The sequence below is a fragment of the Anomaloglossus baeobatrachus genome, chromosome 3 (assembly GCF_048569485.1).
Source record: "Anomaloglossus baeobatrachus isolate aAnoBae1 chromosome 3, aAnoBae1.hap1, whole genome shotgun sequence".
NCBI lineage: Eukaryota > Metazoa > Chordata > Amphibia > Anura > Aromobatidae > Anomaloglossus > Anomaloglossus baeobatrachus.
The window spans coordinates 512,408,207-512,480,295 of record NC_134355.1 but is presented as its reverse complement, the minus strand read 5'-3'; positions in this window follow the sequence as shown (position 1 = coordinate 512,480,295).

The following is a 72,089-nucleotide window of genomic DNA, read 5'->3' as shown; positions in this document are numbered from 1 at the left end:
GTATAAGAGATCTGTCAGATGCAATTAACCATTTGGCTACTTCTGCATGTGATGTATCGAAACATTTTTCCCATATACACAAAGATAAATTGGCAGGATTTAGGTTCATGGGCATAGAGAAGGTTTACAGATTTATACATGGAGGGGACTATAGAGGAATCTAAATGGATATTTATTTACTTTAGAATCATAAATACCACATGGTTTGAATACAAGACAAGCTTTTATCTTGCAATCCTAATACAATATATCTCATATTGCATTTTTATTCTTTTTTTTCCTTAAATTCAGTTGAACTGTTGGTATACCTGTGTCAATTTTTAATCAGTGCATCCGTAGCACACATGGCTTCATGATTGGTCTCCTCTAGTGAAGAACACCCTATGATCACATACAGAAATGAAAATGGAGGTTTCCCAAGTCGGAATCCAAACCATGAGTAAGGGGTCCTGCTCAAATGTATAGGTCTGCTACGTGTATTGCTGTATTATTGTTTTTTCTATCTAAACATTTTAACAGATATAAATAAATGTTATGCTTTTAAGTTTCACTTACCCAGGACTGCATATTCTATACTTGATACTTCATGTTCATTATTCATTGCTGTATACCGGCTGGCATTCATAGGAGCACCACCAGCACTGGAGTTTTCAGCAGACCCATGGCCATCATGGCAACCCTTCAGTGCTGATCAGTGGTTAGAAAACTGCACCTCTAGGCACCACTGTAATGTTGCTGTCACAGATTGACAGCAGCATTTTAGCGCTGGTATCTTACCAGCTATTACCTGTTCCTGAGCACACATCAAAGACAGGGAACTAGCATATGTCTTACCATGCTAGTAAGTGGTTATAACAACCTACCCTATGACCATGTCATTTTAGTGTATTTGAGGGTACAGCTTCCATTTCAGTCCATGTAGATTGCTCACACATTCACAGCCACTAACACACAAAAGTGACTGTGCACATCTCAGGTGCTATAATGTGCTCAACTACATACAAAATAAAATAAGCTCCTATAACTGAAGGGTGAATTCACATGTAGTGTGAAACATCAGTGCTGATTTATGCCTCCACTGTTTCCATTTTGGCCACTGGGCAGTGGCACGCCTTTATTGCTTGTGATGTCCAATTTGTTCCTGGGACTTTTGGTCCTTTTATAAGTGAGTTATGAGGTTAATTTTTGGCATAGGTATTGATCACTCCTTACTGAGAATCCCGGGTGTGGTAGTCAGCTATTTAAACCCTTGATGTTCTGAGGTCCACATCCAGTCAATAGCGTTGCTTTACTGGTATACACTGATGAGCAAAAGGGTAACAATGTTTTGAACTTTTGACTTTTATGCTCCATATCTCACCATCCACTATAGCTTTGAGCATGAGACAACCTTCATTTTACAGACAATCATTTTGGCTATCTTATACATAAATTTGACTTTCAACTATTTAGCAAGTGATTAGTTATGCAGATTTTTGTCATGTCACTGCATTGTTACTGTTTTGCTCCTGGTGTTGGAAAAAAAATTCTTCCTGTATACTGCAAACTGCAGTTTGGTCTCACACTCCCTAATAGCTCAGATAATTATTAGGTAGATTCCCCAGAGTAAGGTCAATGGCTTGTAAAAAGGAGTAGCCAGAAAGATTTCCCAAGAAGAGAGAAACAGTATCATCCAGCTAATTAATAGCGGTCTCTTAGCCAAGAAAATTGCCAAACTGCATCATGTGACTGCCATGACAGTTGGAAGAATATGAAATGAAGTCCATCTATCCGTTCTAAAAACAAGAGGTCGAAATCCAGGCAAAATATCAGAGTCAATAAGTCAGCTCATCACAGGTCTATCAGTTCTGGCATGACAAACACAGCAGTGGAAGCGGCTCATCTGCTGTGTAATACACAGACATCCATGCAAGCACTATGCAACGCATGTTACACAATTCTGGAATGGTGGCCAGAAAAATTTGGATGTACTCTTGACTTCAATACCGTCATAAGAAGCGTCAGCTCAAGTTTTTAAAAAAGTATGAAAAGTGGACAGAAGCGGATTGAAAATGGGTGATTTGGAGTGATGCGATAAAAGTCAATAGACTAGGCTCTGGTGGGTGCAAATAAGACTGGAAGAAACAAGGGATAAAGGGACTAACGGATTGAGAAATTGAGGGAACTGACAATTTCGGTTGAAGAAGCCTGATGATATGGAGTTGTTTCACAGCCAAAAGTGTTGGATACTTGACCAGGATCGATGGTGGTTTCAATGCTGAGTTATATGTGAGTATCGTACAAGATGAGCTACTTTGTACACTCGAGTACTATGGATATGAAAAGGACAACATAGTGTTCCAGCAGGACAACGACCCAAAGCATACATCGAGATTAGTGAAGAAATGGTTTAATGAAGTAGAGGTGCTGGACTGCCCCCTATACTGGGAAGCACTTTAAGAAAAAAATTAAACTACCAATAGCCAGACTCTGCTAAGTCTGGCAAAATATAGAAGTGACCAACAAAACTTAGGCTAAAAATATATACTTTATTAAAAATTTTGCATAAAAACATGTTCAAAATTAGCAAAGGATGGCAAGAATATAAACAGAGAGGCTAATGGGTAAGCACTAAACAAATTATTACTACAGAATATAATACACAATGTTTTTGATATTGCTAACGTTGTAATTTTTATATATACAGTATATATAGTGACTAAGTAATGTCAGTATCATAGCAGCTGTAATGTGCTGGTGAAAGGTTTATTGCACAATAATATAGAATTAAGCCCGCTACACACGCTTCAATATATCTCACAATCCGTCATTGGGGTCAAGTTGTTTTTTGATAGCTTCATACTTCACACTTAATGTCCCAAAAGAGGATTGAAAACTATATCTATTTAAAAGAGAGATTTTCCATATTAAGCACGTATAAACAATAGGGCACATTTCTATCGAATAGGTAGAAGTATAAACTTTGTATCACTAGATCAGTATAGAATATCACTTAAAACATGAATGTCAATAAATGGTCACCTGTTTGTTTAATTGTGCAAAGCACCCAGCATAGAGTGCTTGACACAAACGCGCATTTCGCCTTTGTTTTTCGGGGGGGCAAAGGCAAATTTACAAAAAAATAAAAACTTAAATTTAGATTTTTAGGATCAAAACAGTAACAATGCAGTGATATGACAAAAAAAATCAGCATAACTATATATGCTAACTAGTTGCAAATCAAATTTATGTCTGAGATAGCCAAGATGATTGTCTATACAATGAAGGTATTTTCATGCTAAAAGCTAAAGCGGATGGTGAAATATGGAGCCTGAAACCCAAAGGTTCAATACATTGTTACCCTTTTGCTGGTCAGTGTATATTGCTGTGCTCCTGTTTATTTGTTCTGATTATTACCCTTGTTTGACCTTGGCTTGACTTTTTACTTCTCGATAGATTTACAAGCCAATTGGCTTTGACTCTGCTTGGTGATTCTTCCTGCCTTTGGCTCACAACGCCAGATGCTAGCCCTTCTGTGAAAGCAATCCATAAGACCTTATTGTAAGACCAGATTCCTGTAAAGGGTTTAAAGTGTAAAGGTTGGAGTTCCTCTGCAATCTGTCAGACGGAGTGGGCTGTGCAAAATTTTTCTGAGCTAACCTTTCTGATCTTTTGACAGTCATGCTGTTAGGGCCAGGTGGACGGGCAGACCCAGGAGGTGGATCCACTGGGCCGAACTCCTTGATGATGGTAAGGGATCCGGTAGCTGGAGCACTACTGGTAGCAGGACAGTCCGTGCACAAGAGTAGAATGGTGAAGTCCTGGGACCACGGAGTCACTGATGGTAGTCCGGGTGACGGAGCTCCGGTTCGGAAGCCGAGATGTTGTCAGGCGTAGTCCGGAACCGATGGAGCGAGATGACGGGTCACCGCAGGGATCAGAGATGAAACGGACTGTCAGGATGCAGATAGGCAGCGTTCGGGGCTCGGGATTCGGCAGGACCGGATGACGAGGCAGGATCGGCTCTAGAAGAGAGAGAGGTGAGTATCTCACAGGAACACAAGGAGACCTGACTCCTAGCTTAGGAAACACGAAGAACAGGTCCCGCCCACTTGGACACTTAACCCCTTTATACCCTGTACCTGTGAGACCAATTTCCTGTTAATGGACGCTGGCCCTTTAAGAAAGGGTCAATGACCGCGCGCGCGCCCTAATGCGCATGCGCGAGGCCCGGGTGCCAGAAGCCAGGGCAGGGAGCGGTGAGGAGGAAGCAGCAGAGCCGGGCTGGGGCTGAGAAGCCGACGAGCGCCGGGAGCGGGGACCAGGACGCCTGGGAAGTGGAGGCACAGGAGGCTGGAGACCGGGGAGAGACGCAGGGGAGCCGGGGAGCGTGGCAGGTGAGCCGGGGAGCAGAGGAAGGGACCCGGGGAGCGTGACAGTACCCCCCCCACGCCCCCCACCCCGCAACCGGGACAGGAAGGCACGGATCAAAGGAGTACCCACATTCTCCCGGGGTTCCCAGGACCTATCCTCAGGACCATAGCCTGCCCAGTCCACCAGGAAGAACTGTCGGCCCCGTACAGTTTTCATGGCCACGATATCCCTTACCGCATAGATGTCGTCATCGGCAATAGGAGGAGGAGCCGAACTGGCAGCAGCGGAGAAGGGACCAAGGACAACCGGCTTGAGCAGGGAGACGTGGAAGGAGTTGGGTATCCTCATCGTGGCCGGGAGCTGCAGCTTGTAGGAGACCTCATTGATCTTGCTGAGGACTTTAAACGGCCCGATGTAGCGAGGTCCCAGCTTGTAGGATGGCAGCTTCAATCGGACGTACTTGGAGGCAAGCCATACGAGATCTCCTGGAGAGAAACACGGAGGGTCCAGACGCCTCTTGTCTGCGTGTCTCTTCATCCGCAGGGAAGCACGTCCAAGGGACGCCTTAACAGAGTCCCAAATGGTTGCAAAGTCACGGGCTACAGCATCAGCAGCAGGGACATCCGAGGAGGAGGATACAGGCAATGGGACAGAAGGCTGAAGTCCGTAAACGACATGGAAGGGAGAGCTGGAGGAGGACTCACTGACGTGGTGGTTGTGGGAGAATTCAGCCCAAGGAAGAAGCGTGGACCAGTCGTCATGATGGGCGTTGACGTAGTGACGTAGGAAGGAGGTCAAGATCTGATTGACCCGTTCCACTTGGCCGTTCGACTGAGGATGGTAGGCAGAAGAAAAGTCCAGAGTCACTCCCATGTGTTTGCAGAGAGCCCTCCAGAAGCGGGAGGTGAACTGAGTTCCTCTGTCGGAGACAATGTGTGATGGAAAGCCATGCAAGCGGAAGATGTGTTGTACATAGGCGTCAGCGAGTTCCTGGGCAGAGGGCAGTCCAGCCATAGGGACGAAATGAGCCATTTTAGAGAACCGATCCACCACGACCCATATGACGGTGTGTCCGGAGGACAACGGCAAGTCCGTAATAAAGTCCATCGCAATGTGTTGCCACGGTACTGACGGTATAGGCAGAGGCAGAAGACGGCCATATGGCAGATGTTTGGGCGTCTTATTCCTGGCACAAGAGGAGCAGGCTGAGACAAAAGAAGCGACGTCCGTGCGAAGGGATGGCCACCAGTAATAACGGACAATCGTACTCCATGTCTTCTTCTGACCAGCATGACCGGCTATTTTCGAGGCATGGCCCCAGTGTAACACTTTTTGCCTGTCAGTCTCAGAGACGTAGGTCTTCCCAGGTGGTATTTGGGCCAGAGTGACAGGAGTCACCAGAATGATCTTACTAGGGCAGATGATGGGCTGGGATGTCTCTTCCTCCTGCTCCATGGGCATGAAAGACCTGGACAAGGCATCTGCGCGTACATTCTTGTCCGCGGGTCGGAAATGGAGCTGGAAATCGAATCTGGCAAAGAACAAGGACCACCTGGCTTGCCGTGGGTTCAGTCGCTGAGCAGACCGCAGGTATTCCAGGTTCTTGTGGTCCGTGTAAATAATAACGGGGTACACTGCTCCTTCCAGAAGGTAGCGCCATTCCTCCGGAGCCAGTTTGACTGCCAATAGTTCTCGGTCACCGATGGTGTAGTTGCGTTCAGGCGCTGAGAAGCTCTTGGAGAAGAAACCGCAAGTCACCATCTTCCCGGAGGAGGACTTCTGCATGAGCACTGCTCCGGCTCCCGAGGAGGAGGCATCCACCTCCAAGGTGAACTGTCGGTTTAACTCCGGACGGTGGAGCACAGGGGAGGAGGCAAATGCCCGCTTCAGCGAGCCAAACGCGGCGTCGGCCGCAGGTGACCAGTCCTTTGGATTAGCCCCCTTCTTGGTCAAGGCGGAGAGAGGTGCAGTCAGAGCAGAGAAGTGAGGGATGAACTGGCGGTAATAGTTGGCGAATCCCAGAAAGCGTTGGATTGCCTTCAGTCCAGAAGGAGGAGGCCAGTTGAGGATGGAAGAGACCTTATTCGGATCCATCTGCAGTCCGGTATCGGAGATGACGTAACCCAGGAAGGGGAGAGAAGACTGCTCGAAGACACACTTCTCGTACTTGGCGTACAGACGATTCTCCCTCAGTCGTCGTAGTACCAGCTGTACATTCTCTCTGTGGGTCTGGAGGTCCGGGGAAAAGACCAGGATGTCATCAAGATACACCACCACACAGATGTAAAGAAGGTCCCGGAACACGTCGTTCACCAATTCCTGAAAGACTGCTGGTGCGTTACACAGGCCGAAGGGCATCACACAGTATTCATAGTGCCCATCGCGAGTATTGAACGCGGTCTTCCATTCGTCCCCAGAGCGGATGCGGACCAGGTTGTAGGCACCCCGAAGATCCAGCTTGGTGAACACACGAGCTCCTCTAAGCCGGTCAAACAATTCGGGGATGAGCGGCAGAGGGTACTTGTTTTTCACGGTGATTTGGTTTAAACCCCGGTAGTCTATACATGGGCGTAGGTCTCCTTCTCTCTTCTTAACGAAGAAGAAGCCTGCTCCAGCAGGAGAGGAGGATCTCCGAATGAATCCCCTTGCCAGGCTCTCTGTGATGTAGGTAGAAACGGCCCTGGTTTCGGCAGGAGACAGCGGATATATCCGTCCTCGAGGTGGTGTAGTTCCCGGGAGCAGGTCGATGGCACAATCGCAGGGACGATGTGGCGGAAGTACCTCTGATTCCTTTTTGTCGAAGACATCCGCGAAGGACCAATAGGCCGAGGGCAGTCCTGGTAGAGACTCAGGAACCGGAGGTCGTCGGATGGGTTGTATGGTCTTCAGACAGGTCTCATGGCAAGAAGAGCCCCATCGGGTGATTTCACCAGTACCCCAGCTGACTGATGGTTCGTGTGTCCGTAACCAGGGAAGTCCCAGCAGGATTTGGTGGGACATGTGTGGAAGGACGTAGAGAGCGATGTTCTCGGTGTGCAGGGCACCGATACGCAGTTCAACCGGCCTGGTGATCCAGGAGATGGTGTCAGAGAGGGGTCTCCCATCCACAGAGGCAATCACGAGGGGTTTGTCGAGTGGAGTAACAGGCACCTGGTACTTGTCCACCGTGGCCTGCTGGATGAAATTGCCTGCTGCCCCAGAATCGAGGTACGCCTCAGCCGTGAACCGCGTCTCTCCCATTGTCACTTGCACAGTCCATGTAACCGGGTCTGAGAGAGTCCCAGCACCTAGGGTGGCCTCTCCTACCAACCCTAGGCTTTGGAGTTTCCCGGCCTTTCTGGACAGGAGCGTAGCAGGTGTGTGCCCTCTCCGCAGTAGAAGCAGAGGCCCTTGGCGAGCCGCTCTGCTCGGCGTTGTTCAGACTGCCGCACACGGTCGATCTGCATGGGCTCGTGGACGGATACACCAGATGCCGTTGACTGAAGTACGGCGGGCTTCTGCGGAGGAGAGGAATGCCGTACCGGACGTCTCTCACGGGACACCTCTTTGGATCGCTCCTGAAAGCGAATGTCCACTCGAGTCGCTAGGGTAATCAGGGCATCCAGGGTGGACGGTACGTCACGACCAGCCAGCTCATCTTTAATTCGACCCGAGAGTCCTTCCCAGAAGGCGGCGGTTAGAGCCTCGTTGTTCCACCCGAGTTCCGAAGCCAAGGTGCGAAAACGGATGGCGTATTGACCCACCGTCAGAGTCCCCTGACGTAACCGGAGAAGAGATGAGGCAGACGCGGAGGCGCGTCCGGGCTCGTCAAAGGTGCCACGAAATGCCTGCAGGAAGTCCTGGATGTTCTTGGTCACAGGGTCCTCCTTTTCCCACAAGGGGTTCATCCACGCCAGTGGCTCACCCTCTAGATGGGACATGATGAAGGCAACCTTGGCTTGGTCGGAGGCAAACAAATGCGGCAGCTGCGTGAAATGGAGGGAGCATTGGTTTATGAATCCCCTGCAGGTCTTGGGATCTCCGGCGTACCGGGGTGGTGAGGCCAAACGAAGTCTGGAAGCATCCGAAGAGGTTGCCACGGGAGCTGGAGCCATGGCTTGTCTAGTGGAAGCCCGGGATGCTGAAGATGTGACTGAGGCTTGTAGCGTATTCAGGCGGGCGTCCACAGAAGACATGAATTGGAGCATGCGGGTCTGAGTCTCACGCTGGCGTGTGAGTTCCTCCTGCATGGCTGCTAGTGCTTCAGCGGGATTCATGGCCTGTTCTTACTGTTAGGGCCAGGTGGACGGGCAGACCCAGGAGGTGGATCCACTGGGCCGAACTCCTTGATGATGGTAAGGGGTCCGGTAGCTGGAGCACTACTGGTAGCAGGACAGTCCGTGCACAAGAGTAGAATGGTGAAGTCCCTGGGACCACGGAGTCACTGATGGTAGTCCGGGTGACGGAGCTCCGGTTCGGAAGCCGAGATGTTGTCAGGCGTAGCCCGGAACCGATGGAGCGAGATGACGGGTCACCGCAGGGATCAGAGATGAAACGGACTGTCAGGATGGCAGATAGGCAGCGTTCGGGGCTCGGGATTCGGCAGGACCGGATGACGAGGCAGGATCGGCTCTAGAAGAGAGAGAGGTGAGTATCTCACAGGAACACAAGGAGACCTGACTCCTAGCTTAGGAAACACGAAGAACAGGCCCCGCCCACTTGGACACTTAACCCCTTTATACCCTGTACCTGTGAGACCAATTTCCTGTTAATGGACGCTGGCCCTTTAAGAAAGGGTCAATGACCGCGCGCGCGCCCTAATGCGCATGCGCGAGGCCCGGGTGCCAGAAGCCAGGGCAGGGAGCGGTGAGGAGGAAGCAGCAGAGCCGGGCTGGGGCTGAGAAGCCGACGAGCGCCGGGAGCGGGGACCAGGACGCCTGGGAAGCGGAGGCACAGGAGGCTGGAGACCAGGGAGAGACGCAGGGCAGCCGGGGAGCGTGGCAGGTGAGCCGGGGAGCAGAGGAAGGGACCCGGGGAGCGTGACACATGCAAGGGTGGCTACGGTTTTCCTAAAAGCAACATTAATATGCTGTTTAATACAAATTTGTGTCATTTTCAAACTAATTCTTATTTTTTGCATTTCTTTGTGAGTAAAGGGTCATGATGGTGTGGTATTTATCCATAACTACATAAACTCACTATAATGAGCACCATAATATTGCTGCAAAATGATTAGAAACATTTTTTATTGTCTTTTTTTTCAGATTTAGTATAAGAGACTTTCAATTTTTACAAACAATGATATTTGCAATTGAAGAAATTAACAGAAATGACAAATTCCTCCCTAACCTGACCTTGGGTTACAGAATTTATGATGCATGTTACACACACTTCCAGGCAACTCGGACAGCCGTGTCTCTGATTACTGGTGCCGATGATGAGCAATATACATGTGCTAGGTTTCCATCTGTGTCAGCGATAATTGGAGGGAGTTGGTCTACCCACTCAATTGCTGTATCAAGACTAGTGGCACTTTATAACATTCCAATGGTATGTATCCATTTTACTAGTTGATATTGGCCATCTTGCTTTTGTGTATCAGCATGGTAAATTTGAAAGGGTTTAAAAACTATAGAATATCAAGATAATATCACTTTAATTTAAAACATAAAAGTGATGTGTGTCGCCCTGGGCAAGCCAGGGGACACAGATAACAACACACACGCACCCCACATTCCCTGCAGGTACACCAGCTAACCCACAAATCCTTGTTGCCTTCCTCCAGAGGTTGATGATGCACACCAGGGGGTGGGCCAGGCGGTTGGCTCCGCCCACCGAGGAGCTCACAACTCTGGAGGCGGGAAGAAACCAGGCAGTCGAGCCCAGGCAGGGCAAGAGTGAAGGAGAGTCTAGTCTGGGAGGAGGAAGTGGAAGGAGCGAAGGAGTAGTCTAGACAGGGTTAGAGTAAACAGCTAAGTGAAAGTGAAGGAAGAAAGCAGTAAAGGAGGAAAGCAAGTGAAGTGGCAGTAAAGAAAGGAAGCCTGAAGTTAGTCTGTGGCTGTGTGCCCAGACGGAGTCAGCAAGGTCAGCAGACAGTGGTGAAGATCTGCAGTGGGACTGTCTGGAGGTTGCTGGAAGGGCCACGGAGGCTGTGTGTATCCGGGGGTCTGGAGCAGTATACAAAGGGCAGTCAGCACCAGAGCAGGGGCTTTCGGATCCCAGCAAGGCTTGGAGTCGCTGTAAATTGCTAAATCCGTTAGTGAAGGGGACGCAGATCTCCCAACAAGCAAGTCCTGATTGACGGCAAAGGTCCAACCACAACGGGGAAACGCCGCCACCGCCAAGGCACCAGTTTCCCAGGGCCGGCGCCTGCGGGCAAAGTGTGGAGCTCCTCCGGCACAGATTGCAGTCGGGGAGCGGGTAACCGGTGGGAATCCACCGCTACCAAACAGACATTTCAAAGGTGCAGGGAAGAGACCGTCACCGCTAACTGCAGGGAACCGCAGCACCGTGAACCGTCCGAGGGACCCGTCCAACCAGCCGTTTGTTTACCGAGAACTGTGTCGTGTTTACTGGCCGAGTGAGTACCTCAGTGCCGCAAGGCACAGCGCTGCCCCTGCGCCCCTGCACCCGACTGGGCCCCGGGATCACCAACCCCTACCCACGGAGGGGCAACACAACAACTGGCTGCTCCACATCACCATCCCCGGGATCCCCATATTGAGCAGCGGTGGTGAAATCACCACAACCGTGGGTGGCGTCACGAACAATAACAATCCCTACACCCAACTACCCCCTTTCACTCACGGGCGAGGAGTGTCGCTCGAGAAACCCCGGGATCCGGCCCACCGCTCGAGCCACCACTGAGCAGCTGCCGGACCCGAGCAGAAGGGGTGAGCGCGGTGTGCTGACACCCTCCTCCCCGCCCGCGACAGATGGGCGGACCCGGACTGTAAAAGTCCAGATCCGTGCGGGTTCAAAAGTGCCCGTGTACCGACTGAAGACCCGGAGTTCTCAGAGAACTCCGGATAACTATCCAGATCAGGCAACTAGGGGAATTAAAAAGAAAAAAAATAAAGGAAAAAAAGGGAAAAGCAGGCGCATTATACTTACCAATCTCTCATGCGGCTGTAACACTACGACCATGACCACTCATTATCCTTCATACATATGCACTGCTTTCCCCGCCCCCCCCAGCAGTCTCAGTGTCCCTGATTGGTTGCAGTCAGACAGTGCCCCCACCCTGTGTGACAGCGTACCTGACTGTTTACAATCACGTATGCTGTCTGTGTATGTATATTGGTGTAAAAATAAATAAAAAAAATGGCATAGGGTCCCCATATTATAATTCTCATCACAGATAAAGCATACAGCTACAGGCTTCAGCCCACAGACGTGTGCTTATCTTGGCTGCGTATCAAAATAAGAGGATGTTATGTGATGCTTAATCAAATGCCTTACTGAAGTCAAGGCATACTATATCCTTGACTTTCCTCTGGTCCAACTATTCAGTGACTTTGTTATATCAGGAAATCAAGTTGGTCTGACAAGATTTATATGTCATAAAGCCGTGCTGGCTTTAGTTAATTAATGCCTTTACATCCCGGTACCTAAGTAAATGTTTTTTGAGAATTTGCTAGAAGATTTTTCCTGCTATGCAGGTCAGGCTTACTGGCCTGTAATACCCTAGCTCCTTCTTTTTCCACTTTTTGTAGATAAGAACCACATTTGCCCTTTTCCAATCTAGAGGAATCTCTTCTGTTTCCTATGACTTATTAAAGATTATAGCAAGTGGTACTATTGTTTCCTCAGCTATCTCTTTCAGAATTCTAGGGCATAAATCATCTGGTCCAGGGGACTTGGTTTCTTCTAACTTGGCTAAGTGTTCTCCTATCAGTCCTTTGCTTATTGTCAACCCGGACTCCTCCTGACCGTCATTTCTATCATGATTATTGTTGATGTGTGCATTAGTTTTCTGGGAGAAGACCGATACGAAATAAGAATTTAGTAGTTCCACCTGCTATTCCTCTCTTTTACTATTTCACTTTTTTCATTCTGCAGGACCCCAATGGTCTCCTTCACTTTTATTTTGCTTTTAACATACCCCAAAATTCTTTTACCTTACTCCTGGCCTCTTTTGCAATTCATATTCGGCCTTGGGTCCTTTGACGATTGTCTTGTAGAGTCTGCAAACTGTCATGTATTTTGCTTTATGTATAATTCACATCTTCCACTTGTATGTTTCTTTTTTCTTAGCAGGTGATGTAATTTTTTTGTCATCCATCCTGTCTTTAGGTCTTCCCATTTTTCTTCCTTTTAGGTATTTAGTTTTTGTTTATTAAAGATTTCCCTACGGAAGATTTCCCACTCTTCGAGTTCAGATTTGTGCTTAAGAATTCTAAGAATCCTTGCCTTTAGGCTCTTGAAGTCTGCTCTGGTAAAGTCGAGCCTTGAAGTCTGTGTCTTCCACCTCTTGCAACCCCAAATTGAAGGATCGCATGATCGCTGAGTCCTTTAACCATATCCTTCTGGTTGATTAAGACTAGATCCAAGATGGATATTCCCCTCGTATTTTCTTCTACCAGCGGGGAGATCAAGTTGTCTGCAAGGGAGAATAAAAATTGGATGCAGCCTTTTTTCTGACATGTGGGGGTTTCCCAATGAATATCTGCGTAGTTGAAATCTCCGATGATCAATATTTCATTTTTTTTTTGAGAACATGGCCATGTGGTATAAAAAAACTCATCCATATCCTCTGTTTGACCCGTGGCCTATAATAAATGCCTATTATGATGACCTTCCCTGGTTTTCTCCATGAATTCTTACCCAAATATCTTCTAATAGATTCGTATTCTCTGAAACTTTATTTTCTGTGAAGATGTATTTTTTAACATGCAATGCAACTCCTCCTCTTTTCTTAATTCTATTCTTTTTTAATAAGTTGTATCCTTACATCTACATTTTCCAATCGTGCGTGTCACTCCACCAGGTTTCTGTGATGCTGATGATGTCATCATTTTCCTACTTTATTACTAGCTTTAGCTCTCCTTGTTTGTTTCCCATGCTTTGCATGTTTGTGTAAAAACATTTTAGCTTGTGCTCTGTTGCTCCCCTTTTCCTGCCTTTCTTCTGAGTATCTTGTCTTGGGTTCCCTTTACCTCATCTAGTATTTTCTTTAGTATGTCCCTCATCTGCATCTTCTTGTCTGGTGTAGAAAAAAATAGAAGAGGGTGAAGAACATATAGATTGAAAATTGCTTGATGAGGATGTGTAGAGATGTATGAAAAAATGGTCTTGTCTTGCTGAAATTAGGGAAGAATTTGCATTGGTGTTGGCCCAGATAAGGATCGTTGTTAAGTTTCCACAAATCACATCATATTGGTGACATAAAACTGGTAAATAGGTAGTAGTGCATGTGCCAGAACTGAAGGATATTACAAGCACTAGCTAGGTGAAAATATGGCACATCACGAGTGATTAGAAAGCATATAGCTCAATTTTGTGGTTCCGACCGAATGTGACTAAACGGTTCAGGGTACAAATCCATCTTGATTCAATTCTTAACATCTGCTTGAGGAAATCCCTGCCTCTCCAATTTCTTTGGTCTGTTTGAATATTGAAGAAGCTGGTGCATATACATGCAGAATCGTGAATTTCACTGTAGTGCCTTGATAAAGGATGTCCCTTAAAACCCTTTTTAATATCATTAAAATGTTCTTTTAGGCATATACATAGTGGACATTTATTGCTTCCCACATAAAGTTTGTTGCAAGGGCATTGGATCGTGTAAAACATGCTTGTTGTGGAGTATGTCATTGTCTCTTGAATAGTGCATGTTTTGGTGCCTTCGGAAGAAGTGAAGTATTTTTGGATGATCCTATGACAGGAAGAGTCTTTGCAGCAACAACTACCACAGGGTGTAAAACCTTCTATCACGACAAGTATCTCTTACTGTTGAGAGATTTGTGACGGTTCTGTTATCCAAGCTTCACATTTAGTTTATTAAATGAATTTGCTTTCTGTTGGCTCAGCAAAGGTTAATGTTGTTTTTCCTTGAGTGGTGGTGAAGCGGGGTCACAGGAGGCAGAGGTTGTGCTGGCAGCCGCGGCGGGTCCGTGGTGGCAGTGGCGGCAGCCGCAGCGGGTCAGTGGCGTCAGCTGCGGCAGGTCCGTGGAGGCAGCGGCAGTCAGTAGCAGCAGCGGGTGAGTGGTGGAGCAGGCCGATGCAGTGAGTCTCCTAGTCTGTCCGCGGTCCCGGTTCAAATGATGGCACCTGGAGCAATGCATGCGCAGATGGAGCCCTCATCCAAGGGCTCCATCTGCACACGCGCTGACTCCCGGAGCAGCGCGTGCGCAGACGGAGCTCTCATCCAAGAACTTCATCTGCACACACGCTGACTCCCGGCGCCATCATTTGAAACTGGAACCGCGGACACACTGGGACACGTGCCGCATAGCCGCCCGCCCGCACACACAAAGTGGCAGCCAGCAGGCCGCCCGCACGCACAGAGAGGCAGCCGGCCTCCAGGACAGAGAGGCAGCCGGCACAGACAGGCACCCGGCTGCCCGCACGTAGCCACAGGCACCCGGCTGCCCGTACGCAGCCACAGACACCCGGCTGCCCGCATGCAGCCACAAGCACCAGGCTGCCGGCACGCAGCCAAAGGCAACCGGCTGCCGGCACGCAGCCACAGACACCCGGCTGCCCTCACGCAGCCACAAGCACCAGGCTGCCGGCACGCAGCCAAAGGCACCAGGGACGCCAGGACTCTGCCATCCATCCGGTTCCTGGAAGCACACGCGCAAGATGTCCGTCCCGTCTGGCAACCCTGAGATCCCGGAGCCCGCGCCAGGAACAGCGGCATGGGTAGAGGCCCGGACAGCGCAGATGTGCTGCCGTCTGCAGGCCCAAGTCCGGTTCCTGATGGAGCAATGGGCGGCCGAAATGGAGGAGGTGGGGGCGGCCGTGCGGAAACGGGTGGCGGAGGCAGTGCTGGAGGAGCGGGTAAGCGAACCACGCCCGTGTCCCGGAGGGACCGGATGCTGCGGCTGAGGTGCCCGGTCTGTGCCCGGTCTGTGTCCGTTCACCCTGCTGCCTCCCCAGCCACCCGTATCGGTTGTCGCTGCCCCGTCAATTGGTCCGCTGCCCCCAACACAGGCAGCGGAGTCTAACTAACCAGCCACCGAGGACAAGCCTGTAGGCGCTGCCCGCGGACGATCATATGAACAACCCGCACCGATCCCGTTACCGTGGAAGGTTCCTCGGGAGGTGTCCGTCCGTGAGGTGAAGCCGCCGGTCCCGGAAGTGACCGCGCCCAAGAGAGTCCCGGCCCTGGCAGTCCGCCCGGCCACAGAAGTAGTGGAGGCCGCCAGCAGGAGGGCCCAGCCGTTGAGGCCTGTCATCCCTGAACCCCACGCCTCGGCTGAGGCAGCGCCGGGTTGCCGCTGTAAGGCAGCATCCCAGGCCGTGTCACCGCAGGACTTCCCAGCGAGGGTATCGGTCGTAGCCAGTACGGGGGAGATCCGGCGGGGCCCGACCTGCGTGCAGCAGGGGTACGCTGGTGCCCCCTTTTGGGATCGGCAGCTGAGCCAGCTTGGCCGCGAGATTGCCGTCAGGCAGCAGCAGAGAGCTGAAGTGCTGGCCCGTACAATCTGGGAAAAAGACAACCTCCGGAATGCCACCTACCGGGTGCGGGGCCCAATCAACGAGTGCCAGGTCAGGCGGTTCGATCCCCAGCAAGGATATGGGTAAATTTACGAGCCGGGCCTAGAGGCCGAAATATTTGTGGTCCGCAGAAAACTCCTATCTCCCAACTGTCCACCCTGGCCGTGACCTGCAACCGGGTGACCTGGTGACATACACCCGACACTGCGGGGAGAGGGGCTGGTTCACCCTTGATGTGAAGGGGAGATAAAGCCGCAGTGTCCCTAGGTGGCCCCAGTCCCCTCCCCCACTGTACCGTCTGGATGTGGAGCTGGAGGAGTATGAGGAAGGTGACCTCAAGTAAAGGCAGCGGACCCCCGTTGCAGAACTGTTGTCCCCCGTTGGGACCCTAAGTTATGTTTTCTTTAAGCAGCGCTGAGCTGTGAAGCGCCCGTTGTCCCCTTTTTGTCACCTTAACCCCTAAAAGCCCCATCCCACATGAGAAATCATGAACATGGCCGAGAACTCGCAGGCCACCCACAAACTGGTGGGCTTGTAAATAATTCCGGGCTGGAGTTCCATTAACCACCTCCAGAGAGGCAGGTTGAAGGAAGGACCCACAGCAGAACAGGCTGGGGTCCGGTCACCACCAGGACCAGTGACCATCCTCTGGGGTCAGGGGTCCCCCTGGACGTGGGGCCCCCTGAAAGACAACGGGGTGCGAGACACCGTACCCGTTCCCGTTTGGGTTCCTGTTTCTGGACTGGGGAAAAAGGGTGCTGCCCGCTTCTTAGGGGCAGCATCAAGGTTTAGGTTGTTTGGGTGGGAAAGCGGAAGAACTGGGACCTGTCCGTTGTTATTAAAAATGTTTTATTACCATTTGCAACGTTTGAAGTAACATGCTTCCCGTAAGGGAAGATCTAAAAAAAATATGCATACCATTTGTTTGTTTCCCTGTTATTTATATTTTTCAGAAAATAAAAACGGTGATGGACGGGCATCTCGCGGACGGTCTGCATTTAACCAAGGGGGAGTATGATGCCCTGGACCCCCAGGGGTCACAGTACACTAATAACACACACACACACCCTCCCCTGGTTAGGTGACACCAGTCAATCAAATCCTTGTTGCTACCCTCCAGGCTTGATGTCCACACCAGGTGGGGCGGAGCCAGGCGGTTGACCCCATCCACCGAGGAGTTTACAGGCCTGGAGGCGGGAAAAGACAGTAGTTGGTGGTAGACAGTGGAAATAAGAAGAGTGAACACTGTTGGTGTCTGGGTTGGAGCCCATGCATGTTCAGCAAGGTTGGCAGACGGTGGTGGCCGTCTGCAGGAGTTGGTGTAGGTCAGCGGAACTGTAGGACCGGGGTTGGGCGGTGGCCCGCCGGTACCGAACCAGGGAGCAGATTGAAGCCAAGCACCAAGGCAGGGTACTCAGACCTCGACCAGGCTAGGAGCCGCCGTAAAGGTCAAATTATCTGATTGCGGTCTGGACCTCAGGGGTTCATTCCCACCTAAGTCCCGTCAGAAGGCAACAGCCCAACCCGTCCGGATAAGTGCCACTGCCAAGGGCCAGAGATCCAAGGGCCAGCACCTGCGGGCAAACGGGCTCTCCCGACACGTACACGCCGGGGAGCGGACTACCCGTGGGAAGCCATAGGAGTCAAATACACTTACACAGGTGCAGGAAAACGACAGCCACCATCAACCCGTCCGGGGAGAGTGAGAACACCGCAGCCAGCTGTGGGCCCCGTCCATCCAGCCGTTTGGTTTACCAGAGACTCTGTCCTTCTGTGTCTGAGTGAATACAACAGTGCCATCCGCCACCGCACCGCGCTGCACCGCAACGTTGCACCCGCGCCCACGCTGCCTCCCCGCCTCGGCACCTGCACCTATACCTCCTCCCTACTCCCCCAACCAGGGCCCCGGACCAACAGCCCTTACCCACGGAGGGGTCAACACCTCAACTGCTCTCCGCCATCGCTCCCGGGATCCCCCGTCACCAGCAGCGGTGGTGCCCACCATCACCACAACCTGTGGGTGGCATCACGACCGACATCACAAATACCCACCAAAAACCTCCCCTTTTCACTCGTGGGCAAGGAGGCGCTGCTCGAGCCCCGGGTCCGGCCCCATGCTCGAGCCACCGAGGAGCAGAAGCACCGGACCCGAGCACCAGTGATTCCCAGACGAGCGGTGTTCCCACCCCTCCGCCAGCAACACTAACACCTAACCACTTCTTAGCTTGCAGTGTTTTCTTCATTTACATGTATGGTCATTTGGATGCCCGTTAGTTCACCTCATTACATTTCTGTATTAAAACATCAGTGTACGATCCATATGCTGTCCGTATTTACCATTATAAAGGATAGGAGATGCTTTGTAAATTATTTATCCTTATGTGAAGAACACTAATGACGAACTGATCCAAACACTGGTGAAACTGGTCCCATTTTTTCACGTACATGTTGAAACACAGACGTATGAATGAGGTTTAAGTATGTTTCTATTTATACACCACAAATCAGTTTAGATTATGTTTTTTTACAGATAAGTTACTTTTCTACATGTGCTTGTCTGAGCAACAAATATGAACACCCTACATTTTTTCGTGCCATACCTAGTGATTTATTCCAATCCCGAGCCTTGGCACAATTGGTAAGCTATTTCAACTGGACATGGATAGGCCTTATTCTTGAAGATAATGATTATGGACTAAATGCCGGCAGTATATTTAAAGATGAAGCAATAAAACTGGGCAGCTGTATTGCATTCACTGGGATTATTTCAGCCATGTCCCCATATAGGAGGATCCTCCAGAGCTTGACAAGTATAGTGACATATAATGTCAAAGTTGTAATAACCATTGCAACAGAACTGATTGTAGGAATGATATTCCAAGAAGCAGTTCGTCAAAACCTGTCAGGAATTCAGTGGATTGCTAGCGAGGCTTGGTCTACATCAACTGTTCTCTATAATGACCAAACCCATCCAAATTTTCATGGAACACTTGGATTTGCCATACGAAGAGGAGACATTAATGGTCTAAGAGACTTTTTAACTAATACTCATGTGTCTCAGAATGAAAGTAACTCATTTATTACAGATTTTTGGGAAGAGACATTTAACTGCTTTCTTAACCGTTCATTCCACATGGATAAAATCTCATGCACAGGTGGAGAAGATTTAAACACAACTAACAGCCCATATTTAGATGTGAAGAACCTGCGCATATCATACAATGTGTATAAAGCAGTTTATGCAGTGGCTCATGCATTGCAGAAAATGTTACCTCCATTAAGAGATACATATACTCTTACAGAAGGAACTTTAAAAAATATACTAAATCCATGGATGGTAAGTGATCACGTGTAAACAGGTCGTTATTTCTCTGAACAGATTTAAAACCTTTGTTGTCTACATTCTGCCCTTCTATAAAATCAAGTTACTCATTATGGGGGTTTTAAATAGTTATAGAAGTAGAATGATTTGCCTACAAGCATTGGTGGGCTGGGCCTGGGGGCAGAAGGCCATATGCCCCCTGAGCCGGTCACCAAGCACTGTTGTATATGTCCAGGCCAGCCACATTCCAGTGATGTGGACATGCCCACACTGCCCACTGTGCGCAGCCTCTACTGAAGTAGAGGGAGTGGCCTGGCTGCATCTTCTTCCTGCAGGAAAAGAGCAGATGGGCGGCACAGATGGAAGCACCAGCAGTCTTGGACTTCCCTAGCATGGAATCTATGGCCCTGCCTCCAACCTGTATAGGAACTGCGCACATGAGTCTTAGCAGTGATGTGGTAGAGGACATTCCCCAATCACTGCATCTTGCTTGGTTACCAGGGGGCTGGGAGTCCTAGCAATAGCCAGTAGCTGTGAGTGAGGTGAACTGAGGAGAACAGGCAATCAGGAGAGGGGGTGGAGCCTGTTCAGCATAGCAGTGGGAGAAAGAAACAGAAGCAAAAGGAAAACAGTGCCGAAAGCAGGTAAAGTAGGAGCAGAGCAAACAGGAAGAAGCATAGCAGAAGGAACAGAGAGCAGAGCGAGCAGAAAGAAGAAGCAGAGAGAAGAGAGGGAACAGAGAGCAGAGCAAACAGAGGAATCAGAGAGCAGAGCGAACAGAAAGAAGCGAGAAAGGAGCAGAGCAGTGTAAAAAGGAAGTATAAAGAAAGGAAAAGAGAGCAGGAAGAAAAGCAGAGAGGGAAAGAGCAGAGAGAGGAATCAGAGAGCAGAGCAAACAGAAAGAAGCAGAGAGCAGAGCGGGCAGGAAGAAGAAGCAGAGAGAAGAGAGGAATTGAAGAGCAATGCAAACTGAGTAATCAGAGAGCAAAGCAAATGGGAAGAAGAGAAGAAGGAGCAGGGAGCAGAAAAACAGAGCAGTGCATAAAGGAACAGAGAGCAGAGCAAGAAGGGGGAAGAAGCAGAGAGGAAAGAGCAGGGCAAAGAGGGAATAAGAGAGGAGAGCAAACAGAAAGCACAGAGAAAGGAGCAGAGATGAAAGAACAGAGGAATCAGAGAGCAGAGCTAACAGAAAGAAGCAAGGAGCAGAGTGAACAGAGGAATCAGAGAGCAGAGCAAACAAGAAGAGAGGAAGGAGCAGAGATCAGAAAAATAGAGCAACACAAAAAGGAACAGAAAGCAGAACGAGCTGGAAGAAGAAGCAGCAGAGAGAAAATAAAGCAAAGAGGGAATCAGAAAGAAGCAGAGAGGAAGGAGCACAGCTTAGAGTGAACAGAGGAATAAGCAGAGCAAACAAGAAGAAGTAGAGAGGAAGGAACAGAGAGCAGAGAGAGTGGGAAGAAAAAACAAAGGGAAAAGAGCAGAGAGCAGAGCAAAGAAGGGGATCAGAGACCAGAACTAACAGAGAAAGCAAAAAAAAGCAGTGTGTGCACAGGGCCTTACACTGGGAAATCAGCTACCACTCCACATAGTAGACACTGTGATTCAGCAAACTTGGGACCGAAACAGTGCTGGATACCAGAGAACACAACAATTGGTAAGTATATTACAGCTACCCACTATTACATAAATAGTTAAATATGCAGAATAGAAATTTTGATGAAACTTTGTTAAATTAAATAATAATAATAATAATAAATAAATAATAATAATAATTAAAAAAAAAATAATAATTAAAATACAGCAACTAAACCCTACAGGGCGGATTGTTAATTCAGGGGTATTCTCCTCTCCAAAACGCTATCCCACTATGTAGTAGTTGTAATAATAATAATAATAATAGCATAAGCAAATACTTCCAATTAGAAATATAGTCTAGTTCTCCTGATTAGCTATGTCACTTACTTCATGTGCAGGGCATTCTAAAATACAACATGGACTCCTTTAGATAAAATCATGAAAGTTAAATATAATGCATGCTAATGTTTTGTATCCTTTTGATATACAGTGGAACCTTGGTGTTCTGCCCATTCAGGCATAAGACAGTTGTCAAAGTTGTTAAGTGCTAATAAAGTTATTGTTACCTTACATCAATGTTAAATGATGTTAAGCCACTAGATGGTGCTCTAGTTCTATAGTGTTCAGTGTTTTCCATTGTGGGAGTGTCTTGCTGCTGGGGATTTCCTGGGTATTCTGAAAGCAGTCTCCATTTTGTAAGGAAGATACATCTGAAGGAAGACGTATGCCTTCGCTCTCTTGCACCTCTCTTGTTAAAACCCACTATCCGTACAAAAGTATACCTGGTATGTACTACGTGTAAAAACAATATGTTGAAATCTGTTATTGCATTGCATAGGTTAATGATGTAGGTAATTGTATATGTCGCCATTTTGTGGAACTTTTCCCATATACAGTGTAATGTAATATCCGGATGCGTAGTGTGCTCCATACTTATTATTGTTCCCTGTATTCTTACAGTTTTACCACATACTAAACACGTTCAACTCTGTTAACCAATAAACAAGTGTACACTGCAAAGAAACGGTCTACTTACTTGGAACAGAGAAGAGGTTTAGGCTGTATGTTGGATTGCAAACCGTGCAAACATGCATGAAGACAGAACAGTAAAACAGATGTTATTCACAAGAAGATAGTGGATTAGACTATACGGAGCCGTTATCCCCACACATTGCAACGTACAAGTACATCAGCAGCCGCCTTAGGGCGGCTTTGCACGTTGCGACATTGCAAGCCGATGCTGCGATGTCGCACGCGATAGTCCCTGCCCCCGTCGCAGGTACAATATCGTGCGATAGCTGGCGTAGCGAACATTATCGCTACGCCAGCTTCACATGCACTCACCTGGCCTGCGACCGTCGCTCTGGCCGGCGACCCGCCTCCTTCCTAAGGGGGTGGGTCGTGCGACGTCATAGCGACGTCACACGGCAGGCGGCCAATAGCGGCGGAGGGGCGGAGATGAGCAGGATGTAAACATCCCGCCCACCTCCTTCCTTCCGCATATCCTACGGAAGCCGCGGTGACGCCGGTAGGAGATGTTCAACGCTCCTGCGGCTTCACACACAGCGATGTGTGCTGCTGCAGGAGCGAGGAACAACATCGGACCGTCACGTCAGCGTAATTATGGATTACGCCGACGCTGCACTGATGATACGATTACGATGATTTTGCGCTCGTTAATCGTATCATCTAGGCTTTACACTACGATGTCGCATGCGATGCCGGATGTGCGTCACTTTCAATTTGACCCCACCGACATCGCACCTGCGATATCGTAGTGTGCAAAGCCCGCCTTACAGTCACAAGTAAATCTTGCAGCCCCCCGCAAGTGCAGCACAGATCCACCCGCGCTGAAGTCCCTTCCTGTAAACAGGCGCCCAATCTGCGTCTGCGACACGGGCATCATCAGTCAGGATGAGGTCTTGAGCAAGCTGCTCCAACAAGTCTTCAGTAAAAGAGTTTGCTGCTCTCGCTCGTGCAGAAGCAGATGCTGCAAAAGTAAAATCCTTCTTCGCAGCACAAGAGATGCAGCTAAAGCTAATACAAGCAGATCGAGAAGCAGACAGTGCACACCTCTAAGCAGAAAGAACACGCTTGCTAGCAGGACAAGCAGCTGAGAAAGCACATCTGTAGGCCTCTCTGGACAAACTTATTGCAGAAAAGGAGGCAGCAGTGGCAATAGCAAAGCAGAGTTCCTGGAGACCGTGGAGTATCCTGAATCTGAGGAACGCAGCAATGTACTTGGACCAGACCTAGATCAACAGGATCTAACTCAGCGCGTCTCAGAGTATGTCCGCCAGCATCCCAAAATAGATGACAACCCTGATCCACGAGACCGACCAGCCTATGCCAACTACCCGAGATCCCATCCTGATCTGCAGTACTGCAAGGAAGAAAGTATGCAACAAATCGACATCGACCACAACTACAGTTCTACAGAACAAAAGGTTCCACCTCCATTCCGACTTAGAGGAACACCCTTTGCTTCAGAACGGTATTATACAGACTACCCTGAGACTGAAGCTCCTAACAGGTATGATTTTGCGGCACACATTCAGCACAACAACGCACCAGCTCATTATGGTGCTAGCCAAGCCACCATGGACTTTGCAAAGTTCTTTGCTCGGCGAGAGTTTGTCACCAAAGGACTTGTAAAGTTCACCAATTGTGCTGAGAACTACAGCTCATGGCGAGCCTCCTTCCGGAACGTCATCAAAGACTTGGGTCTTTCTCCTAGTGAGGAGTTAGATCTTCTTGTAAAGTGGCTCGGAATTGAATCTGTTGAACATGCCAAAAGAATCAGAGACATTAACATAAGGTATTCAGACACTGGTCTTTGTATGGTATGGAAAAGACTCGATGAACTTTATGGTTCAGTAGAAGCTATAGAAAATGCTTTGAATAAGAGAATTGATGCCTTTCCCAAAATAGTGAGTAAAGGTTACCAAAAACTCAGGGAAATAAGCGACTTGTTAGCGGACATACAGGTTGCACAGGCAGAAGGAGATCTGCCAGGATTGGCATTACTGGACACTGCCAGGGGTGTCAATCCAATTGTTCAATAACTTCCTTATAACCTTCAAGAAAAGTGGATCATGCATGGTTCCCGATATAAACAGACTCATAATGTACCATTTTCTCCTTTCACTGTGTTTGTAGATTTTGTCACTCAACAGGCTAGAATTAGAAATTTTCCACTGCCCTGGTGTCAAGCCTTCTAAAATACCAGTGGTAGTCCATAAAACTAATGTTACCTCCACAGCTTTTCCTCACAGGGCAAGCTAGTCCTCTCAAAAAGAGATCAAATCTATGGACTTCAACAAGCAGTGTCCCCTACACTGGAAACCACATCCTCTTCTGAAATGCAGAGCCTTCAGGGATAAGTCTCTAGAAGACCGTAAAGGTTTCCTCAAGGAAAATAACATCTGTTTCAAATGCTGTGCTACAACATCACACTTCGCCAGGAACTGTGAAGCCAATGTTAAATGCGCAGAATGTGGTACTGGAGATAACAATACAACCTTACACCCTAGTCCAACCTCACCAGTGCCATCGCCAACAGTGGAGCATAGTGAAAAGCACATGGACACTGGCATCGACACCCCAGTAGTCACCTCTCAGTGTACATAGATCTGTAAAGGACTTCAAGGAGGAAAGTCTTGCTCAAAAATCTGCCTTGTCAGAGTGGATCCAGCAGGCCATCGGAATGAGGCGATCAATATCTATGTAATTTTAGATGATCAAAGCAACAGGTCCCCAGCTAAATCCATCTTCTTCGACACCTTTAAGATTGTAGGCCCCAGTTCTCCCTGCTCCCTGCTCCTTGAGGACGTGTGCAGGTACTGTCGAGACGGCGGGGAGGAAAGCAACCGGTTACAAAGTGGAGTCTATGGATGGTCAGACTTGTTTACCGCTGCCAACGATACTGGAGTGCAACTTGATTCCTGACAACAGGTCCGAGATACCTACACTGGACGTAGCGGCGCATCATTCCCATTTGAAGAGTATAGCTCACCAGATACCAGAACTGGTCTCAGAAGCTCCGATAGTCTTACTCCTCGGAAGAGACATACTACATGTTCATAAGGCTAGAAGACAGATTAGCGGCCACCAAACTCTCCCTATGCACAGAAACTTGACCTAGGATGGGTCATTATTGGAGATGTATGCCTAGGAGGGGTACACAAGTCGACCTAAGTCAACAGTATGCTCACCAGTACACTTGAAAATGGACGTCCATCTCTCTTCCAGCCATGCCAGAGCAGTTTCCTGGTAAAAGAATTACCACGCAGTACCCTCCTGCCTTGTCCTTTTGCAGACCCTTCCTGTGAAGACCACGCTTGTGACAGTGAGCAAGAGCACATAGGATGTACAGTTTTCCACAGGAGAAGAGAAGACAACAAGACAGCAATGTCCATAGAAGACATACTGTTCTTGGATATCATGGAGCAAGAAATAGTAAAAGACGTGTCAAGAAGTTGGGTCGCACCTCTACCATCCATACCCCAGAGACAACGCTTACCCAACAACAGAGAACCTGTCTACGGTCAATTTCTCTCCCTGAGACACAAATTTCAAAGGTCACCAGATACGAGAGAACATTTCTTTGTCTTCATGGAGAAGATATTCAAGAGCAGCCATGCAGAAATTGCACCCCCACTCCAAGACTCTGAGGAGTGCTGGTACTTACCCATTTTTGGTGTGTATCATCCTAAGAAACCAGGTCAGATAAGAGTAGTATTTGACTCAAGCGCCAGATGTGAAGGTGTCTCAATAAATGATGTCCTACTGTTCGGCCCAGACCTCAATAAGAGACTTCTGGACGTTCTTCTCTGCTTCCGCAGAGATAAGGTGGCATTTATGGCAGACATACAACAGATGTTTCACTGCTTTTTTGTCAAAAAGGAACACAGAAACTACATGCGGTTCTTCTGGTACCGCGACAACGACCCCGATAAAGACATCGCAGAGTAGAGGATGAGAGTGCACATCTTTGGGAATAGTCCTTCTCCTGCCGGTGCCATCTATGGTCTCAGACATTCAGCTAAAGAAGGTGAAGCAAGGTACGGGTCAGATAATAGATCCTTTGTGGAAAAAGATTTCTACGTGGATGACTACCTAAAATCCATACCCACCAGTGAAGCTGCAATCAGTCTCCTTAGAAGAGCTCAAGAAATGCTCGCTCTGTCTAATTTGAGGTTGCACAAGATTGCTTCCAACAGCAAAGAATTAATGGAAGCTTTTCCCTCTTAAGACTGCTCAAGTGATTTGAAGGACTTGGACCTAAGCACTGACTCCCTACCCATGCAGCAGAGTCTTGGTTTGCTCTGGGCTTTGAAGGTGGATGCATTCACTTTCCAAATTAGCAGAGAAGAGAAACCTTTCACACGCAGATGTGTTCTGTCCTTTGTAAACAGCTTGTATGATCCTCTGAGATTTGTAGCTCCTGTGACCATCCAAGGTAAAATGATGTTAAGAGACTTCACCCAAGATACATCTGATTGGGATGACCTGCTTCCAATGGAGAAAAGAGACCTATGGGCAGACTGGAAGAATTCTCTTGAAGCCTTGACCAGCCTTCAGGTGAGACGACCATATGCTCCTGTGCCATCAACAGAAGTCAAATTGCAAAGACTTTGTATCTTCTGTGACGCCTCAGTCAAAGCGATTGCAGCAGAAGCATATCTAAAAACTGTAATGTCAAGGAACAATGCCACATAGGGTTTGTCACGAGTCACAGAAAATTGGCGCCTATCCGTGAACACACGATACCCAGACTGGAACTCTGTGCCGCTGTGCTTGCATTTGAGTTGGCCGAACCTATCTCGACAGGAATAAGCCTAGAGATCAAGAGTGCTGAATTCTACACTGACAGCAAGGTATTACTAGGGTACATTTGCAATGAAATTCGACATTTCTATGTCTATGTGAGCAATTGGGTGCTAAGGATAAGGAGACCCACCTGCCCTAAACAGTGGCACTATATGTCTACACAACATAGTCCTGCAGACCATGCGACCAGATCCGTCCGTTACAGCGAGCCCCCTAAAGGGCACAACATGGTTCTCAGGTCCTGCATTCCTACACCATTCAACATCCTGCACTACCGGATCCAACACATTTGAGCTGATAGATCCAGAGGCTGATGAAGAAATCCGCCCGCAGGTATCCGTTCTACGGAGGTCGCTTATTCATGCCATTGCCTCTTTAATTCACACAGCCCAATCTTCCAAGTCAGCATCACCTGCAAGTTAAAAACCTTGCAAAGGTTGGCATCACTGCAAACATGCATTTACCATTCCTAACTTAGAAAGATCCAGGAATGTGATAATTCACACCATTCAGTATGAGAGAAATACTAAAGAAATAGACAACAAACCAAACATCAAACCTGGTGACGTTTTACTCATGAAAGACAGCCAGTCACACCGAAATGAGTGGCCACTTGGCCTAGTCACCAGGACGTTCCCGAGGAAAGATGGGAACATTTGCAAAGTCGAAGTCAAGGTGTGTAAATTCAAGGAGAATAAATTATTCATCAGGCCAGTTGCAGAACTCGCCCTGTTGCTTTCGCCAAAAGAGCCTGTAAGTGGCATTAGCTGACGCCAGGCGGGGAGTGTTCTGCCCATTCAGGCATAAGACAGTTGTCCAAGTTGTTAAGTGCTAATAAAGTTATTGTTACCTTACATCAATATTAAATGATGTTAAACCACTAGATGGTGCTCTAGTTCTATAGTGTTTAGTGTTTTCCATTGTGGGAGTGTCTTGCTGCTGGAGATTTCCTGGGCATTATGAGAGGAGTCTCCATTTTGTAAGGAAGATACATCTGAAGGAAGACGTATGCCTGTGCTTGCCTCTTGCACCTCTCTTGTTAAAACCCACTATCCACACGAAAGTATATCTGGTATGTACTACGTGTAAAAACATTATGTTGAAACCTGTTATTGCATTGCATAAGTTAATGATGTAAACTGGATAGAAATCCACATGTATATGTCGCCATTTTGTGGTGCTTTTCCCATATACAGTGTAATGTAATATCTGGATGCGTAGTGTGCTCCACACTTATTATTGTTTTCTGTATTCTTACAGTTTTACCACATACTCAGAGACATTCAACTCTGTTAACCAATAAACAAGTTTAAACTTCAAAGAAACTGTCTGCTTACTTGGAACAGAGAACAGGTTTAGGCCAAATGTTGGATTGCACACCGTGCAAACGTGCATGAAGACAGAACCTTGGATTACGAGCATAATTGGTTCTGGGAGTTTGCTCTTAAACCAAGTTACTGTTGTATCAAAGCAAATTTTCCCATAGGAAATAATTGAAACTCAGACAATTCGTTCCAGAACCCAAAAATATTTACTGTATTTATACAAACTTATTACACTAATATAAAATAATGTACTGTATTCATATAAAATTCTTACAGTACACAAATATAAAACACTGTCTAGTAAAAATACATAGAAAACAAATTAAACTGCACCTTCGCTTACAATAGAATTGTTGGTGTGCGGGAGGTACACCAAAGAGAGAAAAAATGATGTATAAATATGACAACCTTTCTTCTAGGACAATACACACCAAAAAACACACCCCAATTCTATTCTCCCCCAAAAAAGGGCAGAACTGTAATTACAGTACAACTAATGTGCTGTACTAGTTAGCAGAAAGAAAGTACAATACTATATCCACAAATGCAAATTGATAGTCATGCTATATAGTATATATACAGCACATATGTACAGAAAGTTACCTCCAGAGCGGGTCAGAGTGCGGTGAAAGGATGGAACCGGAAGTGTGTACGGTGGGTATTTACTTTTATTGCAAATCATTGCTCTTAAACCAAGTTACAAATTTTTAAAAAGCTTTGCTTGTCTTGCAAAACGCTCTCAAATCAAGTTACTCTTAATCCAAGGTTCCACTGTACTATTTTTACATGTTGCAAATATCACATTTTTTTATGTTTTTGATATTTTGTATATGCTCATTTGTTTGCGTTTTTTTACTTATGAGAACTGTATTAATTAATTTGACCTTTGTGTGAAAAACGTTTTGTTTTTCCATATTTCAAGGGAACCTGTTCGCGATTCATGTTACCCGTAAAACAGACAGCATGAATCAGAACCCTGCTGCATTTTTTCAGCTTTGGACATAGTGATAGGGAATTTAGAATGTGAGCCCCCAAAGGGGATAGCCATGCTGAAGTCTGTAAAGCACTATGGAATAATGGCACTAGAAAAATAATTTAAAATAAGTAAAAAATAACTTTAAATCCTGGCAATGGACTATGTGTCTCGATTGACAAGTCTGAGTAAGGTCTCCGGTGGCTTCTCCCTACCCTGTTTCTGTGAACTGACAGGTCTCGCCTTCTCCCCGACACCAGTTAGTCTAGTGAAGTTTGAATGAGAGATGATGCAATTTACCAACCTCCTGGATTAGTCACTCGAGACACATGCTCATATGTTTTCTTTTTAATGTATGTTTTCTCTAAAATGCCTACATGGCAGCACTACCATAATCAATGTCTGCCCCATACTATATGTACAAGTGCATCTCAATAAATTAGAATAACATCAAAAAGTTATTTCAGTAATTCAATACAAAAAAGTGAAATGCATATATTATATAGAGTCATTACACACAGAGGGTTCTATTTCAAGTGTTTATTTCTGTTAATGTTGATGATTATGACTTATAGCCAATGAAAACCCAAAAGTCATTATCTCAGAAAATTAGAATATTATATAAGACCAACAAAAAAAAATATTTTAAACTCAGAAATGTTGAACTACTGAAAATTATGTACAGTAAATGCACTTAATACTTCGTTGGGGCTCCTTTTGCATGAATTACTGCATCAATGCAGTGTAGCATGGAGGCGATCAGCCTGTGGCACTGCTGAGGTGTTATGGAAGCCCAGAGTAGTTTGATAGCCAGGGAAGGAGTCTTTCGAGGATAATTTGCATATTCCCAGTGCCTTCTGGGATAAGTGAAGAGTCACCGCGAGCTCAAGGAGAACCGGGTTTTGTCCGTTACAGTCGGAAGGAAGACTTCTGAAAGCCAGGGAAGGAGTCTTGCGAGGATAATTTGCATATTCCCAGTGCCTTCTGGGATAAGTGAAGAGTCACCGCGAGCTCAAGGAGAACCGGGTTTTGTCCGTTACAGTCGGAAGGAAGACTTCTGAAAGCCAGGGAAGGAGTCTTGCGAGGATAATTTGCATATTCCCAGTGCCTTCTGGGATAAGTGAAGAGTCACCGCGAGCTCAAGGAGAACCGGGTTTTGGCCGTTACAGTCGGAAGGAAGACTTCTGAAAGCCAGGGAAGGAGTCTTGCGAGGACAATTTGCATATTCCCAGTGCCTTCTGGGATAAGTGAAGAGTCACCGCGAGCTCAAGGAGAACCGGGTTTTGGCCGTTACAGTCGGAAGGAAGACTTCTGAAAGCCAGGGAAGGAGTCTTGCGAGGATAATTTGCATATTCCCAGTGCCTTCTGGGATAAGTGAAGAGTCACCGCGAGCTCAAGGAGAACCGGGTTTTGGCCGTTACAGCCGGAAGGAAGACTTCTGAAAGCCAGGGAAGGAGTCTTGCGAGGATAATTTGCATATTCCCAGTGCCTTCTGGGATAAGTGAAGAGTCACCGCGAGCTCAAGGAGAACCAGGTTTTGGCCGTTACAGCCGGAAGGAAGACTTCTGAAAGCCAGGGAAGGAGTCTTCCGAGGATAATTTGCATATTCCCAGTGCCTTCTGGGATAAGTGAAGAGTCACCGCGAGCTAAAGGAGAACCGGGTTTTGGCCGTTACAGTCGGAAGGAAGACTTCTGAAAGCCAGGGAAGGAGTCTTGCGAGGATAATTTGCATATTCCCAGTGCCTTCTGGGATAAGTGAAGAGTCACCGCGAGCTCAAGGAGAACCGGGTTTTGGCCGTTACAGCCGGAAGGAAGACTTCTGAAAGCCAGGGAAGGAGTCTTGCGAGGATAATTTGCATATTCCCAGTGCCTTCTGGGATAAGTGAAGAGTCACCGCGAGCTCAAGGAGAACCGGGTTTTGGCCGTTACAGCCGGAAGGAAGACTTCTGAAAGCCAGGGAAGGAGTCTTCCGAGGATAATTTGCATATTCCCAGTGCCTTCTGGGATAAGTGAAGAGTCACCGCGAGCTCAAGGAGAACCGGGTTTTGGCCGTTACAGTCGGAAGGAAGACTTCTGAAAGCCAGGGAAGGAGTCTTGCGAGGATAATTTGCATATTCCCAGTGCCTTCTGGGATAAGTGAAGAGTCACCGCGAGCTCAAGGAGAACCGGGTTTTGGCCGTTACAGCCGGAAGGAAGACTTCTGAAAGCCAGGGAAGGAGTCTTGCGAGGATAATTTGCATATTCCCAGTGCCTTCTGGGATAAGTGAAGAGTCACCGCGAGCTCAAGGAGAACCAGGTTTTGGCCGTTACAGCCGGAAGGAAGACTTCTGAAAGCCAGGGAAGGAGTCTTCCGAGGATAATTTGCATATTCCCAGTGCCTTCTGGGATAAGTGAAGAGTCACCGCGAGCTAAAGGAGAACCGGGTTTTGGCCGTTACAGTCGGAAGGAAGACTTCTGAAAGCCAGGGAAGGAGTCTTGCGAGGATAATTTGCATATTCCCAGTGCCTTCTGGGATAAGTGAAGAGTCACCGCGAGCTCAAGGAGAACCGGGTTTTGGCCGTTACAGCCGGAAGGAAGACTTCTGAAAGCCAGGGAAGGAGTCTTGCGAGGATAATTTGCATATTCCCAGTGCCTTCTGGGATAAGTGAAGAGTCACCGCGAGCTCAAGGAGAACCGGGTTTTGGCCGTTACAGCCGGAAGGAAGACTTCTGAAAGCCAGGGAAGGAGTCTTCCGAGGATAATTTGCATATTCCCAGTGCCTTCTGGGATAAGTGAAGAGTCACCGCGAGCTCAAGGAGAACCGGGTTTTGGCCGTTACAGTCGGAAGGAAGACTTCTGAAAGCCAGGGAAGGAGTCTTGCGAGGATAATTTGCATATTCCCAGTGCCTTCTGGGATAAGTGAAGAGTCACCGCGAGCTCAAGGAGAACCGGGTTTTGGCCGTTACAGCCGGAAGGAAGACTTCTGAAAGCCAGGGAAGGAGTCTTGCGAGGATAATTTGCATATTCCCAGTGCCTTCTGGGATAAGTGAAGAGTCACCGCGAGCTCAAGGAGAACCAGGTTTTGGCCGTTACAGCCGGAAGGAAGAATTCTGAAAACCGCGCGCCGCCAGGCTAGCCTGTCTTCTTCATTGTGAGTGAGCAAAGTGTGAGCAAAAGTAAGTGTGAGTAGAATTGTTTGTATTTACCGTATTTTTCGCTTTATAAGACGCACTTTTCCTCCCCAAATTTTGGGAGGAAAATGGGGGGTGCGTCTTATAAAGCGGTAGCGGGGGGGGGGGGGTCCTGTCTGAAGCGATCGGGCGGGTGCCTGTGGCTGCATGCAAGCGGCCGGGTACCTGTACTTGCATGCAGCGGCAGCCGGGTACCCGTGGCTGTGTGCGGGCGGCAGCGGGTGCTGTGTGGGGTCGGCAGCCAGGTACCTGTGCTTGCATGCGGTGGCAGACGGGTACCCATGGCTGTGTGCGGGCGGCAGCCGGGTGCTGTGTGCGAGCGGCAGTCGGGTGACCGTGCAGGTACCCGGCTGCCGCCCTCACACAGTCACCCATCTGCCGCCCGCACACAGCCATGGGTACCCGGCTGCCACCGCACGCAAGCACAGGTACCCGGCGGCTTGTACGCAGAGTGGGCGGGCAGCCTGCTGGCTGCCACTCTGTGCATGCGGGGCGGGCGGCTGTGCAGCTTACCAGTTGTCCGCGGTCCCACTTTCAAATGATGGCGCCGGTGGAGCTCTTGGATGAGAGCTCCATCTGCGCACGCGCTGCTCCGGGAGTCAGCGCGTGCGCAGATGGAGCCCTTGGATGAGAGCTCCATCTGCGCATGCGTCGCTCCGGGCGCCATTACTTGAATCGGGACCGCGGACACACTCCACCACTGAGCCGCCGCCGCCGCTCCCACCACTGAGCCGCCGCCGCCGCCGCTGCCACCACTGAACCGGGACCGCGGACACACGCCACCACTGAGCAGTCCCTGCCGCTGCCACCACTGAGCAGTTGCCGCCGCTCCCACCACTGAGCCGCCGCCGCCGCCGCTGCCACCACTGAACCGGGACCGCGGACACTCACTGCACCGGCCTGCTGCACGGCTCTCATGCCACGGCTGCTGCCGCCACCACGGACCCCACGGATCCTGCCACCGCGGACACCACCGCGCCTGCAACCACGGACGCCACGGCACCTGCAACCACGGACCCCGCTGCCACTGACCTGCCGCGCCTGCCAGCACAACCTGTGCCTCCTGTGACCCCGCTTCACCACCACTGCTGCCCCCCTCCGGTAAGAGAACATCGGAGTATAAGACGGACCCCATTTTTCTTTTTTTTACCTTTTTTTATGTCTAAGTTTGGGGTGCGTCTTATATTCCGGTGCGTCTTATAAAGCGAAAAATACGGTAGTTGTTTAATTACTTAACATTTGTTTAGTGCTATCCCCATTAGAAAATGTGCTCCACTATTGCTAATGCGATCCAGTGTACATCTTGTCTCATGTATGCAGTCCTTGAAAAGCCGTTCGAGGGGGCATACTGTTGTTCAAGATGTGCGCAAGTTGCACATTTGGAAGCCCAGATACTGGATCTAAATGAGCAGCTGGCAACTCTGAGATGCATTAGCAATATGGAAAGGAGTGTGCTGCTCACTGAGCAGCAGCTTGCTGGGTCAGATGTGGGGGAGGATCGTAGTAGGGAGCGGCAGGACGGTGAGGTAGGTAGCTGGGTGACAGTTAGAAAGGGGGGTAAAGGGAAAAGTGCTAGGAAGGCTAGTCCTGAACTGACACACCCCAATAGGTTTGCAAACTTGGCAGATGAGGGGGATGTCATTACAGGGGTAGCATTGCTGCAGCAAGGCATGACCTCTAAATGCCAGAGGAGTGTCTGCTCCAGTAAGGGGGGGAAAAGGAGTGCAGGGCAGGCAAAACAGGTACTGGTAGTGGGGGACTCAATTATTAGGGGGATAGATTGTCTTCCTGGCGCTCGAGTTCGGCACATCGCTGATCGGGTTGACAGATTACTGGGAGGGGCTGGGGAGGACCCAGCGGTCATTGTACACATTGGCACAAATGACAAAGTTAGAGGTAGGTGGAAGGTCCTTAAAGATGATTTCAGGGAATTAGGTTGTAAGCTTAAAGCATGGACCTCAAAGGTGGTATTTTCGGAAATACTACCTGTGCCACGAGCCACACCAGAGAGGCAAAGAGAGATCAGGGAGGTTAACAGGTGGCTCAGGAATTGGTGTAGGAAAGAGGGTTTTGGGTTCCTGGAGAATTGGGCCGACTTTTCAGTTGGCTACAGATTCTATGCTAGGGATGAGCTGCATCTTAATGGGGAAGGTGCAGCTCTGCTGGGGCAGAAAATGGCTAGAAGGTTGGAGGAGTGTTTAAACTAGGAATGGGGGGCGAGGGTATTCACTTTATAAAAGGGGAATGTAGTGCAGATAGTGACCAGGGCACAAGTAATGAAATTGGGGGTGGTACGGGGGGAAGGGTTAGAACAGTTAATACAGTAAGCAGGAATACAGGTACAGAATCATATGTAGCGTGCATGTACACTAATGCCCGAAGCCTCACAAATAAGGTGGAGGAATTAGAATTAATATTTTTGGAAGAAAATTATGATATAGTGGGGATATCAGAGACATGGCTGGATGAGAGCTATGACTGGGCTGTTAATTTACAGGGTTATAGCCTATTCAGGAATGACCGTACAAATAAGCGAGGGGGAGGTGTGTGTCTATATGTAAAATCATCCTTAAAACCCATCCTGCGTGACAACATATGTGAGGGTACTGAGAATGTAGAGTCCCTATGGGTGGAGATAAGGGGGGGGAGAATGAATAATAAAATACTGATAGGGGTGTGTTATAAGACGCCGAATATTATGGAAGAGGTAGAGAATCTCCTCATAAAGCAAATTGATAAAGCAGCGAGTCTCGGAGAGGTAATTATTATGGGGGACTTTAACTATCCTGATATAAATTGGGGAACAGAAACTTGCAGTTCTAGCAAAGGAAATAGATTTTTGATAACAATGAAAGATAATTACCTGTCACAAATGGTACAGGACCCCACAAGAGGGGGAGCACTACTAGACCTTGTACTAACCAATAGGCCAGACCGCATATCAAATATACAAGTTGGGGGTTACTTGGGGAATAGTGATCACAAAATAATAAGTTTTCATGTATTCTTTAGTAAGATGTCTAGTAGAGGGGCTACAAGGACACTAAACTTCAGGAAAGCAAATTTTAAACGGTTGAGAGATGATCTTAGTGCAATAAACTGGGATGATGTACTAAGTAATAAAAGTACACAAAGCAAATGGGAGACTTTTATGAGCATCCTGAATAGGGCTTGTGCAGAAAATATACCCTATGGGAACAAACATGCTAGAAATAGGAGGAAACCCCTATGGCTAAATAGAGCTGTAAGGGAAGCAATAAAAGATAAACAGAAAGCCTTAAAAGAATTAAAGAGGGTAGGTAGTGATGAGGCATTATATAATTATAGAAAATTAAATAAAATATGTAAAAAGCAAATTAAGTTAGCTAAGTTTGAGACAGAGAGACTCATTGCGAGAGAAAGTAAAAATAATCCTAAAATATTCTTTAACTACATAAACAGTAAAAAACTGAAAAGCGATAGTGTTGGCCCCCTTAAAAAAAGTCTTGGTGAAATGGTGGAAGGGGATGAGGGTAAAGCCAACCTGCTGAATGACTTTTTTTCTACGGTTTTTATACAAGAAAATGCCATGGCAGATGACATGACCAGTGATACCATAAATTCACCCTTGTATATTACCTGCTTAACCCAGCAGGAAGTACGCCGCCGCCTCGAAATCACTAAGGTTGACAAATCTCCGGGCCCGGATGGCATACACCCCAGAGTACTACAGGAATTGAGTTCTGTGATAGATAGACCATTATTTTTAATCTTCTCAGATTCCTTAATAACAGGGTCGGTACCGCAGGACTGGCGCATAGCAAATGTGGTGCCAATATTCAAAAAGGGGACAAAAACTGAGCCGGGAAATTATAGGCCGGTAAGTTTAACCTCTACAGTTGGTAAAATCCTTGAGGGTTTCTTGAGAGATGCTATACTGGAGTATCTCAAGAAAAATAACTTTATGACAGAGTATCAACATGGGTTTATGAGGGATCGATCCTGTCAAACTAATTTGATCAGCTTCTATGAAGAGGTAAGTTCAAGCCTGGACCAGGGAAATGCAGTGGATGTTGTGTATATGGACTTTTCAAAAGCTTTTGATACGGTGCCACACAAAAGGTTGGTACATAAAATGAGAATAATGGGGATAGGGGAAAATATGTGTAACTGGGTTAAAAACTGGCTCAGTGATAGGAAACAAAGGGTGGTTATTAATGGTACGTACTCGGACTGGGTCTCAGTTCATAGTGGGGTACCACAGGGGTCAGTATTGGGCCCGCTTCTTTTCAACATATTTATAAATGACCTTGTTGGGGGCATGCGGAGTAGAATTTCAATATTTGCAGATGATACTAAACTCTGCAGGGTAATCAATACAGAGGAAGATAATTTTATATTACAGGGAGATTTATGTAAATTGGAGGATTGGGCTGAGAAGTGGCAATTGAAGTTTAATGTAGATAAATGTAAGGTCATGCACTTGGGTAGAGGAAATAACATTTATGATTATGTACTTAATTGTAGAACACTGGGTAAAACAGACACAGAAAAAGACTTGGGTGTATGGGTGGATGGTAAACTTCACTTTAGTGGACAGTGTCAGGCAGCTGCTGCCAGGGCTAATAAAATAATGGGATGTATTAAAAGAGGTATAAGTGTTCATGAAAAAAATATACTTCTACCTCTGTACAAGTCACTAGTGCGACCGCACTTAGAATACTGTGTACAATTCTGGTCACCGATATATAAGAAGGACATAGCTGAACTGGAGAGGGTGCAGAGAAGAGCCACCAAGATTATTAGAGGAATGGGTGGGCTGCAATACCAAGACACGTTATTAAACTTGGGGTTATTTAGTTTGGAAAAACAAAGGCTTAGGGGGATCTAATCACAATGTATAAATATATGAGGGGACAGTACAGAGACCTTTCCAAAGATCTTTTTACACCTAGGCCTGCGACTGGAACACGGGGGCATCCGCTACGTCTTGAGGAAAGAAGGTTTAATCATAATCACAGACGAGGATTCTTTACTGTACGAGCAGTGAGACTATGGAACTCTCTGCCGCATGATGTTGTAATGAGTGATTCACTACTAACATTTAAGAAGAGCCTGGATGCCTTTCTTGAAAAATTTAATATTACCAGTTATGTATATTAGATTTTATGACAGGGTATTGATCCAGGGAACTAGTCTGATTGCCGGATGTGGAGTGAGGAAGGAAATTTTTTCCCCATTGGAACTTGTTTGCCACATTGGGTTTTTTTTTGCCTTCCTCTGGATCAACATGTTAGGCTACGGGTTGAACTAGATGGACTTAGAGTCTCCCTTCAACCTTAAAAACTATGATACTATGATACTATGATAGCCGTTTTGAGCTTGTCTGCATTGATGGGTCTGATGTGTCTCATCTTCCTCTTGACAATACACCCAAAGATTCTCAATGGGGTTTAGGTCAGGCAAGTCTACTGACTAATCAAGCTCAGTGATACTTTGGTTATTAAACCAGGTATTGGTACTTTTGGCAGTGTGGACAGGTGCCAAGTCCTGCTGAAAAATGAAATCTCCATCTCCAAAAAGCTTGTCGGCAGAGGGAAGCATGAAGTGCTCTAAAATTTCCTGGCAGACTGCTGCACTGACTTTGGTCTTGATAAAACACAATGGACCTACACCAGCAGATGACATGGCTCCCCAAACCATCACTGATTGTGGAAACTTCACACTAGACCACAAGCAGCTTGGATTGTGGCCTCCCCACTCTTCAAGACTCTGGGACCTTGATTTCCAAATGAAATGCAAAATTAACTTTCATCTGAAAAAAACACCTTGGACCACTGAGCAACAGTCCAGTTCTTTTTCTCCTTGGCCCAGGCAAGACGCTTCTGGCGTTGTCTATTGGTCATGAGTGGCTTGACACAAGGAATGCGACAGTTGTAGCCCAGGTTCTGGATTCATCTGGGTGTGATGGCTCTTGAAGCACTGACTCCAGCAGCAGTCCACTCCTTGTGAATCTCCCACAAATTTTTGAATGTCCTTTTCTTAACAATCCTTTCAAGGCTGAGGTCATCCTGGTTGCTTGTGCACCTTTTTCTACCACACGTTTTCCTTCTACTCAACCTTCAATTAATATACTTGGATACAACACTCACAACAGCCAGCTTCTTTAGCAATGACATTTTGTGGCTTACCCTCCTTTTGGAGTGTGTCAATGACTGCCTTCTGGACATCTGTCAAGTCAGAAGTCTTTCCCATGATTGTGTTGCCTACTGAACCAGAATAAGGGACCATTTTAAACGCTTAGGAAGTCTTTGCAGGTGTTTTGTGGTAATTATTCTAATTTTCTGAGATAATGACTTTTTGGTTTTCATTGGCTGTAAGCGATAATCATCAACATTAACAAAACTAAACACTTGAAATAGATCACTCTGTGTGTAATGACTTCATAATATGTGTTTCTCTTTTTGTAATTGAATTACTGAAATATATTAACTTTTTGATGATATTCTGATTTATTGAGATGCACTTGTATATATTTTTTAGTCTCAAAGATGTTATGTCAGTCACAGTGGGGTGACTGTAGCATTGTCAGGAACTTCTCAGATAATAGAAAACCCTGACTGTAAGGATACGTTGACACAAAAATACTTTTGATCCATGTGTTGTCTTGTGTTGAAAAAAGACAGCACAAATACCCAATGTTAGCCTGTGTTCTTGTTCACATGGGCTGTTTTTCATAGACCTCATATTTAGAGACCAGACTAGAGTAAGTACTGTAACAAGCAGGTGCTCCTGCACCCGTCAGCTACACAGACAGGTACACGGAGCCATTCAAGTCCACAGTTTGCAGACATAACGGGTCCAGTAAATTTGACAGGCCATGTGAATGTAGCCATAGAGAGAATCATTTTGATAGATATGAAGGTGATCCTTACATATCTCAATCTCAGTTCTGGGATATTTTTCTTTCAAGAGTTTCACCTCGTGGGGGAAAAATTTCTCATAATAATTAACAAAATTAATAAAAAATAACTTTAATTCTTCATTTAATCCGTAGCTTCTGATTAACCTGAAACATGTTAATTTTACAATTGATGGTGGTGACGAAATAAGCTTTGATCAAAATGGGGATCCATACCCATCATATGATCTAGTAAACTGGCAGAGAAGGGACAATGGATCCAGTGTTTTCACTGATGTAGCAGAATTTATTGGAAATGAAAACTTGAGGCTGAAGGAAAATACCATAGTTTGGCAGGGAGACAGTTTACAGGTAAATGCATGTAAGTGTCTTAAGTGTGTAAGTCTTATTTGATATTTTTTTACTACAGTTACATCCCTTTTTATACATAATTATTTATAATGATTCATATTTCATTTCTCATTGCGCCAATGCATCAGGGCCACTTGTGATGTGGGGCCCCGAGGCTCGGTGTCGGTGCAGCGGTGCATTACCTTCAGGGACTCCACGTGGCTGGATCTTGTTACAGGTAGGAAATCCTCTATTTTGATTGTCGTGACGCCACTCTCAGAATTGCGGTCAGTGGGGACCGCCACTGCAGGTTAGGGGTGCCTGGGGCTGATGGTAGGTGCAGTCAGTTGTAATAGCCTCCTGAGAGTGAGGCATGCCCCAGGGTCCCGTGTAGGTGTGTGGAACTACAAGTCGCAGAATGACTCACACGCACAAGCAGGATGTCTTTCAGGGATTTTACTCACTGATGGTGGCAGGGTGAGTAACCCGGGCGTAGCTGGGATGAACCAGGCTGGAACCAGGTGTCCTTCAGGCTGACTTATGAGGGTGGCTACCAACTCGCCTTCCTTAGCCCGTTGTGTTTTGGGGTAACCCCTGCTTGAAGCCCTGCTGGGGTCGCCCAGGGAAGTTGCTGGTGCCTCTCTCCCCTTCTTTTTGGCCCGTTTGCTTGTAGCCTGGACCAGGTCACTCCGGCTGCTTGCCTCCTGTGAGCTATGGGCCCTAACTTTGGCTACGTGGCTGCGGACTCTGTGGTGTTGTCTTGGGGGTGTAAAGTGCCCCCTCATGCAGGTTTGGCAAAGGAAAGGTGAATCTATCCCTGCACTGGGACCTGCTACCCGTTTGGGCCTGGTTCTCCCTGACAGTCTCCTTACTTTCCACTCCGTTGCTCTCTCTTTAGCTGTGTGTGGATTTCGGGCAGCACTCCCAGGTGACCGTTCTCCCCCGTCGGTAGTCACTGCGCGTACGTTGTCAGAATTGTGTAGAGCTACAGGGTCTGCTTCTGCCCTCCCTGAACTTCACCACTCAACTGTCCTCGGCTCACTCTTCCCTCCTCTCCTGTTCTTGCCTAAGTCACCTAGCAACCAGGCTCTCTACCACACCCCTCGAGTGGAGATGGAGGCTTCGCCCCCTCCTGGGATCCCCAGGGGTCCTCTCAAAGGTAAATGTGTGAGACCTGATCACTATGCGCCTGTGTAGTCACACCTCGGTCAGCCTTCTGGATTACCTGTTTTGTACTGTCCCCAGCATGGGTGCAGTACTCAGTGGTGCCTGACCAGGTCAGGGGCGCCACATTCCCCCTTAGTTATCACCAGCACGTCCTCGGGCTGCAAGACAACATTTTAAAATGCGTAAAACAGTAAAACATGGTAAAACGTTTTAAAGCCATCAGGTACCATACATCACCACCCTCCACCCACAAGTCCGTTAACCCACCCTAAACCCTCTCAGGCGGCAGGTCACCGGTTTCTTTTGGTAACCAGGTCTGGGCCATCAGCTTCCCCAGACCTTTCTTCCCATCTGCCTCTCCCGTTGGCCGCGCCTTCAGCCACTTCTGGCAGGATGTAGAGGCGGCTTTCATGGTCTGGTGGTTTCAGGGTATACCTGGTCTGGTGGAGCCGCGCCTTCAGCCACTTCTGGCAGGATGTAGAGGCGGCCTCCACAGTTGGTGCTGACCAGGTACCCTCTTTGTGGTGGAGAGCCAGGCCCCATAAACAGGCGTGCTCCCTGGTAGTGGTTGTACCTCTGGGGTAACTATAAACACTGCGAGAGTTTGTGGCTATAGCCAGTTCATAGCCTTAAGGTTCATGGGTTAAAGTGCAAAAAGAGGTTTCTCACATTAGTTCATGTGGGCACATTTCTTGAACATGTAAACGTTGCAAAACTTGTCAAAACTTGTAACTTCTGTACTTTACTTTACATGAACTTTGCTCCTTCTTCCTCCTTACCAGGGCTTGGGCCTGTAGGGCTGCGGCACCTGTTGCTTTCTCCATCTCTGTCATCATCTGTAGTGGTCTCATCAATGGGTTCTTTGTCTTTTCTTTCCTCTTCTTCTGTGTCTGTTTCTTTTTCTGTATCTTTATCTTGTAGTGTTGAGGTAGCAGGTTTACTGTAGGGATTTTTGGGGCAGGGTGTGACATCTAGTGCGTACCATCCGCGTTCTCCTTGGTGCTTTGTAAATTCTACTGAGTCTCCTATCTGTAGGTTTCTTCCTGGATGTCCTCTAGGTAAATGCGCTCTCACATCCCTTCTGTTCACAAAGATGCCTTCTTTCATTCCAGGTACAACTATAAAGCCATATCCTGATTTTAAACTAAAGTCTTCCACTACTCCACGACAAAGTGGGCCTCTGACCTGGGATTTAGCTCTCCTTAATGACTGCTTCTCCTCCAAGTCTCTGGCTGTTACTTCGTCTTTTCTATCTGGAGATTGCTGTGCAGGTGGATCCCTTGTCCTGCTGCGGCGCCGTGTCTTGCGGGCTGGGTCCGGCCTGGCTGCTATCTCACCGCTTGCAGGCTCCCAGGTGTGGTATCTGGGCAAATCTTCCTCAGCGGAGGATGTCGGGCCCTCTTCATCCCAGCGGGAGTACGGCAGCATCTCTGGCTCTTGGACTGGTGCTGCATCCACTGCTGATGGCTCTGGGGTCAGCTTCTCAGCTTCCTGGCCTCCCCTCCCCCTTAGTTCTTCTGGGCACTCCTCTTGTGGCAGCGCTAGGGATGGATTTTCATCAGCAGGCCAGGGCGGGGGACTCTTTTGCATGAATGTTGCAGGAGTCTTCCTGCGAGTATGCGGAGGGAGCAGATACCGGTCCACCATCTCCTTTGGGAAGTGGGCCTCTAGATCAGCCTTCAGCTTCCAGTATTCGGGGTCCTCCCCCAGCAGGGACTTCCTAGCAGGGACTTCCTTGGACTGGGGAGCGGTGTCTGCTCTGGCCTTGCAGGCCGGGGTAAATAGTTGTACGGTCTTGTCTTGGCGGGCCGAGCAGGGCATCGCTGCGGTGGCCTGGATTGGCGTCGCAGCTGCAGCCGGTCCTTGGCGGGCCGCACCTGACGTGGCTGCGGCCTGGTTCAGCACCTCACTTGCGGCGCGTACGAGCGTCGCTGCTGCGGTGGGGTCTTGGCGGGCCGGGCCTAGCATGGCGGCGGCCTGGGTCAGCGTCACACCTGCGGCGTGGAGGAGGGTCGAGGTGGCAGCCGGATCTTTGCGGGCCGGGCTGGGCATCGTTGCGGCGGCCTGGGCTCGGCGGGCCGCACCTGGCGTGGCTGCGGCCTGATTCAGCGTTGCAGCGCCGGGCGCCTCTTCAGGGACCGCGGGCATGGCAGCAAGGGTCGGGGCACTCGCGCTGACAGGGGCAACACAGGACTCACCCATCGGTAACATCGTCGGGGCCTGAGTCGTCGCCGCTCGGTCTGGCACTCGTCGTGCGGTTCCCCTCTCATAGGCCTGAACCGCCGCAGCCATCCCCTGCAGCTCCGCACGTCCCTCTCGGATCTGCTGCATGATCCTCGCTTCCAGTCGGTTACTGAACTGGGCAAGCTCCCAGGACCACCAGGCAGCGGAACCCGGCTCTGGGCTCCTATCTTCAGACGCCATCTTCACCACGTCGTCGCCGCTCTGCAGATCTTTTCTCAGCAGCAGACCTCCGACTCTTCCTTGCAGTCTCAGTGCCAGTTCCTTCACTGCCTTGAACTCTTCTCCCAACAGCAGGCTTATCAGTTTCTGCTCTGCCTTTTTCAGCAGCAGGCTTCTGGCTCCCTTTCTTTCCCGACGTCTCTGAACGCCTCCGCTCTCATCACTTGCGAGGACAGGACTCTTCAGGGGATCTCTGGGTAGCCACACCTCTTCGTGGGCGGTAACTTCTCCCAGCGCGGGCTGCTGTTGTTTTTCAGCGCGCTTTTCATGGTGGCAATATGGCGGCGCTTCCAATTTTCCAAGCGGACCGCCCAGGCACATGGTCACCTGTCTGAAGAGGTCTAGTCCTTATCCTGTTCGTGTGGGGCCCCGAGGCTCGGTGTCGGTGCAGCGGTGCATTACCTTCAGGGACTCCACGTGGCTGGATCTTGTTACAGGTAGGAAATCCTCTATTTTGATTGTCGTGACGCCACTCTCAGAATTGCGGTCAGTGGGGACCGCCACTGCAGGTTAGGGGTGCCTGGGGCTGATGGTAGGTGCAGTCAGTTGTAATAGCCTCCTGAGAGTGAGGCATGCCCCAGGGTCCCGTGTAGGTGTGTGGAACTACAAGTCGCAGAATGACTCACACGCACAAGCAGGATGTCTTTCAGGGATTTTACTCACTGATGGTGGCAGGGTGAGTAACCCGGGCGTAGCTGGGATGAACCAGGCTGGAACCAGGTGTCCTTCAGGCTGACTTATGAGGGTGGCTACCAACTCGCCTTCCTTAGCCCGTTGTGTTTTGGGGTAACCCCTGCTTGAAGCCCTGCTGGGGTCGCCCAGGGAAGTTGCTGGTGCCTCTCTCCCCTTCTTTTTGGCCCGTTTGCTTGTAGCCTGGACCAGGTCACTCCGGCTGCTTGCCTCCTGTGAGCTATGGGCCCTAACTTTGGCTACGTGGCTGCGGACTCTGTGGTGTTGTCTTGGGGGTGTAAAGTGCCCCCTCATGCAGGTTTGGCAAAGGAAAGGTGAATCTATCCCTGCACTGGGACCTGCTACCCGTTTGGGCCTGGTTCTCCCTGACAGTCTCCTTACTTTCCACTCCGTTGCTCTCTCTTTAGCTGTGTGTGGATTTCGGGCAGCACTCCCAGGTGACCGTTCTCCCCCGTCGGTAGTCACTGCGCGTACGTTGTCAGAATTGTGTAGAGCTACAGGGTCTGCTTCTGCCCTCCCTGAACTTCACCACTCAACTGTCCTCGGCTCACTCTTCCCTCCTCTCCTGTTCTTGCCTACGTCACCTAGCAACCAGGCTCTCTACCACACCCCTCGAGTGGAGATGGAGGCTTCGCCCCCTCCTGGGATCCCCAGGGGTCCTCTCAAAGGTAAATGTGTGAGACCTGATCACTATGCGCCTGTGTAGTCACACCTCGGTCAGCCTTCTGGATTACCTGTTTTGTACTGTCCCCAGCATGGGTGCAGTACTCAGTGGTGCCTGACCAGGTCAGGGGCGCCACAGTGACATGAGGTGAGATGAGTATGTCACGTCCGTCGGTGGTCTGAGGTGTCATCAGGGGGCGGCACAATCCTCCTGCAGCAGGAGCAGCATGGACTCCCTGAGAGAAACCGCTCAGGTGGTGAAAGTTGGTACTGTACATAGTAATGCTGTTTCTGGCAGCGTCATTGTGTTCTCTGCGGGCAACAGTGGAATCAGACAATGTCCTGTGTAGTTCATAACCATGTGACTCCTACCCAGTCCTCTTCTCAGGTACCTGTAGGTCACGCACAGGCCTATGTGTCTCCATGGCCGCAAACTACATACAAATCATGTGTGTTGTGTGGTCCTCCAGTCCCATTACTTTTGCTAATCTACAGATATTAAGTTAGGAGAAAAGGGCGGCAAAAAGAAATTAAACTCAATTACATTTTTCGCCCTTTTTAAGAATGGGATTAAGTAATTATTTCTAAATAATGATCCTGCTTGGTAACACCTGCACAGTTTACGCCAGGTAGGCACTGCAGTAACTGCTGATTCAGTACAATAATTCTCTGCGAGATGTAAAGATCCAGGAGTAGGTCAATAGTGATTTATTTCTATGCGTTTCAGAGAGAACACATATACAAGGAGGTGTACATAGCTGGATATACATAGGGAGCAGGTATCTCAAAGCACTGCCCCTTCAATTTGGAAAAAAAAGGGTGTACTGTGAGACAAAACAGTATCAGAAAACACAAAACATCCCCATTTTATATATAGATAGATGGTATGATACAAACAATGAATATGTAAAGCACGCAAATGAAAAATTGCATCTGTACAATTTTATTCATATGGAAACTACTAGAAACAAACCACACAAAAAAAAAACTACAAACATTTTCAAAAATGTATGTCTATAGTCTAAAACCCCGCTGTGATATGGAAGGGTTTTTTTATCAGTATATTAGCAAACTGAGCTACTTGGATTAGGGGTGTCCCTGTGAAAAAAAACCAAAGATCTGCAACTTGCAGTGTGGAAGTGAAATTCTAAAAGGTGAAGAACAAGAATGGAGCAAAAAAAAAAAACATTTTTAAAATATACAGTGCAGACCAAACGTTTGGACACACCTCATTCAAAGAGTTTTCTTTATTTTCATGACTCTAAAAATTGTAGATTGACATTGAAGGCATCAAAACTATGAGTTAACACATGTGGAATGAAATACTTAAAAAAGTGTGAAACAACTGAAAATATGTCTTATATTCTAGGTTCTTCAAAGTAGCCACCTTTTGCTTTGATTACTGCTTTGCACACTCTTGGAATTCTCTTGATGAGTTTCAAGAGGTAGCCACCGGAAATGGTTTTCCAACAGTCTTGAAGGAGTTCCCAGAGATGCTTAGCACTTGTTGTCCCTTTTGCCTTTACTCTGCAGCCCAGCTCACTCCAAACCATCTCGATTGGGTTCAGGTCTGGTGACTGTGGAGGCCAGGTCATATGGCGTAGCACCCCATCACTCTCCTTTCTTAGTCAAATAGCCCTTACACAGCCTGGTGGTGTGTTTGGGGTCAATGTCCTATTGAAAGATAAATTATGGTCCAACTAAACGCAAACTGAATGGAATAGCACACCGCTGCAAGATGCTGTGGTAGGCATGCTGGTTCTGTATGCCTTCAATTTTAAATAAATCCCCAACAGTGTCAGCAGAAAAGCATCCTCACAACATCACACCTCCTCCAACATGCTTCACAGTCGGAACCAGGTATGTAGAGTCCATCCGTTCACCTTTTCTACAAAGACACGGTGGTTGGATCCAAAGATCTCAAATTTGGACTCCTCAGACCGAAGCACAGATTTCCACTGGTCTAATGTCCATTCCTTGTGTTCTTTACCCCAAACAAGTCTCTTCTGCTTGTTGCCTGTCCTTAGCAGTGGTTTCCTAGCAACTATTTTACCATGAAGGCCTGCTGCACAAAGTCTCCTCTTAATAGAGATGAGAAGGTATGTCCAAACTTTTTGTCTGCACTGTATGTCTATAGTCTAGAACCCCACTGTGATATGGAAGGGTTTTTTATGTATCAGTATGTTAGCCAACTCAGCTACTTGGGGTTCTAGACCATAGACATACATTTTAGAAAATGTTTGTGGGGGGGGTTCCTATGGTTTTTTTGTAGTTTGTTTGTTTCTAGTGATTTCCATATGAATAAAATTGTACAGATGCAATTTTTCATTTGCGTGCTTTACATATTTATTGTTTGCATCATACCAACTATCCATGTATAGAATGGGGATGTTTTGTGTTTCTGACACTGTTTTGTCTCACAGTACACCCATTTTTCCAAATTGAAGGGGCAGTGCTTTGAGATACCTGCTCCCTATATATACCCAGCTATGTACACCCTATATATACCCAGCTATGTACACCTCCATGAATATGTGATTTTCCTGAGGAAGAAGAGGTTTCTCTGAAAAACATAGAAATAAATCACTATTGACCTACTCCTGAATGTTTCTCTGACTACGGCAGCATAGCAATCATACCTATTCTCCTTCTCCTGGTGTTTGACATGACGAAATCTAAACATTCTGATTGTGTCAGGACAGCTGCACCCAGTAATCTAATTGATACATCATTAGATTCAGGATATCTGCCTACATCATGTTGCTCTCAGATAAAGTAGCAAAAAAACTGCTGACAAATTCCTTTAGTGCACTCATTATTAGGTTCCCATATTTCTTTGACGCTTTCACGTTCAGGTCGGGAGAGCAGTAGCCAGTCTGTGCATTGTGATCCAACATCGGACCGAATTGCACGGAAGTATGAAAGAGTCCCTAGCACTACATCTATCCCGAAGACAAAATATATCTCTGTAAACATTGTATAGTCAGAAATAATGCTTAGAAATCAGATTTTTTCAGAAGAGAGATAAGATTTACAGACTTGGCCACCAGATGAACTCACACGTAGATTTGGCTATTAATTCTGCTGCTGTCTGATGTGGATGGTAAAGCTTAGAAGTCAAATTTTCCAAATGGTCTAATGAATTCATAGTGCAAAACTGCTCTTTAGTCAAAACTAGGTGAAAAAAATGACTTTACACATTTTTATTAGGGTGCATTTAGATGAACGTATTAGTCGACATGTGAACTGACCGCAATGCTCATGTAGCGCCCCTGAAGCCATCAGGGTGCTACAAGATTCTGCATCCCCACCAGGATGCAGGGCCTACCGCCTAGGGCCCTGGAAGACCAGTGGCGGTCACACACAAACACTCCAGGTAATCCCAGTTTTCCCCAACAATCCCCCATACAATGGTAGAGGGCTAGGGTCGGACCAATGGATGGTTGCCTAGAGGTGGAGCCAGTCCAGTCCACTAGTTGACCAGGTGGGAGGGTCAGATTGTGCACAGGAGTCAGTACAGAGTAGAGAGTCGTGGAGTCAAGGTGGACAGAAGGAGATGCACTGACGCAGGGTTAACAGTAACCTGGTACCCAGAAGGGTAGTTCCCGGTGGAGTACTCCTGGAACTACGCACCGACAGGGTACAGGACCCTAGGACAGGTAGAAGCTCCAAACCGGCCTGTTAACACCTGCACAGCGAGGGGACCATCAAGGACCTCGTGACCCTAAGAATCTGAAGACTCAGTAGCAAGGGGAGAACCGGGGACAGGACCAGAGACTCCAACCCCACAGGCTTCATGCTACCGTCAGGCGGACAGAAGTGGACAAACCACCACACAGGGACCCCCCAGTTGCTCTACACCACGGGGACCCATTAACCAGAGACAGGTGCAGGGGAAGAAGGAACCAGATTACTACACTGGCACTAGGATGAAGGGGACCTGGAGGTGAAACCATCTGGCATCCGGTAACCAGTTACCACCCACAAGCAGTGAGTAAAGACCAGTTGCACTAAATTACTGTGTGGACTACCTTCTTCCGACGCCCGTCACATCACCCATCCTCTGGGGCCCGGCCCTCCTTGTGGAGGGCCTACCATCCAAGCTGCAATTAACACCAGCCCCAGTAGGGATATTTTGCAGCGGCGGCTCCATCCATATAGCCGCAACACCGCAAGTGGCGTAACGCATGAACACTAATCTAATCCCCTGTAAATACACCCTTATTACAAAAAGGGCCCAGGACACGGAACCGGGCAACAGCCACCACCGTGACATTCCCAAGATAAACACTGCCCGGGACCGAGTACCCCATATCCCTGGGCGCGACACTCAGACTGGCAGCCGCTCTCCCGACTCGAGCGTGACAGCATCATATATTTCTATGGATCTGTCTTGCTCAGTTTGGGATGCTTTCGGACAATCTGAGCATCGCGGTTGAATCTCGGTCCGATTTATACGGTTGTCTGAAAGCACCCTTATCTTCAATATATCCCATATTTACAAAGAAATAAACAATGGATAACAGTGGCAATTGTCTTTAACAGATACCAATTTCTGTGTGCAGTGCAAGTTGTCCTTTTGGAAGCAGAAAGGCTGCTCAGAATGGAAAAAGTGCTTGTTGCTTTGACTGCATTCCATGTAATCAAGGGGAGATCAGTAATCAATCAAGTGAGTTAAATGACACTTCCACGTGATAGGAGACTGGATGTTCTGCTATTTCTTACATGTTAAGTATTCACAAACACTAATTCTATATTCAGATTTCTTTTTGGGATCGGTTTATAATGGATCCAGTAGAATGTGAAAACAAAAAATGGAAAGGAATGAAAAGGAGTGCAAATAGATACCGGATGCAAACTAAAGTTTTGGTTTATAAGACCAATTGATGGATCCATTTCAAAACAGAAACTTCGGCATCCATTTGCATCCATTTTTAATGAATCTGGTGTTCTGGGCATGAGCTGTGTTTTAAAATTGATCTCTTGAACAAAAAATCTATAGTGATCTATTTTTCTTAAATTTTAATGTGATAAAACATAAGCAACTTTCCTTTCGGTCTGCTCCATTGGGACAGAAAAGAAATGTTGCACGGAACATGGTTTTTATTGTCCGTCCAAAAAAAACAGAATGGAGGCAAACTGAGGACATTTTAGGAGACAAAATGTTCAGTTACAAGAGGCTTTCATTTCTTACACTCTTCAAATGGATCAAAAAACAAAAATAATAAAAATGTAGACATTGCCTCTCTTATTAGATATTAATTGATTAAATATCCCTCAATATACAAGTTACAGCATTCTGACTAATGTAAATTTTCTTCTGAATTACATATTTTTCAATACATTGTAAAACTTTTTACCTACTGTGCTAATATTACTATATTAGGTCATTCTGGGGTAATGACAAAGCTATTGTCATTAGTGAAGCCCACAATGGCACTTCCTTACCTCCTGCTAGCTTAGTGTTATTAGTGTATTTAGATGCATTATCACAAAGAGTTCTGTATCCATGACAGATCTTCTTGATAGATAGAGATGCGACAAATTTTCATAATGGGAATCTGTCAGCAGGTTTTTTCTATGTGATGTAGGGACAAAGACCGTGACTTTGTGGATGTACGGTCATAGCCAACAGTGTTGGCCCCCTTTGAAAATTGTTCCAGAAAATTATTGCAATTACACGTTTTGTTATACACATATTTATTTCCTTTAGGCCTGTTTCACACGTCAGTGAAAAACACAGACATTTTTCACTGACGTGTAAAAAATGCATATGTCCCACCGTGTGCTGCGATATCTTGTGATAGCTGCCGTAGCGAACATTATCGCTACAGCAGCTTCACATGCACTTACCTGCTCTGCGACGTCGCTCTGGCCGGCGACCCGCCTCCTTCCTAAGGGGGCGGGTTGCGCGGCATCACAGCGACGTCACACGGCAGGCGGCCAATAGAAGCGGCGGGGCGGAGATCAGCGGGACGTAAACATCCCGCCCACTTCCGTCCTTCCTCATTGCAGCCGGGACACAGGTAAGGTGATGTTCCTCGCTCCTACGGCTTCACACACAGCGATGTGTGCTGCCGCAGGAACGAGGAACAACATCGTACCATCGCTGCTAAAAAATTATGGAAATGTCGGACCCTACACCGATCATACGATAACGATGCTTTTGCGCTCGTAAATCGTATGTAAAAGGATTCACATACTGCGATGTCGACAGCGACGCCGGATGTGCGTCACTTTCAATTTGACCCCACTGACATCGCACCTGCGATGTCGCAACGTGCAAAGTACCACTAAGAGTGGAAAATATCAAACTTTTAAAAAATATTTTTTATATTTTGCTCAATTCAAAATAAATTATAGTATTTAAACAAAACATTAAAACATTAATACTTTACATTTTTTCAACCCCTTCCCTTTAACACTAGAACTACTGGACTCGTGACACCTATATAGAAATACATGGTGCAAAGTAGTAAAAATGACTACCTCAGTAGTTCTAGTGTTAAAGAACTTCTCTAATAATTACTAGCCTATAGAGATGAGCGAACCGGTCGTGGTTCGGCTCGAGTTCGGTTCGTCGAACGGAGGTCCCGTTCGAGTTTGGTTCGTCGAACGTTCGACGAACCGAACTCGAACTGCATAGGAAACAATGGCAGGCATTCACAAACACATAAAAACACCTAGAAAACACCCTCAAAGGTGTCCAAAAGGTGACAAACAATTCACAACACAACACAAACACATGGGAAAGTGACAAGGACATATACTCATGCGAAAACAAAAGAGCTGGACAAGGAAAAAGAGGAGGAGACACAGATATAGGGATGGCACGCCCTTCTAAAATCATGTAAAACACCGCAAGGTGACTCCAAGCGGAGTCTCCCTTTTTTCCAAAAATTGGGCCACACAGACACTAACCCCTTCAGTGGCAGCACTTGTGCCCTAGTTGTACACTTCACAGCTAGATTTGCATCAAGCACATTCAAAAATACGCCATACTTAACCGTCCCCAGGAGGACACCGGGGTAGGTAGCTAAGTCTTTCCTGATCCCATCTCTGTTCATCTTGGCTCCTTTTAAAAAACACAGCAAGCAAGGGTTACTCCAAGCGGACTCTCCCTTTTTTTAAAAAAATTGGGCCACACAGACACCCCATCAGTGGCAGCACTTGTGCAAGTCGCTCTGCTGCGGCGGTTGAACGGCGGAAGTGAGCAGACAGTTTTCGTGCCCTGGTCAGAAGGCCATCTAGGCCGGGATAGTGTGATAAAAATTGCTGGACAACAAGGTTCAACACGTGAGCCATACAAGGCACGTGTGTCACCTTGCCCAGGCGAAGGGCCGCACCCAGGTTTGCAGCATTGTCGCACACGGCCTTACCAGGCTGCAGGTTGAGTGGAGACAACCATTTGCCAAACTCAGTCTCCAGAGCTGCCCACAACTCAGCCGCTGTGTGACTCTTATTCCCAAGACATGTCAAGCTAAAGACCGCCTGATGCCGTTGTGCTCTGCTGCCAGCATAGTAATGAGGGGAGCGTGATTCCTTCTGCTCAGTGAGAACGCTGGTGGCCTGATCAGGCAGGCTTGGGGCAGAGGTGAAGGACCCAGATGAGGTGGAGGAGGCAGAAGCAGTGGCGGAATTTGGACAGACAGAGGATTTACACACAAGTCGTGGGGACGGCAAGACTTGTGCAGCAGACCCTTCACCATCTATCACCATAGTTACCCAGTGCCCAGTCAGTGACATGTAACGTCCCTGTCCATGCTTACTGGTCCAAGTATTGGTGGTGAAATGCACCCGTTCACACACAGAGTTTCTCAAGGAAGCGGTGATGTTGTGTGCGACATGCTGGTGTAGCGCGGGCACACTTTTCTTAGAGAAGTAGTGGCGACTGGGCATCTGGTACTGGGGCACAGCGACAGACATAAGGTCTCTAAAATCCTGTGTGTCCACCAGGCGGAAAGGCAGCATTTCGGTAGCCAAGAGCTTACAGAGGGATAAAGTCAACCTCTTAGCTTTGTCATGGGTCGCAGGAAATGGCCTTTTATTTGTCCACATCTGAGGGACAGAGATCTGGCTGCTGTGTGTAGACGGTGTTGAGTAGGGTGTCCCTGGAAAAATGCAGCTTTGTGAGGAAAGTGCAGGCGTAGACATGATGTTGCCTTCATCCAACGTTGGTGCTATCGATGTCTGAGAGAGCTGTACACACGCACTTGTTTCCCCTTCCAAACCAACTGACGACCTACCAAGCAAACTGCCTGTTGCGGTTACAGTGGTGGAAGTTGTGCGTGGAAAACCAGGTGTGACAGCTGTCCCCACAGTCCTAGAAGATGAAGAGCACGCGGAAGCACTAGAAGGGGCAGGCGGTGGATGGTTCGCTCCGCTAGGCCGCATTGCTGCACGGTGAGCTTCCCACCGGGACATATGATATTTATTCATGTGACGATTCATGGAAGAAGTTGTCAAACTGCTGAGGTTTTGACCTCTACTAACAGAATCATGACAAATTTTACAGATCACATAATTTGGGCGATCTTTTGCTATGTCAAAAAAGGACCAGGCTAGGCAAGGCTTAGAGGGCATGCGACCTGTTGATCCACCCCGACTAGTGCTCAGAGGCAAAGTGGTGGCTGAGGATGCAGTTGTAGACGTGCTACCAGTACTCCGACTGTCCAGGAAGGCGCAAGGTAACTTCATCATCAGTTGCATCCTCCTCCACCACCTCTGTTGACCTCCTCGAGTGCCTGACTGTGGGTTGACAGTAGGTGGGATCTAGAACTTCCTCATCAATTGTTGTGTTTGCACTCCCCTCACCCTCAGACCGAGCCTCTTCTTGCCCTGACCGAATATTTAAGTTGTCATCCCAATCTGGTATCTGCGTCTCATCGTCATCAGTATGTTCCTCATTGTCTATAACAACAGGTGTTACAGTTGGTGAAAAAGGGTCAACATTATGATCAGAAACATGCTCCTCACGGACTGAATCAGAGTCACAAAGGTTCTGGGCATCACTGCAGACCATTTCCTGGTCTGTACTCACTGTAGCTTGGGAGCAGACCTCTGATTCCCAGGCAATAGTGTGACTGAACAGCTCTGCAGACTCAGCCATCTCAGTTCCACCATACTGTGCAGGGCGGATGGAGACTTCAGAGCTGGGAGAAAGCAAGTTTGATTGGGATGACAACTCAGAGGACTGGTGTTTTTTGGATGCGGTAGTTGAAGTGGCTGAGAGGGCACTTGTTGGACCACTTGAGATCCATTCAAGCATTTTCCTTTTTTGGCGATCATCTACCTTTGTTCCAGTTGTCTGTGTCCGTAAAAAAGGGAGCACATCGGATTGTCCACGGTAAGTAGTAGACATCTTACTTTTGCTGGAAGATGGTCTATCTTCAGCAGATGTTAATGGAGCTTTGCCACCTTCCCCATGGACAAACCCTTTTTTTCCTTTTCCAACACGCCTCTTACCCTTTCCACCAGCATCTGTCATTTTGCCACTCATTTTGATTGCGACAAGATTGTGCACTTAAAATGTGGTAGTAAAAATTGAGAGGTGGTGTAGATTTCAGCGGTGGTCTATCTTTATTAACAGCAGAATAAACAACAATAATTATCACTGACAATGCAACTACGGCCCTTAAACTGGCAGCAGTGTTTGCTAGTATAATGGCTTAGTAACAATGAGTTGGAGTGTGCAATGCAGGCAGAGGTGCTGCAAATATCTTTGCACTTGTGGGACGATACAGAAGTCCAACAGCCACGTTTAGGATGCCACTAAGTTCACTCAGTGTTTGCTAGTATAATGGCTTAGTAACAATGAGTTTGAGTGTTCAATGCAGGCAGACGTGCTGCAAATATCTTTGCACTTGTGGGATGATGCAGAAGTCCAACAGCCACGTTTAGGATGCCACTAAGTTCACTCAGTGTTTGCTATTATAATGGCTTAGTAACAATGAGTTTGAGTGTGCAGTGCAGGCAGAGGTGCTGCAAATATCTTTACACTTGTGGGACGATACAGAAGTCCAACAGCCACTTTTATGATGCCACTAAGTTCACTCAGTGTTTGCTAGTATAATGGCTTAGTAACAATGAGTTTGAGTGTGCAGTGCAGGCAGAGGTGCTGTAAATATCTTTACACTTGTGGGACGATACAGAAGTCCAACAGCCACTTTTATGATGCCACTAAGTTCACTCAGTGTTTGCTAGTATAAAGGCTTAGTAACAATGAGTTTGAGTGTGCAATGCAGGCAGAGGTGCTGCAAATATCTTTGCACTTGTGGGACGATACAGAAGTCCAACAGCCACGTTTAGGATGCCACTAAGTTTCCTCAGTGTTTGCTATTATAATGGCTTAGTAACAATGAGTTTGAGTGTGCAGTGCAGGCAGAGGTGCTGCAAATATCTTTGCACTTGTGGGACGATACAGAAGTCCAACAGCCACGTTTAGGATGCCACTAAGTTCACTCAGTGTTTGCTAGTATAATGGCTTAGTAACAATGAGTTTGAGTGTGCAATGCAGGCAGAGGTGCTGCAAATATCTTTGCACTTGTGGGACGATACAGAAGTCCAACAGCCACTTTTATGATGCCACTAAGTTCACTCAGTGTTTGCTAGTATAATGGCTTAGTAACAATGAGTTTGAGTGTGCAATGCAGGCAGACGTGCTGCAAATATCTTTGCACTAGTGGGACGATACAGAAGTCCAACAGCCACTTTTAGGATGCCACTAAGTTCACTCAGTGTTTGCTAGTATAATGGCTTAGTAACAATGAGTTTGAGTGTGCAGTGCAGGCAGAGGTGCTGCAAATATCTTTGCACTTGTGGGACGATACAGAAGTCCAACAGCCACGTTTAGGATGCCACTAAGTTCACTCAGTGTTTGCTATTATAATGGCTTAGTAACAATGAGTTTGAGTGTGCAATGCAGGCAGAGGTGCTGCAAATATCCTTGCACTTGTGGGACGATACAGAAGTCCAACAGCCACGTTTAGGATGCCACTAAGTTCACTCAGTGTTTGCTATTATAATGGCTTAGCAACAATGAGTTTGAGTGTGCAGTGCAGGCAGAGGTGCTGCAAATATCTTTACACTTGTGGGACGATACAGAAGTCCAACAGCCACGTTTAGGATGCCACTAAGTTCACTCAGTGTTTGCTAGTATAATGGCTTAGTAACAATGAGTTTGAGTGTGCAATGCAGGCAGAGGTGCTGCAAATATCTTTGCACTTGTGGGATGATACAGAAGTCCAACAGCCACTTTTATGATGCCACTAAGTTCACTCAGTGTTTGCTATTATAATGGCTTAGTAACAATGAGTTTGAGTGTGCAGTGCAGGCAGAGGTGCTGCAAATATCTTTGCACTTGTGGGACGATACAGAAGTCCAACAGCCACGTTTAGGATGCCACTAAGTTCACTCAGTGTTTGCTAGTATAATGGCTTAATAACAATGAGTTTGAGTGTGCAATGCAGGCAGAGGTGCTGCAAATATCTTTGCACTTGTGCGACGATACAGAAGTCCAACAGCCACTTTTATGATGCCACTAAGTTCACTCAGTGTTTGCTAGTATAATGTCTTAGTAACAATGAGTTTGAGTGTGCAATGCAGGCAGACGTGCTGCAAATATGTTTGCACTAGTGGGACGATACAGAAGTCCAACAGCCACTTTTATGATGCCACTAAGTTCACTCAGTGTTTGCTAGTATAATGGCTTAGTAACAATGAGTTTGAGTGTGCAATGCAGGCAGACGTGCTGCAAATATCTTTGCACTTGTGGGACGATACAGAAGTCCAACAGCCACGTTTAGGATGCCACTAAGTTCACTCAGTGTTTGCTAGTATAATGGCTTAGTAACAATGAGTTTGAGTGTGCAATGCAGGCAGACGTGCTGCAAATATGTTTGCACTAGTGGGACGATACAGAAGTCCAACAGCCACTTTTATGATGCCACTAAGTTCACTCAGTGTTTGCTAGTATAATGGCTTAGTAACAATGAGTTTGAGTGTGCAATGCAGGCAGAGGTGCTGCAAATATCTTTGCACTTGTGCGACGATACAGAAGTCCAACAGCCACTTTTATGATGCCACTAAGTTCACTCAGTGTTTGCTAGTATAATGTCTTAGTAACAATGAGTTTGAGTGTGCAATGCAGGCAGACGTGCTGCAAATATGTTTGCACTAGTGGGACGATACAGAAGTCCAACAGCCACTTTTATGATGCCACTAAGTTCACTCAGTGTTTGCTAGTATAATGGCTTAGTAACAATGAGTTTGAGTGTGCAATGCAGGCAGACGTGCTGCAAATATCTTTGCACTTGTGGGACGATACAGAAGTCCAACAGCCACGTTTAGGATGCCACTAAGTTCACTCAGTGTTTGCTAGTATAATGGCTTAGTAACAATGAGTTTGAGTGTGCAATGCAGGCAGACGTGCTGCAAATATGTTTGCACTAGTGGGACGATACAGAAGTCCAACAGCCACTTTTATGATGCCACTAAGTTCACTCAGTGTTTGCTAGTATAATGGCTTAGTAACAATGAGTTTGAGTGTGCAATGCAGGCAGACGTGCTGCAAATATCTTTGCACTTGTGGGACGATACAGAAGTCCAACAGCCACGTTTAGGATGCCACTAAGTTCACTCAGTGTTTGCTAGTATAATGGCTTAGTAACAATGAGTTTGAGTGTGCAAAGGGCAGGAGGGTACAGTGGCAGGGTTCTGGGTCTCTGGGTAGAGGAAAGGAAGCCTGCCTTTCTATCCCTCCTAATGGGGAAATGCAGCGAGGAAATCCCTGACCTTAGCTACACAGACGCTGTCATCTTGTGTAGCTGTTAAACTCTGTTTTCACGGACCTGTCACCTATGGCTCTGACCCTGCTGGTATTAGCCCTTAAAAGGACTGATAGAAAGTGCTATCCCTATTCTGTATAGCGCTGTGTATGGAGCGTAAACAGCAGTATCGGCGATAGGAGCTGCGCCAGTGATGACTGACACCAAGGACACAGAAGGCAGATAATGGCGTGCTGGAGGAAAATGTCCGGTTTTATAATGCAGGGACATGTGACAGGACATCCTATCACACATGCCGTTGCTTCTCTGGCTAAAAGTCCACTTAGCTGTGTGTGTGTCTGGGATTGGCTGACATGCTGGCCCGCCCCACTACACGCGCGCGCTTAGGGAAGAAAGACAAGGAAAAAAAGAAAAAAATGGCCATTATCCATACAGCAGTTATCAGAATGTGCTGTTCCCGCACACTATACACTGAAATTTCATAATAGTGTGAGTCACAGAGTGACTTACACTATTACAGCGGAAAGCCAGCTAGGAATTAGCTGGTCTTTTTGCTGCTAGAACCGTTCTCGAACGTATCTAGAACTATCGAGCTTTAGCAAAAAGCTCAAGTTCTAGTTCTATCTAGAACAGCCCCCAAAATCACTCGAGCCGCGAACTGGAGAACCACGAACCACGAACCGCGCTCAACTCTACTAGCCTATCCATATGTGTTAATATGAAACCTAATTGTAGTCACTCATGGTCCGTCACTAATAACCAAAGAAGAAGGAGAGCCACTCTTGCAATCTTGGACCATCTTTTCAACATCAAGATTTTATGTGTGTGCAGTCCAATAGTTTATTTCAGGGCCGTACCATTTGCAGACAGTCCAGGCTTGGAAGAATTTTCTCTTAAAGGGAACCTGTCATCAGGATTTTGTATTCTAAACTAATGGCACATATGAAAAGGGCTTGGAAAGCTCATTAAATCCTTACCTTTCTTTTAGAAATCAGTTTAGCTGTTTTAGAAAAATCCATAGCTGAAATTGTATGTTAAAGCACCACTCCCGTGTTTCTGGGTTTTTTTCACCTCTGGAGTGGCGCTTTAAATCTAAGTCCCCTACCCCCAGTATTATACTCACCCTGTGGTGTTTTCATCTTTTATCAGCACCTCTCCAATCCTGCGCCACCATCTTGTGACCGCAACTTCTGTCTGGCCAAAAGTCCGAAGTTATGTCACAAGCGCTCAATGCAATTCTATGAGAGCTAGAACAAAGCAAGAATGAGGCCCTCATAGAATTGCACTGAAAAGTGACCTCCAGCTCACTCTATGAAACACTACAGCGTTCCGACAGGTCACAAACTGCCTGAGAATGACGACAGCGCTAAAGGTGAGTATAAGACTAGGAGCAGGGTCCTTTGATTAAAAGGTGAAAAATAACCCGTTGGAGTTCTAATTTAATAAATTGTATGTTCAGTAGGGCAGGCACAGCACTAACAGTTTTCCCCGCCTGCTGCCTGCCTACTGTCTCTGATGGACGGACCACTGAAACATCAATGATCTGCCAGTCAGAGACAGGAGGTAGGCAGGAGAAAAAGCAGAGAAGCAGGATAGCTGTAAGTGTAGCGCCCACCAACCTCACTTACAACTCATTAGCATACAATTCCAACTATGGATTTCTCCAAAACAGCGAAACAGATGCTACAAGAAAGGTAAGGATTTACTGAGCATTAAAGCACCTTTACATACGTGCCTTTAATTTGGGGTATAAAATACTGATGTCAGGTACCCTGTAAAGGAAATCTGTCACCCCCTTTGACCGTTTTAAGCTATTACTATGGGCCTACAGGTAATAGGATGTTGAAAGTAGTCTTACCTGTATGACTCATAGTAGATGTTCCACAAATATTACTTTAGATCGCTATATGCAAATTAGCCTACTAGGCTACTGGACGGCTATTTCCCTGTAAGAAATCCCTCCTGTCACCTCCTCTCAGCGTCACTGTGTCACAGTTGGCATATCCCGCGTGTGCGCAGCAGTGTTATTCAGCCTGCATTCATTCACCCCTCATTGAATCTACTGCGCATGCGCTAGTGAATTAGCTCTACTTCTGTTATCGGTGCGTTGTTCTAGGTTGTCCTCCTAACTTCCTGCCTGCGGGCGGGTAGACAGACATACACACACACACTTACCTGGGCGATTTTGCAGGCAGGAAGTCGAGGGGACAACTAAGAACAGTGCACCGATAGCAGAAGTGGAGCTGACTCACTAGCGCATGCGCAGTAGATTAATTGAGGCGTGAATGAACGCAGGCTGAAGAACACTCTACTGCACACACATGGGATTTGCCAGTTGTGACTGTGATGCTGAGAGGAGGTGACAGGAAGGATAATGCAGCACGGAGGCGGTAATTTCTTACAGGGAAGAAACCACCCAGTAGCTGAAGCACAATGCCCAGTAGCCTGGTAGGCTAATTTGCAAATAGCGATCTAAAGTAATATTTGTGGAACAAGGCATATGCTATAAGGCATACAGGTATGAGTACTTTCAACATCTTAATACCTGTATGCCCATAGTAATAGTTTAAAATGGTAAAGGGGGGGGACAGATTCCCTTTAAACACAATTTGTTAAGTGCACTACCCTATGAGACTGCTTCTAACACAAGGTATTGTGGACTAATGTAATTTTGCTTTTTTTAGCTTGTGACAAGCGTATTCCAATATCTAACAGATAAATTATGTTTCATTTTACATGTAAATTATTTTCAGTGTTTATTCTGCACATTCATTCAAACTTGTTTAACTTAATATACAATGGAAAATAGTTTGCCTTCAGATCTATCATGCATCACTGCTTTTAATATTCTGTAGCTTGGAAAGAAATGGCTCTAGAGTAAAAATCCTAATGAGTTTTTAGAAATAAGGAGTTCTAACACAGTAAGAGAGTGCCGTGTATTTAGCTTGCAACGAAAATGTGACAAATTAATATTTTCTTCCTTATCATCCCATTCACAATATCCTGTGTTGCACAGCTTGATTCCAGTATGTCATTGTTAACATGCTCATTTTGATTTTTTTTATTAAACCAAGAAAGCCACAATTGTATCTATTGTGACTATCCGATCTGAACATTTTTCTATGCTTATTTGACTTCTTTTATTACCGCTTCATAAATTAATGATAATTCAGAAATTGCTTAAAGATAAGGCTCAAAATGTAATAAATTAAACATTCATTTTAGACTCAACTGTAAAGCAATAGGAAAAAAAATGAAGAAAAGTTAATAATCACGCTGTTTCCTTCCCTCACAAGTTTATTTGATTAATTACTTGTCGCTTTGATCCTGCCAGTTTATACATCAAAGGCCATTTATGTACATGGAAAATATCATTCAACTGTTCCGAACTACCGTAAAACACATCCATATCTTTATTTCAGCAAATGTGGTGGGGATATGTTCTTGTAGCACTGACAAGCCAGGATTTTACACACTCGTGGGCTTTTTGACAATAGAAATAAGCAGCTTTACTGAATGTAAAAATGGAAGTTATTTACGAATATGAAAAACGATTTCACCCACTCCCCCTATGCATATGCACTTTCAACCGATAGGGCATGTCTTCTCACTGCAGAGAAGGACTAAGCCACTGCCAGACACCTTTGTTGCCAGTTTACCTCCTCCGCACTGTTTTATCTGAACCATCATGAAGACAAATAGTACACATATTACTAATAGTGGCTCGGGTGTGTAAATTTATAAGCAGAACTGCATATGGCCATCTATTAGTGTTATTTAAAGGGCACAATCCCATACACAGCCAAAAGCCAAGAGTGGAAATGTTTCTGGGAGAAAATTGAGACCATTTTAGAATCTCATAAAACTTTAAAGTTTACAAAATTAGAAATGAAGAAAGTCATGCTCATTTTTAAACAAGTGTATTAATACAGAAGAATACTTGTATATATGAATGCAATAATTGAGCTAAATGATTCAACACAAATTGAATTCATGAAGACTTTTAACAATTCATGGAATTTGGCAAATTCCTACAATTTGCTATTTTGCACTTGCCATTTTACACATTGCAAAATATTACATTTTATTAGTACATGTAAATGAATTAAAATAAATTAAAAATAAAGTTCACTCAAATGTATCAGACGTGGGTATTATACAAGTACTCACTTCTTGAGAAAGCTAAAAGGTGAAACGTGCGTCGGACTTCTGTGTTCCTCACTTACGTGTTGTTCTCTTTTCTATGAAATGTCTAGGGTTTTTTTTTATATGCAGTGTATTTGGAGAGCATTTATCATCTGCTTTTCTATTCCTGTGGTATATTTTATTTCTACATATTTTTAATACTTTTGCACTTTTTTCTATAGCTTCCATATATAGACTGTTAGTTTAGAGAATACAATACTACCATTTATAAAATACCCACTTCTGATATATTTGTAGTGATGTTTCTTTTTGTGTATTGCCCCCCCATTTTAATTGTATTTTAATCGATTTTCATGTACTAATCAAACTATACATTTTTATGATATATATATATATATATATATATATATATATATATATAGGCCGCTTTACACGCTACAATTTATCTGACGATATGTCGTCGGGGTCACGGTTTTCGTGACGCACTTCCATCATTGTTAGCAACGTCGTTGCGTGTGACACCTACGTGCGACTCCGAACAATCGCAAATAGGGTGAAAATCTTTGATCGTTGACACGTCGTTCAGTTTCAAAATATTGTTCGTCGTTTGGAACACAGCAGACATGTTGTTAAGTTTGACACCCTGCCAATGACGAACAACATCCACATGACCGCCATGGTCAAACCATATATCGCTTAACGATGTAGCGTCGTTTGTGAGATGTGTACGTGTGACCGCTACAAAACGACCTATGAGCGATCTCGGCAAATCGTAGCGATATTGTTGTGTGTAAAGCAGCCTTAAGTTTCCTTCTGTTATTAAAAAAATTGCTTAAAAGATCTGAGAGTCCTCAGTGGTTGATACCTTTTAATGGCTAACTGAAATGATGGTAATAATAGCAAGCTTTCGAGACTACTCAGGTCTCTTCATCAGGCTCAGCTTCTGTGGTTACTCACTCCTTTCTTTTTTCTGCAGTATACCACGTATGTATTGTGAATATCCACCCACATCAATGACATATTTATTTTGTGGTGTATTTACATTGCAAAATATTGCATCAGCCAGAGAAGGATTATTTGATAATGCGCATGGCTGGATGGATTTCCAAATAATATACTGCAGCTATTATATGATAAAGTATAGCAAAGCCAACAAGTTCAGACTATCATAGCCTGTATAAAAGAAGAAATAGGGAATGCAACAGTTATTTAGTGTTAAATCTAAATAGTGAGAGAACATCACAGTGCATAGCTTAGCAACAGAGATAGAATATTGAAGATTCTGTACTGATAATGTATATAAAGAACTTGCAAGTGCTTCTATACAGAAATAGGAGATCTTAGAGTGTGTTTTCATTGTAATTGAAGGCTTTGCAGGACTTTCAATAAATGGCTAATTGATTCAACACAATTCAATTAAAAAAAATAGTTGACCCCTCATAAGGCATTTTTACTTATTTAGGATCTTATTTGAAGTACAGTATACATTATGTGTGTAATTCAATGTATTACTTTATTTGACAATTGATAGGTTGTTAGTAATGGAGTTGTCCAGGGTTGATTAACCTAAGCTTGGCCAACCGCTTTAACGTGATGTTCTATTGCTTCTTGTGTGTAGATTCACTGGAATGTGTGAGGTGTCCTCTAGAATACTGGTCCAACCTGAAAAGAGATGGCTGCATACTGAAAAGAATGGAGTACATTACTCTTAAAGAAACATTAGGAGCGGTGTTGTTTGGAGGCGCCCTGCTTGGAATATTCCTCACTGTGTGTATCACCATCATTTTCATACATCACAGATATAATCCTATTGTACGAGCAAACAATTCACATCTAAGCTTCTGCACTTTGGCTGCCATTGTGCTCTGCTTTCTGTCTTCTATTGCATATCTGGGACAGCCATCAGCCTTGTCTTGTGTTCTGCGAAATTCTGGTTTTGGCATAACATTTGCATTTTGCATTTCCTGTATTTTGGGTAAAACTATTGTCGTCATTGTTGCATTCAATGTACAACATCCAGGTAGAAAAGAAGCTATTTTATTTACCCCCACCAAACAAAAGCTACTCATATCTTTGTGCTCTGCCTTCCAGATTGTTGTATGCACAGCATGGAATACTCTAGCTCCTCCACAGCCAGTAGAGCGAACCAGCCATGACAGTCCAACAATTACGTTACAGTGTGATTCCGGCTCTATTGTAGCCTTTTCCCTTGTCTTGGGATATATTGGTTTACTAGTGTGTACATCTTTCTCTCTGGCTTTCTGTGTACGGAATCTGCCATATCATTATAATGAAGCTAAATTTATAACATTTAGCATGGTGATCGTCTCAGCTGTATGGATAGCATTTGTTCCAACATATCTGAGTGCTCCAGGGAAGTATTTAGAAGCTGTGGAAATGTTTGCTATATTATTTTCCTGCTACAGTCTTCTGATATGCATATTTGTACCAAAGTGTTACATGATTTTAATTCAACCTGAGAAGAAGATTAAAAGGTTGAGACAAAGAAAAGATTGAGGATTTCTCTGGCTACATCTTCACGGCCATAAGGTATACCTGTGACGGATTAAAGAGAATAACAGCATAAAACGGAGAGGAAACCAAATATCTAAAAAGGGTCTTGGACAAGAGGAGTGGTCCTCTGCAGTGTGTGTATATATACAGGATATTACAAAAGTTAGTATACATCTCATATTTATTTTTAAATATTTAATTATATCTTTTCATGGGACAACATAGAAGATTTGACACTTTGATACAATGTAAAGTAATCAGCGTACAGAATGTATAACAGTGAAAATTTGGTGTGCCTCTAAATAACTTAAAAGAAAAATTTTGGTACCGTGTTAGCCAGTTGAAAAATGATTGCTCAAAAGCTTGCTATAATTACCATATTTTCAGTTAGCCATTAAAAGGTATCAAATACTGAGGACTCTCAGTTCTTTTAAACTCTCAGTTCTTTTAAACAAACTTTTTTGATTGCTGAGAGAAACAAAATTATAATTTTGTAGTTGTGATACCTTATAATGGCTAACTAAAATAAAATAGGATGTTTCAAAGCAAGCATTCAAGACATCTCAGGCCCCTTCATCAGGCATGGTATGACAAAATATCTGAATAAAACACAAATATATACACAAACAGAGCAGAGGGATGGCTGTTATGATCTGGAACCATGTAAGATCACAATAGATCATTGTCAAAAAGGTGACAAGAGCATTGGCAACTAATCTGGCCGCCATCCCCTTACTAACCATAAACAATAGAAGTAGCTGAGGGGTGAACTAACATCCTATGCACCGCAAACCCAGTCGGAGAACTAGATATCCTAAAGGAAGCAAGGATGAATAACTCTCTGCCTCAGAAATAGACCGCAAAAGGTATAGCTTCTCCACATTCAAAGACTACGGTGATATAGGAAAATACGATACACAGATGGATGATAGGATTAGCAAAGGTGAGGCCCCACTAAGTAAATAGGAAAGGATAGGAAAGGGGCTGATAGTGGCAAGAGAAAAACCCCTACAAAAATCCAAATACCTGATAGTACAAAAAGGTCCTCAGATCGCACGATCAGCACTCCGTCCTATATCAGGCGCTCTTGTCAAACCAATGAACAGAAAACAGGAACAATTACAAATTCAAGAAGCAACAAACAGATGGACTTATAGGAGCAAAAACTCCAAACATAGCTGCAGGGAACTTCCCAGCTAAGCAACAGAGAAGGAAGATTCCAGCATGCAAATAACTGACAATAAAAACAATAATTGACAATCCGGATTAGAACGAAAGAACAAAAAACTTAAGAAAGAACCAAGCACTTTTCTGGGGAAGATGTGGTCTGGAGCAAGATGAAAAGGTTGGTAAACTACAGAACAAATGATAACCGGCCCAGATGGCCATGAAGCAAAAGCTTAAATAGGCAGAAAGTTAGCAATGGAAACGCCCATTGCTCCAGCCCACCTGGTCTCTGTCCAAACCATTCCTGGCCACAAGAGGGAGCCTCACAGCAGCAAAAGCATAACTGACATTCACAACAGATGGCATAATGAAAGGGCATTTAAATAAACAAACTCTGAGCTTAGAGAGGGAATCCTTAATTAGCTTTTATTTGTGGTGTGAAAGTTTTAGTATCCCAATATCTATGTGGGATCAGAGGTCTGGTGCCCTCAGTCTCTGGAGCAGACCCATCAGAGGTACTCGAATATTTTCCTTTTTTTGTTTGTATTGAAGCAATTCACGTCTAGGGGTCCTTGTGGCTCTAATGAGCTGATCATCAATGGAGGTGGGGTGGTAGCCTTGTTTTTAAAATGTCATTTTAACATGGGTTAAGTGTTCATCCCTGTCTGTTGGGCTGGAACAGATACGATTATATCTGAGTGCCTGGCTTTAGACAATGGATTTTTTAATGTGTTTGGGATGGAAACTGTCCCATCTGAGGTATGTGGGACGGTCAATAGATACACCAATGTCTGGATTGAGAAATTTTGAATTTTTATGGTGGGATCCAAGAAGTTGATTTCTGTTTTTGAATGGTTCAATGGCAAGTTTATGGTAGGATGAAATGCATTACATTTTTCATGGAATTTTAGAAGCTCTTGCTCAGACTCAGTCAAGATTATTAAGATGTCATCAATGTAACAGAAATAGGCCAATGGTTTGAGAGAGCAGGATGCTAAAAAGTCATTCTCCAGTTTAGCCATAAAAAAAGGTTATCATACTGTGGTGCCATTTTGCTTCCCATGCAGTTCCTGGGCGTTGTAGATGTAGCTCCTCGCCAAAAGACAAAAAGTTGTGTGTGAGGATGAATCTGGTGAGTCTTAATACAGACTCAGTAGGGATCCAATTAGCTTTAAGAAACATTTGGAAGGCGGTTAGCCCATCTTCATGTGGGATGTTAGAGAATATGGATTCCACATCCATGGTGGCTAAGATGGTACTCTCGGGTAGGGGACTTATTGTAGATAAGTTATTTAGATTTTTTAAAAAAGCTAACACCCAGTAATTAATGTCAATACCACTGGCAACAAAAGTGAGTACACCTGGAAATAAAAATGGCCAAATTGTGCCCAATTAGCCATTTTCCCTTCCCATTTTCATGTGATTCATTAATGTTACAAGATCTCAGGTGTGAATCAGTAGCAGATTTTGTTAAATTTGGTGCTATCGCTTAAGCCTGCTTTACACGTTGCAATTTCGCATACGATTTCGTATGCGATTTGCAACGCCCCCATCGTATGTGTGGCACGTTCAATTTGTTGAACATGCCTCACATACGAGTAACCCCCCATCACACGTACTTACCTTCCATACGACCTCGATGTGGGCGGCGAACATCCACTTCCTGGAGTGGGAGGGACATCGGCGTCACATCGACGTCACGTGGCAGCCGGCCAATAGAAGCGGAGGGGCGGAGCTGAGTGGGACGTAAACATCCCACCCACCTCCTTCCTTCCGCATTGTGGGCTGGGAGCTGCAGGACGCTGGTAAGATCTGTTCATCGTTCCCGGGGTGTCACACACTGCAATGTGTGCTACCCCGGGTACGATGAACAATCTGACGTGCAATTCTAGAGACAGGTACGATGTGTATGCGATGAACGTTTTACCGTTCAATCGCAATCGCACGTACCTGTCACACACTGCAATGTACCTTACAATGCCGGATGTGCGTCACTTACGAAGTGACCCCACCAACACATTGTAAGATACATTGCAGCGTGTAAAGCGGGCTTTACACACTTTCTCATACTGTTGAGGATAAGAATTAAGTAACCAAAAATACTTAATTCAGCCATTTCATAGACTCAAATATATAGTTTAGTTAATATTTATACACAGAGACAACCGTGGCATAAATTTTGAATAAAAAATAATCTTTATTATAATCATTAAAATTGATTCAGCAAATGAGTCCTCAAAGGGGTCAGCTGGACTGCTGGAGTAGGTCAATAACAGTAATAGTGGATAATTTACAATTTGATCACAATTACAACTGGGAATACAATGATTGTACATAGGCACATACTATACTTTCCTATCAATACTGTTAAGTGATCATATATCCAACCAACAGTTATTAATTGCGATCACAGTTTAAATATCATACATCTATGGTTATTGTGGTGTAACCAGAGCTTCGCCCATGCGGCAAGGGGCACTTAATAACCAAACGGCATTGCCATACCTTGTAAATTGTCCCCAGCCACTGCGACACTACCAGTACATCACAACAGATCCATACAACCATTTATCCCGTGTTGGTTAAACTGTTGGAATCGGGTTAGCAATGGCAGCCCGTAAACAGTCTACACCATGTACCCTATGCAAAAGAGTCAATTCCAAAAATAGCTATCAGGGAGGCAACACAGTAAATCGTACATAAATTCATGTCATAATTTCCTATTGATACTACTCCAAAATGATGTACTCAAACTCACAATTACCAGTTGCAACCATGGTGTCAAGTGTCAAGACCATATAATAATTACACTGTAGCCTAAACTTCGCCCATGTGGCTAAAGACAAAAAAATAGTCAAGACAACATGACCATGGCCTGTATTCTTATCCACAGATATAGTAAGTAAATAAAGCACTACTGACCAACTCACAGCAAGTCCAGGCAAACACCAGTCCCTAAGCGCGTTTCACCTCTTCTTCAGGGGACGTGTGATGGACTGTGTGCAGGTTAGGTATATATAGTATAGTGTATTGGTCTTAATTGGGAAAGGAAGAACTTCCTGCAGATGGCTCAGCAAAAGCCAAGCTTACCATTGGAGGAGCCAAGTGTCAATCAACGGCCCAAATTTATTCAAAATTTATGCCACGGTTGTCTCTGTGTATAAATATTATATAAGTGGTGTTTTGGCACTTAAAAGGAGGTTGAGGAGTGACCTTAAGTTAAATGATTAATCATCTGTTTTATTACAGAATTAGGTCACTTGTGAGCATAATGGACTTCAAGGCTCAGGAATTGTCCTGGCGGAATAGGGCTACTAACATTTTTCAGCAAGGAGTCTCCCATGATTTTAATAATTCCCATGCGACTGAGAAAGAGAACTTGGTAAAATTTAAAAATTTAACACACAAAAAAATGAAAATTTGGTGGACGAAAGTGTCCATGGAGAACTACCTGATTTCCAAAACAGTGCCCAGAGGTCTGAGGATTCAGACCCACCCCACTTTTCCTTTAGAGGATGAGGAACTGACGAAGCGATGGATTGAGGCATCTCTTACTTGCTCTAATGAGTTTATGAAAATTATTATAGACAAAAACACAATCCTTCTTAAGACCTTGGATTCAGAATTGGAGGCGTTACAACAGGCTATGACCAGGGATATGGAAGGAACAATCCTAAAAGATTTCTTTACCACATTGGATAAAGACATTGAGAAATGGGAAACTGAAATTAGTCAACTGAAAGGGAAAAAATATCATCGGGATATGGCAGACTTTGAATCTAAAAAGATATTTAGATGGCAGATCCCCAAAAAAAGTGAAAAAACATCAATAAGAAATGCATCCATATCTTCTGCCGCCTCAACAAGTGAGGGGGAGTCATCAACTTATGAAGTAGAAACTTGGGACAAGAGATACATGAGAACGAGAAATGGGGATAAGACCAAGAATCAATCCAAGATCTACCACCATGAAGGGTTCACTCGGGATGATCAACTTAAGGTAATAAACCTTTCATCCCATGTACTCACAGATTGTCAAATCAAGGTGCTGGAGAGGGGATTGTCATTTTCACCTTCCAGCAACCTTGATAAGTTTACTGCTGTCAAAGACTTGCATTTATTTGCCAGAAAGATTCTAATAAAACGGTTTTTCCATCATCCCAATACAGGAGAAATACATGGCTCCGAAAAAGAGCAGGAAGCATTATCAGCTCTAAATACTCTGGCTATGGAAGGTAACACCGGTGATGTTGACAATGTAAGTACACTTTCAAATGAGGAACCCTTACCTAGTGATGAACCCTCTATTGACGATCGATCAGAGGGGACATCAGTGATGGTACAATTTCCAAAACATCTATACCCCAAATCAAAAAAATTTCCACCTTTTAGCTCATGTCCAGTGGTGGATATTTTTGTTAAATTAGTTAGTGGTGATATAGAAAGCCTGGCGAGTAATGTTCATCGGTCCTCCAATCTCAATTATTCTGAGAGGAAAGCATTAAAAGAATTACAATCTCTGCCAGATGTAACCATTAAACCCGCCGATAAAGGCGGGAATTTGGTTATCTGGCCCAATGACCAGTGCGAAGCACAGGCCTATAAAATTCTCAGGAATATCAACAACTATAAAAAACTAACCTATAATCCACTATCTAAATATCAAGCAGAGCTCCATGACATTCTGGACAAAGCCTTTCAAGAAGGAATAATCCCTAAGAAGGTCATGGACTCTCTGCTAATATCTAATCCCAGAATGCCAACATTCTACATTATCCCCAAATTGCACAAAAACCAGGGAAACCCCCCTGGGCGTCCAATCGTATCTGGAAATGGGGGTCTATGTGAGAGGGTATGTGATTTAATTGAGTACTACCTTCAACCTTTAGTCTTCACACTTCCCTCTCACATCAAAGATACGACTGCAGCCCTTCAGAGACTAGATAACCTTAACATCGGAACACAGGCTCTGATGGTAACCACGGACGTGGAAGCTTTATATTCCTCAATTAGGCATCAGGATGGAATCTCAGCTGTGGAATTTTTTCTACAATCTAGCAACTTGGACCCAAAACTTGTGGAATTGATTCTTCTCCTTCTTAATTTCATCCTTAGACATAACTGTTTTATGTTTAAGGGGGAAACATTTCTGCAAACACAAGGGACCGCTATGGGGGCATCATGTGCCCCCTCATACGCAAACTTGTTTTTGGGAGCCTGGGAGCGCCAGATCTTCCAGACTGAGCCAGATGAGTCCGTGTACCTGGTCCAGAACTGCATCAGGTACATAGATGACATCTGGTTCATCTGGGAGGGCACAGTTGAACAACTAGAACGATTTATGGGTTGGCTAAATATGAATAATCAAAACATCTATTTGACCTATAAATATGGACGTGAAGTCGAGTTCCTGGATATAAGAATCCAGGCTTCTCCTATTGGAGATATCAGCACTGATGTCTACAGAAAAAAGACCTCTACCAACACCTTATTACACGCCCAATCCTGTCATCCTACAGCCACAATCAGAGGTATACCTACGTCACAATTTTTAAGAGCAAAACGTATTTGTTCTTCTACGGATGGGTTTCACTCACAAGCTAAAGATTTGACAAATCAGTTTCTGAATAGAGGCTACAGTAAGAGATGTATAAAGCAGGGCTATAGAAGGGCACTCAAAACCCCGAGGGAGAAATTACTTTACCCTAAACCATCAGAGACTCAGACAGAACAACCTGTCAGACTTATTACCACATTCAACAGCCGGTGGCATGATTTACATTCAATCCTTCAGAAACATTGGAGTGTTCTGATGGTTGATCCAATTCTGAGAAAATGTCTACCAGATCGCCCTTTGATTACAGCACAACGGTCAAAAAATTTGAAAGACCTTTTAGTCCATAGCTGCTATCAGGGCTATCAAAAGAAGCCCCATTTGCAACTTTCTCCAGGGTTTTTTCCTTGCGGATTGTGCAAAGGGTGCCTTAATATGGTCAAGTCTAAAACATTCTTTGGTCAGAAAGACTCAAAAGAATATATTATTAGACCACACTTGACCTGTTCATCAAAAAATGTGATTTATCAAGCGGAATGTGGATGTGGAAAGTATTATGTTGGCCTCACAAGTCGAGAGCTTAAAATTCGGGTACGTGAACACGTCCGTGATATAGAGAAATCTAAAACAGCACAGGACACAGAACATCTCAAAACTTTACCAAGACACTATAAAGCATACCACGATTCCAATCCTACCTCTTTAAAAATTAGAGCCATTGATCAAGTAAAAATGGATCTGAGAGGTGGTGATCTGGGCATTGTTCTAAGTAAATTGGAAAGTAGGTGGATCTACACATTGGGTACGGTTGCTCCCGTCGGACTGAATGAGCATTTTGGATTCAGTTCCTTTCTGTAGGTTGCATGGGATTTAAATGTAATTTTTAACCATTTTTTATTATTTTAATTCAATAATTCTGTGCAGGTTGGGTATGGAACTAGGAATCATTAAGGTGACTGATAAGTTATGTAGTTGAAATTGAAGGAATTGTATTAACATTCTATCCTTTTATTCAAAGATCTATAGCTACCTGGTCCATTTACCCACATGACGATAAATTGGGACTGTGAGGAAGTAACCATACTTGAATAAGGAGAATTTATGATGATAAATCTGGATTAAGAAAATACAACTACATCTGAGCAGGAGAACCCATGAAAAAACTCTACGTTAGGAATAACATCTTTTTTGCATTGTATTATACTGTATTGCACTAATTGGAGATATATGTAGGCATGGTAATATAAGTGAAATAATTGACTCTAGTTGTTGGGGCCATATGTAGGAATAAGGTGGTGTGTGGATGCCCTGGTGGGGTCCGGATGCCTCTCCCTCACCCGGCCCCTTAGGGCCGGATGGGGGAGATGGCTCTGGAGTCCTCTGGGACTACCACGCCATTGAACCTTATAGTAGCAGTAGGTTGTTGTTGCCAATTGGGGACGCTCAATGTGGCGACACCACTTACACTGCATAAACTTAGAAGTATATTGCTGAGCATCACTTTTGGATAGATGTG